We start from the raw sequence: 71,736 nt of genomic DNA on the forward strand, positions 1-71,736 counted from the left end.
AAACCAACAAAGCAGCCCCCCCTGCCCTTTCCCCCACGGACGTGGCTGTCTTTATCGTATGACCACTCTTCAGGGTGAATGTTTAGTCTGTCAACTCTGACCAGGAAAGAGGGGAAATGTGAATTATATTTTAGGAACACAGATTATGAAAGCTATTGACTATTATGTTATAAGTCAGCGCTGACAAGCGATTACGTTCATGTTTGCCTAGCTTGACTGTTTTGTGTTTTAGGTTCGCTAATATGTTTTATTACTTATGGCAGTCAGAGTTTGAAGCAAAGCTGATTCAGCCGGTAGGAAACAGTAAAGATTCCAGATGCGTGAGTTCACGCTGAGTATATGTGAGTAGGCATACATCACATTTCCATGGAAATGGTCTGCCGTGGTAGTCACAAGACAAAGCCTGCACGTCCATACTGTACAAACACCCTGCTCATATCTTATAAGCTTTTCCCTATGGGCAAACAGAGGTGAGTTCTATTGGATTTTACAGAGATTACAGTGTCATAAGAGCCTGTTATGGTAACGGTGGAGCTCTCATACAGAGAGCATTGTAAATCTATGCATGATGTCTGTCACAGGTAGGTTATTAGCTACCTCTGGCATGGTCAGTGCGCAGCTGGACAAACACACACACACACCCACACCCACACCCGCACCCACACCCACTCTCTATGCCCATGTTGTGCCATCGTGGTAGGCCCAGGGGATCAGACCTTGTGTAATCACTCAGCCCGGCCCCACGACAGTTCTCCAAGCAAACAGGGATTATTAAGAGGATCACAGGGGTTTCTCTGTACTCTTTAATCCAGTAATTGGGTTCAGATTCAAGCCAGTGATCTGGGCCTCACAACAGTAGAATGAACCTTTCATGACAATGGCCGCCTGAGCCCGCTGTCACTCACAATTCTCAACGTACTCCTTGGAATTCAGAGCCTCCAGTGTGTAATTCTTTAAGAGTGGTGAGCTGTGAACACAAACAATGTCCCCTTTCTGCCCTCACTCCAGCACTCCAGTATTTTATGGTTCTCTTTTATCATTCAGTTATAGGTATTACTCCCCCTCCCTCCTTTTTTTGTCAAAGTCCTCCCCATCTGTCCATATAGTTGTACTCTCTCTTCGTTTCTCAGTTTCCCTTCCTTTGTAAATTCTACCTCACTACCTCGGTCTTCGTTTCATGAAGACCACAATGAAATTTGTTTTCTAAACTTTTATGTGGATTCTCATTCGTTGTGATGTTGGCCAAGGTTTTTCATACAATTATACAATTGTATGAATCATACAATTAACCTCTCATGTGATGCTTGAATGTACAGCTTCGAATAAATCACTTGATCCCTTTCTCCCCACTCTCTTTCTGTGCCTTTCCCCGTCTCTCCCTCACAGGAGGTTGGTGGCACCGTAAATGGGGAAGACAGGCTCGTGGTAATGGCTGGAGTGGAATTATGACATTCCATTCGTTCTGTTCCACCCATTATTATGAGCCGTCCTCCCCTCATCAGCCTCCACTGGTCCCTGTACCAGCTCCTCCCGCTGGTCCCCGGTCCTCCTGCAGGACCTAGATGGTACGTCTCCAGCCCCACTTCCCCCTCTGCATGAGGTCATCCTCCGTTTGGCAGCATAAGCAGAGTGAGCAGGAAGTAATGGGAAAACACAGTTAGCAAAACAGCAATAGAGAATGCAAGCTAGAATCAATTTTAAGGATAGGAGATGAGTCCTTAACCAGCTCAGGCATGGTGAAGGGTGTGGAGGTGAGAGTTTGTTAGACTTGGAACCTGTCCTAAAACTGTATCCTATCACTCCACACCAACCTCTAGCCCTAACAAGCCTAATCTCTGTGTTTGGGCTGCAGCCATGGAAACCTGAGGGTGATCTGGTGGTCTAATCTAGTGAGGTCAACCCCAAGTCTATGGGTCAGCCCGGTCAGGTCAAACCATAACCAGCAGGACATCTAAATGGACAGAATCAATGTAGTTTTCCACTGTTTTCATTACAAAGCCAGATGGAAGTTTGTTATCAATTTGCCTCACAGGGTCACTAGATGAGATCCTGAATGTGTATTAGGAGGAAAGTACAAAGATCTTTTGTTTATGGGACTCCCATTCAGCATTTCAAAAGATGAGGGGAGGGCTATGATGCTTAATTACTTTGAGTGCGGTTATTTTGATGCAACTTCTATTCCATTATGTTAAAATCTGCAGCATTGATGCCTATTAAACTAAATGAAGCTAAGCCAAAACTATGACAACATCTTTCATGGCTTGGCAAAAAAATGTACCTCGTTCCACAGTGCTAGCAACTGTGTACATAACACAGCACTTTCCCCCATATAAATATGTATTTTTCATGTCACAGCAGCGTCATGATAAAAAAAAAAACTACAACAGTATCGCATTGCTCAGTGACATAAGTTTTTCTTCCTAAAAACAGGCTTTAGGCATGAGCTGCAGTTATAGAAGGAATATTTATAAAAACATCAACTGGTCTTTGAATCTTTCTGTACAGCAACTGTCCCTCCCTAGAAAGCCATGCCATCCGATTTTGAATAGTACAAGTCCTCCTTTGTTTCAATGATCTGAATTCATAATGACAGACATCATTCTGGGGTATGTCTTCAAGGAATCCTGCCAAAGCATTCAGCAAACAGAGTTTCAAGCACAGTTGGCATGTCTAGAATCTCACCATGGAGGACAATGAGCATATGCCAACTTGTTCATGGTGAAGTGCTATTTCAATGTGAGTTTAGCGAGTGCTGAGTGATACCAAGGATAATCCAGAAGTGCCTTTTAGACATGAACTGCTACTGTAGCTCAATAACTTTTTGAGCCACGCAGATGTGGTTTCAGATATGTTGGTCATCTGCAGGCACTTGAAACCTCTGTAACATGACTAGGTAGAGATGTATTTCCTGTGCTAGCCTTTCTATCCTATCTCCTCTTCCCTCTGCCCAATGTGTACCCTAACATAATAATCAATCATTTCTATCTAACACAAATACAAAAATAAAATAATATTTTCTTTGACATTGTAGTTCTTCCGCCACTCAAATCAAATCAAATCGTATTGGTCACGTACTCATATTTAGCAGATGTTATTGCGGGTGTAGCGAAATGCTTGTGTTATATCCAACAGTGCAGTAGCATCTAACATTGCAGTAGTATCTAAAAAGGATTCACAACAATGCACACAAATGTAAAAGTAAAATAATTTAATTAAGAAATATATAAAGATTGGATTGAGCAATGTCGGACTGGCATTGACTAAAATACAGCAGAATAGAATACAGTATATACATATGAGATGAGTAAAGCAGTATGTAAACATTATTTAAACATTATTAAAGTGACTAGTGTTCCATTATTAAAGTGACTAGTGTTCCATTATTAAAGTGACCAGTGTTCCATTATTAAAGTGGGCAGTGATTCCAAGTCTATGTAAATAGGGCAGCAGCCTCTAAGGTGCAGGGTTGCGTAACCGGGTGGAAGCCGGCTATAGATGGCTATTTATCAAATCAAATCATCATATCAATGCTTAATAAAAACCAACAACAGTAACCATCTGATATTTGGATAAAAAAAATGATACATTGACAGGATGAAAAAAACAAAAAATGTTGTTGAAAAGAAGGAATGCTTTCCCAAACAGGAACAGGTGTGTGTGTGAGTGTGTGTGAATGTTGTTGACTCTCAGTCTGAGTTGCGTGATTCACAATTTTTACAAGCAGGTCATAATCAAAACAATTGCTTTGTGTGAAGGTGTTAAGGTTTATAGTCAGTCATTGTTATGTAAATTGTTTTGGATAAAACACTGGGGTAAATCCTGTATTGAAATGCACCAAAAATGTACTGTATTATATCCTAATGTACTCTACTGAATTAAACTCAACTGTACTGATACACCATCCCAAGTGTAATTAATAACTTCACCATGCTCAAAGGGATATTCAATGTCTGCTTCTACAAATAGGTGCCCTTTTAGGCGAGGCATTGGAAAACCTCCCTGGTCTTTGTGGTCCATTTATGTGTGGGGTACAGAGATGAGGTAGTCATTCAAAAACACAGCGTGAGTCCACGCAACTTAATACGTGACTTGTTTACTCCTGAACCTATTTAGGCTTGCCATAACAAAGTGGTTGAATAATGATTGACTCGGCATTTCATTTTGAATTCATTTGTAAACATTTCTAAAAACATAATTCCACTTTCACATTATGGGGTACTGTGTGGAGGCCAGTGAACATGATTAAATCCATTTTAAATTCAGGATGTAACACAACAAAATGTGTAAAAAGTCCAGAGGTGCGAATACTTTCTCAAGGCACTGTATATTGCTGAGTGTTATTGAGAAGCTTAGCTCCGTTGTCTTCATCTTCAAACCTGCACATGTCCCTATGAGTAAGAAGTTCAGGCAGACATGCCTCAATGGATGTGGTGTGGGTTTTTTCCTTCAAGGCTCGGAGAGCACAGCGTACCAGCACACCTGTCTTTCAGCACATACACACTACAGAGCTAAGAGCCTGGCAGAGGGTGGCACCTGAGTCCTCAATGGAATGTCCTGGAATGTTATCAGCCCCCCCCCCCCTCTGCTCTCCCCTCTCTGGAGGCACTCCCACTGGAACAATGGAGGTTGCCAGGTAACCAAACAGTCTCGATGACAGGCAGATAATCTAGTGACCACACACTGGAACTCATGTGGGGCGAGAGGGGAAATATGTGTGTGTACTTCAACTCACCTTTCACTCCCAATTAGTTCCACAATACAGTGAGGGAAGACTTTAGGAAGAAATACAAGTCATGCAGAAACCCCCTCTATCTCAATTCAACTCAAGGGGCTTTATTAGCATGGAAAACACATGTTGCAAAAGCAAGTGAAATGGATAAACAAAAGTGAAATAAACAATAAAAGGTGACACACACAAATACTACACTCACAATATTACACACTCTCTCTGTGTGTGTGTGTGTTCAATGGAGACACTCCAAACCCAAATCTGGCAAACAGAGATAAGACGATTGCTGCCAGACCATTCGGTCCTATCTGCAGCTGTAGATCTAATCAGCTGTAGATCTAATCAGCTCTGCTCCGCAGCCCCCAACCAGAGATAATCAACTGACATTAATCACATGAGGGAAAACAACCAGCAGTCAGCTTAACATCTCTGAAGCTCCTTAACAAGACATTTCCTCTGCAACACTCTAAACCAGTTTCAGTCAATCACTCTGCACAAGCCCTCGACACACCCTATCCTACTTACCCAGTTACATTTCTCTTCTGACTTCAGTAAGACAGATTAAACTTTCCAACAATGGATAAACAAACTATCAGTGGATGAACGCTTGTGTTTAACTATTACTGAGATCTCAAATGCAAATGGAATTATTTCTTTTTCAACATCTCTCTCTGCCAGAGATCTGGACATGAGGGATTTCATGGTTCTCCTAGTCTCTGACAGAACTGTGCAAGTGAATGAGGAGCTGAGTGAAGAGGAGGGAGGGACGGCACAGGGAAGTATTCATGTTTATCAAAAAAGGGAAGGAGTGAGGGAAAAAATAGAAAGAACGGGAATGTGGCTTCTTTTCCTGCAGCATTCTTTCCCTCATCAGGAATTCACTGAGGTTTTGGCAGGCAGACTTTTATATTAACTTGATTTCCTCTTGACTTGGGAAGGACTAGGCAGCCTGTTCTGATCCCCGGGCCCTAAAACAGTGGATGTGTAGACGGATGGGGCTTTAAAGTAATCAGAGACCTCAAAGAAAGGCGAGCTTCTCCGAAGCCCACGCTTAATCCTTTAAACACCACGTATCGGATGGAAACAAAGCACTCCCTCACTCCCAGTGTCAGAAACAGGCCTCCGATCTAAGCCACTTACCGTGTGGCAGAGAATGCCATGGAACTCATTTCAGAGGAGCATAATACTCTCACTGCTGCTCCGCCATGGGCCTGACCTGTGTTTTTGTTCCCTGGAGGGAGATGAGGCAACAGCAGGCCTAATGGGATTCCAGCAGGCCTCATCTCTGATCCATTACTTTATTGAAGCTATTGCTGTGACCAGATTTGAATCCATCGCTGATTGAGGTCTATAAATCCAACCGATGGGAGGTGGCTCGGATATTTACGGTTCCAAATATCTCAATCAGCCACACATCATCCCTGTGAAAAAAACACTGCAACAACAATTGTTTAATTGCAAACTTACCTGGTGGTATCGATAGCCAACTGACAGACCTCCCAAGAGGATCAGCGCCGGCAAGAATGGGCTGATCACGAAAGCGATGCTAATGCCTGTCTGTTTATAACAAGATATTTTTTAAACACCACATACAGTGCTAAGGAAAACGTAGAAAAACATCAGTCTCATCTCCGACAGCAGGAATCTATTTGGGAGAAGCTTAAAAAAATAAAAAGGCAATCATTTTCAAGGCTGTTGGGGTTAGTGATAGTGATTCTGTACCAGCAACAAAAGAAACACACCATATACATGTCTCAATTTGTGCAACTATGAAACGATTGCAATGTGTGTGTGTGGGGTTGTGTTTTTGGGTATCTATACACTTAAAAGTGATGGATTTAAAGACAGCTTATTCTCTAAATACAGCGGTCCCATTTCCATCACATCCGGAGGCTGCTGCCTTTCAAATAGTCCCAACAGGGGGAGAAGAAGAAAGTAGAGAGGGAGCGGATGAGAGAGAGAAAAGAAAATGGGAGAGGAGTTAGACAGTGTACTGGATGTGACCACCACACAGCTACATTCAGAGCCATACAGAGCCTTAAGCTATTCAAGTATTCACACACTTGACTTTTTCCACATTTTGTTGTGTTACATCCTGAATTGAAAATGGATTACATTGAGATTGTGTGTCACTGGCCTAATGTCAAAGTGGAATTATGTTTTTAGAAATTTGTACAAATTTAATAAAAAATGTACAGCTGAAATGTCTTGAGTCAAAAAATATTCAACCCCTTTGTTATGGCAATGTCACGCCCTGACCTTAGAGCTTTTTATGTCTCTATTTTGGTTTGATCAAGGTGTGATTTGGGTGGGCATTCTATGTTCTTTTTTCTATGTTCTTGTATTTCTTTGTTTTGGCCGGGTATGGTTCTCAATCAGGGACAGCTGTCTATCGTTGTCTTTGATTGGGAACCATACTTAGGTAGCTTTTTCCCACATGGTTTTTGTGGGTAGTTCATTTCTGTTTAGTACCTTACAGGACTGTTTCGGTTATGCGCGTTGTTATAGTGTTCCGTTCCAATAAAAAGCATGAACACTTACCACGCTGCGCTTTGGTCCGATGATTCCGAATACTGTTACAGGCAAGCCTAAATAAATTCAAAAGTACAAATTTGCTTAACAAGTCACATTAAGTTGCATGGACTCACTCTGTGTGCAATAATAATGTAACTTACCTAAATAACTTACCTAAATGACAGAGTGAAAAGAAGGAAGTCTGTACTGAATAAAAATATTCCAAAACATGCATCCTGTTTGCAATAAGCCACTAAAGTAAAACAGCAAAAAATGTGGCTAATAAATTAACTTACAATAATACAATGTGGTATGTTTGAGGCACATCTGACACAAAATATCACTGAGAACCACTTCCTAGCTTTCCAACAGACACTGGGAGACAAATGAACCTTTCAGCAGTGAAATAACCTAAATACAAGTCTAACTATACACTGGAGTTGCTTACCAAGATGACATTGAATGTTCCTGAGTGGCTTAGTTACAGTTTTGACTTAAATCGGTTTGGAAATCCATGGCAAGACTTGAAAATGTCTGTCTAGCAATGATCAACAACCAACTTGACAGAGCTTGAATCATTTTGTAAAGAATAATGTGCAGATATTGTACAATCCAAACATGTTTTCACTGTCATTATGGGGTATTGTGTGTAAATGGGTGAGAGAAAATAATTATTAAATCCATTTTGAATTCAGGCTGTAACACAACAAAATGTGGATTAAGTCAAGAGGTATGAATACTTTCTGAAAGCACTATCTGTCATCGTCAACTTTACAAACAACCACGTCCATCTCTGCTTTTCGGTCACTTCCTCACCATTAAGTCTGAGTCCTTTACCTAGCAAGAAATCTATCAACCATGACTGACCAACAAACCTGTGAAGTAAAACCTTCATCTTTCTAAACTTAGATCTGGGAAATGTTGTCTCCAAAGCAGTAAAACAAGCAGTGTTTACAATAAATGTCTCCCATCTACACACACTTCCTGCTTTAGCGTAGGCTATGTGAAGATGCACAGACTGCTGGCAGGGTTGCAGACGGCGAGCAGAAGATCCGAGCGGTAACACTCGTCTGTGATTATTACTATGAGAGGGACTGGCGAACAGAGCTGCAGGCCCAAGGCCAGGCCAAGGACCAAGACAGGCGGGCTGCAGCTGTGTGTCTCTGTGTTGAAGTTCAACCTCCATTCAGCCCTCCATTCTCTTGGCTCTTCCACATCAAATATGCTCTTATTCAACAGAGATCTGGGCTCACTGACACTTGGATGGGTATTCACTTGGATTATCCACACTAACAAACGCGCCAATTTAAGCATGCTCTCGCTCGCGCTCTCTCTCTCTCTCTCTCTCTCACGCAATGTTAATAGCGAGGCATTTGTGAGTTTTAATAGCATTTGTGAAACAGGTCCGTCCGGCACCTTAGGGACAGATGGAGAGGATAAATCATGTGTATAAGAGGGCGTTGAATCACATTGGCCTGCAGGGTCCCAGGCAGCATGACAGAGGTCTGCAGACTGCAGCCACAGACCTCCTCCAGGACTCAGTCTGCTTAACCTGCAGCCAGAGGCCAAATCTGAACCAGCTGCCATATAATATGCAACAGTTCCTATAAGTGACCCACAACAATCAATTCAGTTTCAGGCTGACCTGAATCACTTCTTCAACTTTCCTTGAGAACCCAGCTCCCATGCAGATGTGCATCATTTCTATTTTCCTATGCTATGTTCCTATGCACATGTAGGTATGAGGTGTGAGTGAGTTATTTTACTTAAAAAATACGGAAATATCATGTTTACATACATATTCAGACCCTTTACTCAGTACTTTGTTGAAGTACCTTTGGCAGCGACTACAGCCTCGAGTCTTCTTGGGTATGACGCAACAAGCTTGGCACACCTGTACTTGGGGAGTTTCTCCCATTCTTCTCTGCAGATTCTCTCAAGCTCTGTCAGGTTGGACGGGGAGCGTTGCTGCAAAGCTACTTTCAGGTCTCTCCAGAGATGTTCGATCGAGTTCAAGTCCAGGCTCTGGCTGGGTCAATCAAGGACATTCAGAGGCTTGTCTCCCAGTCCCTGCCGCTGAAAAACATCCCCACAGCATGATGATGCCACCACCATGATTCACCGTAGGGATGGTGGCAGTTTTCCTCCAGACGTGACGACATTCAGGCCAAAGAGCTCAATCTTGATTTCATCAGACCAGAGAATCCTTTAGATGCCTCTTGGCAAACTCCAAGCGGGCTATCATGTGCCTTTTACTGAGGAGTGGCTTCAGTCTGGCCACTCTACCATAAATGCCTGATTAGTGGAGGGCTGCAGAGATGGTAAACCTTCTGAAAGGTTCTCCCATCTCCACAGAGGAGCTCTGGAGCTCTGTCAGTGAGCATCGGGTTCTTGGTCACTTCCCTGACTGCTCAGTTTGGCCGGGCGGCCAGCTCTGTGGGGAGTCTTGGTGGTTCCAAACATATTACATTTAAGAATTATGGAGGCCACTGTGTTCTTGGGGACCTTCAATGCTGCAGAAATGTTCTGGTATCCTTCCCCAGATCTGTGCCTCGACACAATCCTGTCTCGGAGCTCTACGGATAATTGCTTCGACCTCATGGCTTGGTTTTTGCTCTGTAGGACCTTATATAGACAGGTGTGTGCCTTTCCAAATCATGTTCAATCAATTGAATTTATCACAGGTGAACTCCAATCAAGTTGTAGAAACATCTCAAGGATGATCAATGGAAACAGGATTCCTCTGAGTTCAATTTTGAGTCTCATAGCAATAGGTCTGAATAGGGATTTTTTAAAACATTTTATACATTCGCAACAATTTCTAAAAACCTGTTTTTGCTTTGTCATTATGGGATATTGTGTGTAGATTGATGAGGATTTTTTTTATTTCATCCATTTTAGAAAAAGGCTGTAACGTAACAAAATGTTGAAAAAGTAAAGAGCTCTGAATACTTTCCAAATGCACTGTATATATACAAGTATATGGACACTTCTTTAAATTAGTGGATTCAGCTATGTCAGCCTCAACCGTTGCTGATAGGTGTATAAAATCGAGCACGCCACCATGCAATCTCCATAGACAAACATTGGCAATAGAATGACTTACTGAAGAGCTCAGTGACTTTCAAATTGGCACGGTCATAGGATGCCACCTTTCCAACAAATCAGTTTGTCAAATTTCTGCCCTGCTAGAGCTGCCCCGGTCAGCTGTAAGTGCTGTTATTGTGAAGTGGAAATGTCTAGGAGCAACAACGGCTCAGCCGGCGAAGTGGTATGCCACACAAGCTTACTGAAGGGGACCATCGATTGCTGAAGCGCATAGCACATCAGTCCTCGGTTGCTAAACTCGCTACTAAGTTCCAAACTGCCTCTGGAATCAACGTCAGTACAAGAACAGTTTGACAGGAGCTTCATGAAATGGGCTTCCATGGCCGAGCAGCCGCACATAAACCTAAGATCACCATACGCAATGCCAAGCATTGGCTGGAGTGGTGTAAAGCTCGCCGCCATTGGACTCTGGAGCAGTGAAAACGCGTTCTCTGGAGTGATGAATCACACTTCACCATCTGGCAGTCCGACAGACTAATCTGGATTTGGTGGATGCCAGGCGTATAGTACCTGCCCCAATGCATAGTGTGTTTTATCGATAGGGCTAGGCCCCTTAGTTTCAGTGAGGGTAATCTTAACGCTACAGCATACAATGACAGTCTAGACGATTCTGTGCTTCCAACTTTGTGGCAACAGTTTGGGGAAGGCTACAATGCCCCCGTGCACAAAGCGAGGTCCCTACAAAAATGGTTTGTTGAGATCAGTGTGGAAGAACTTGATTGGCCTGTAAAATTCCTTGACCTCAACTCCATCAAACAACGTTGGGATGAATTGCAACGCCAACTGCGAGCCAGGCCTATTCCCAACATCAGTGCCTGACCTCATGAATGCTCTTGTGGCTGAATGGAAGCAAGTCCCCGCAGCAATATTGCAACATCTGGTGGAAAGCCTTCCCAGAAGAGAGGAGGCTGTTATAGCAGCAAAGGGGGAACCAACTCCATATTAATGGCCATGCTTTTGGAATGAGATGTTCAACGAGCAGGTGCCCACAGACTTTTTGAATGTAGTCTATGTGCCCGAGGATTGGCAGCAAGTAGAGTGACCGTCTGCTTTAAAGAGCGTTGGTACACCAGCTCCACCATGTCTCAGACAACGTTTCACTCAAGAGTTTTACTCCCCAGGGAATCACAGATGCCCTCTCACACACAACAAACACTCGGAGAGCACACAAAACGGTCATGGATCCGTGTCCTCCCTCTCTCTCTCAGGCTCCATAAACTGAGATGTCGGAAGAAAAAATAAAACCGGATATAAAACCGCTGACCATAAATAATAGACTCTGCAGAACAATAGAGTCTACGTGACCTTTATTTGTTGCTGCTCTCAGCACCACCGGATCCTGATTCCCTGCACCCGCTGCCACTTCTGGCTTCCCAGTCTCTGAGGCCCAGCTGGACAGAACCCTCAGACAGACTGACAGATACCAGAGGTATGAACACCCACTGCTAGTTCACATGGAGGTGAATAGCTACTGCGTCACAGAATATAATATAGTTCAAATTGAAGTACTCGAACAAAAAGGCTTCATCAAATCCATCTGTTGATGTCGTAAATAAAACAAAGTAGAAGGATGTAAACGAAGAGACTGGTTGGAGAGAGAGCATCAAACGGAAAAACAAATAGCTCTGGAGTAAACAGTACATGGGACAAGCAACAAGCAAGAGGGAGTGTTATGTTGTGGTGCTGGAAGGAGGAATGGCTGAATTCTTTGTTGTTGCTGTTTCTATTCATGAGTCGCCCAGACTTCTCGTGACAGACATATGGGCCTCATGCTGAGCCATGGAGACCCAAGTCCCTGAATCATCCTTCTTCAACCCAGACCCAGGCACAGGGAATCAGCATAGCACACAGATGAAGAATAGAGACCAAACCCTCAGGGATCCTGCACAGTGTCTTCTCCCTTTACTCGGGCAATGAGATGCAGCATGCTCTCAGCACTGTTCTCTCTCTATCACTTTCCCTCCCCTGATCCTCACCTCTCCAACTCTCTTTTTCTCACTCTGTTCTCTTTTGGGACACTTTCCATCCTCTACCCTTTCACTTTCTTTATTCTTCCTCCAAGTGGTGTTTTTTCCCCCTTTTATTTGGCTGTAACACAAGGAAACTGCAGAGGACATCCAACAATGCAACACAGGACTTTAGTGAATGCGGGTGGATTTAAGTAACGTCTAACCTTGTCCTTTTACCCTCGGGCTCCCTACACTCCCTCATTTGATTCCCTCTGATGGAGGTGCTGAGGTGTCAGATTCAGCTAGGCCAAGGTTAGGCAGGCCCACGTCTTCACTCGGTGTTAACCCTATGCAATCAATACGCTCAGTCAGTGCAAAGTCAGATCAAACACAACCTGCTGGCAGTGCTGGCCTCATGGAACCGGACTGATCCGGTACAGACCAATCCATTGTGGATCCGTAAGGGTTCTTCAGTGGACTCAAGTCGATCCCCATACATTGTATGTTGGATGGGAATCCCATATAAAACGAACAGGTGAAGTTTGGCTCACCGGTACTCTCATCGTAGTTTGGAGTTCGGTGATACAACATAATCAATAGTATCATAATGCCTACAGCAGACCATGCAGCCCAGCTGTATCCATGCAGCGCTGTGGTGGGCGAGGGGCCAGGTATTTAAATCCCCATCACCATTGGGAATCCTACCAAGAGAGGCCATTAGTGGGGATAAGAGCAGTAATTTAGTGTAGAATGGCAGGGTTGGGCAATGGGCAGGCCTCCGGATCATACCCCCAGCTGACAGTGAACTTCTTAAGATCTCTCACCACCTACTGTAATGCACTGCAATGTGCTGCTAAATGCCTTAATGAGCCACACCCACATTAAAAAATACTATAGTATGGTATAAATACTATAGTATTCACTGTAGTGTTTTTGCAGACTTTATTTGGTACAAACACTACAGCGAATACTGCACTATTTACTGTAGTATTTACTATAGTATTCTACAGTATACAACAACATTCTATAGTAGGTACTACACGTGATCAAGGGATACAACAGTGTATAGTATAGTATAGTATACTACATTTCACTATAGAATTCTATAGTAAGTACTCTCGTATTATATAGTAAACTGTAGTATTTTTTCATGTGGGTATACAGCAACAAGAAGCCCAATGAAGGCAATCAATGAAATACAGCACCGATGTTTGCAGATACTGTGGAAACACGTATAAACGTATAAAGACAAGCATTTCATTACGTACTTTCTCACACACACAGCACAGGCTCACATTTTCAATTGGAAACGCTCTGAAATACTCACGCAAACTGAGATTAGTTGGTTTGAATGATGTCACAGAGCACTTTGGCCAGGCGGTTTGATTCCAGTTTCATATGGTCCAGTTAAATCTCACGGCACCACTGTGTAGGTCAGTGAATGACGAAATGTGTTCAAGGAATGGGCACATGTCCAGATTAGGTCACCTCTCCTCCCCTTCTGGTCCAGTGATCCAAAACACAAATAGACACAGACACTAAACTTCAAACAAACAACTCCTTACTAATACTTATCTTTCTGGTGCCTAGGGAGTCAACTGTCTGAGCCACTGAGGAGATGCAGAAACCAGAGCCACACATTCATAAATCATCATCATCATCCCCATCATCATCATCCCCATCATGGAAGAAAAACAGAGAGATGAGAAAATGCAAACATGAACCAAATGGAAGTCATTAAAGATACATATTCATGACCGTTACCGATGTAACGCATGTCATCTGATCAAAGCCTGAGAGAAATATGATTAATCATTTGTCAGAAGTAAACAATGTTCTTTTTGTGATAATATTTATGTAAACCAATGACAACAGCTGTCTGGATAATATTTATGTAAACAGCTGTCAGGATATCTATACTGAATCTATATCCTTGTCACTATATTTAAAGATCATCTGTTTGGTGGCACAGAGCAGACAAATCAGATAGATTTACAATATGTGGTTTATTAAAACTGATAAACTGTTTTGATAAAACAAAATAACTCAATGTGCATGACTAAAGTGTAATCAAACACAAAGATAACAACATTTAATCACTTTACATGACCTGTTTGATGGCTGAGAAGTAGCTGATTCTGAACCATTCTGAAGGGCATGTAGTTACCAAGTTTTGACACAGCTTTTCTTTGTATAATTTCTTTTGTATGTTTTTCTTCCTAGCTTATTTTTTCTCATTTTATTTCACTAAGAGTTTGGATAGAAACCAGTCCCATAAAGTGACCAGTCGCCCTGCTCTAACAATGAGAACACACAGAGCCGAGCCAAGCCAAGCCAAATAATCCAAACAAATCTATGGCAAAATGTTACTGTAGAAAAACATCAACTGGACCTATATTCACACATCATCTTTGAGCTATTTGTATTATGATCTGCAGCCCCTAGAGGACTCTGCTATTACTATTCCATCTAATATAATTACTAATACCACTGCTAAAAGTCAACACCAGGGATAACCTATTATCCTTAGCAGATCAACTCATCCAAAGAGGCTTGAATTGGGGGCAATTTCCAAATGCCTGAAGGTACCGCGTTCATCTGTACAAACAATAGTACGTAAGTATAAACACCGTGGGAACACGCAGCTGTCATACCACTCAGTAAAGAGACACGTTCTGTCTCCTAGAGATGAACGTACTTTGGTGCGAAAAGTGAAAATCAATCCCAGAACAGCAAAGGACTGGAGGAAACAGGTACAAAAGTATCTATATCCACAGTAAAATTAATCCTATATCGACATAACCTGAAAGGCCACTCAGCAAGGAAGAAGCCACTGCTCCAAAACCACCATAAAAAAGACAGTCTACTAACTGCACATGGGGACAAAGATCGTACGTTTTGGAGAAATGTCCTCTGGTCTGATGAAACAAAAGTAGAACTGTTTGGCCATAAAGACCATCGTTATGTTTGGAGGAAAAGGGTGAGGCTTGCAAGCCGAAGAACACCATCCCAACCGTGAAGCACAGGGGTGGCAGCATCATGTTGTGGGGGTGCTTTGCTGCAGGAGGGACTGGTGCACTTCACAAAATAGATGGCATCATGTGGGAGGAAAATGACGTGGATATATTGAAGCAACATCTCAAGACATCAGTCAGGAAGTTAAAGCTTGGTTGCAATGGATCTTCCAAATGGACAATGACCCCAAGCACACTTCCAAAGTTGTGGCAAAATGGCTTAAGGACAACAAAGTCAAGCTATTGGAGTGGCCATCACAAAGCCCTGACCTCAATCCTATAGGAAATTTGTGGGCAGAACTGAAAAAGCGTGTGCGAGCAAGGAGGCCTACAAACCTGACTCAGTTACACCAGCTCTATCGGGAGGAATGGGACAAAATTCACCCAACTTATTGTGGGAAGCTTGTGGAAGGCTACCTGAAACGTTTGACCCAAGTTAAACAATTTAAAGGCAATGCTACCAAATACTAATTGAGTGTATGTAAACTTCTGACCCACTGGGAATGTGATGAAAGAAGTCAAAGCTGAAACAATAATTATCTCTACTACTATTCTGACATTTCACATTCTTAAAATAAAGTGGTGATCCTAACTGACCTAAGACAGGGAATTTTTTACTAGGATTAAATGTCAGGAATTGTGAAAAACTGAGTTTAAATGTATTTGGCTAAGGTGTATGTAAACTTCAGACTTCAACTGTATATTGTTGCCAAGCCCCCACCCCCCACCTCCCCCCTCCCCCTTTTACAGTGGAATTTTATGAAGGGACCATCTGGTAAAATCCACTGACAAATAAAAAATGGATGTCGCAAAACGATGCCCGGTGGTTGACTGAGTGGCTCCCTCCACAGTTCTACATTGGTGCCGCTACTTCTTGGCTGTGAAAACAGTAGGACTATGTTGATTGAAACCCCTTTCCCTCTCCACATGCCAAGGCAAAGTCCACGTCGTGTCCTTGACTTCTGTCTAGTGTGGGTCCTTTCATGTGGAACGAATTGAGTCACATGAACTGGTGTCATTTTTCCAATTAGGAGAAGAGGGGATGGCTGGAGAAGGGAGTGAAGAGAAGGAAAAGACTGCTTCAGTCAGTGTGTGAACACTCATTCACACCCAGCTGTGTGAGTTTAAGCCATGCGAGCATGTGTGTGGTGGATGTGTGTGTGTGTTTTCATACTGGCCTACTGAACTCTTATAACTCCACCATGAGTAGGGTTCTCGTGCATTTTAAAAAATGAGACGGAGGAATGCACACGCTGTAAAAAATAGGCACAAGTGTACGTACACACTTTCACACAGACAGACAGCGACACACACCAAAACAACTTTCTCACGCATCCTGTCTGGCTTTCTCCCACACTACTGTCTAACCAGGCTGTACAGAAAGGTTGACTGACTTAGAATGACAAGCTCAGACTCTGTGGTATCAGTAGCTTGTCCTCAGTCTATGTGCTCAACTGTGTGTGTGTGTGTGTACACTCACAGCTGGTTTTAATATAAGTGGGACTGACAAGGCAAGATGTATCTGCACCAGCCAGAAGCAGGAAGGGGGAAATGGATTCTGGTAGGCTTAAAAAACAGAGGAATTAAAAAATGTCACAACAAGGTTTGGAAACGTTCAAAGTTTACCAGTAAAGTACCGGAATTTGGTATCTTTCAAGGATTTTATGTAATCTATCACTAGACATCTAGTGGCCCTTTTGGGTACTTCAGATTATTAATGGTGTCTAATTATCTCTGAAACTTTATCTGGCCTTATCACAGGTAAAATATGAAATAATTATATACATTTTTTTTATTGAATGACAAACCTGTAAAACATGATCCTAAATATAAACCATAAGCTTAGTGAATACCATTGGTGTTTAATATGAGGATTTCGGCATGAAATATCCTTTATATATATATATATATATACACTGCTCAGGGAGTGTAAAGGGAACACTAAAATTACACATCCTAGATCTGAATGAATGAAATATTCTTATTAAATACTTTTTTCTTTACATAGTTGAATGTGCTGACAACAAAATCACACAAAAATTATCAATGGAATTCAAATTTATCAACCCATGGAGGTCTGGATTTGGAGTCACACTCAAAATTAAAGTGGAAAACCACACTACAGGCTGATCCAACTTTGATGTAATGTCCTTAAAACAAGTCAAAATGAGGCTCAGTAGTGCGTGTGGCCTCCACGTGCCTGTATGACCTCCCTACAACGCCTGGGCATGCTCCTGATGAGGTGGCGGATGGTCTCCTGAGGGATCTCCTCCCAGACCTGGACTAAAGCATCCGTCAACTTCTGGACAGTCTGTGGTGAAATGTGGCGTTGGTGGATGGAGCGAGACATGATGTCCCAGATGTGCTCAATTGGATTCAGGTCTGGGGAACGGGCGGGCCAGTCCATAGCATCAATGCCTTCCTCTTGCAGGAACTGCTGACACACTCCAGCCACATGAGGTCTAGCATTGTCTTGCATTAGGAGGAACCCAGGGCCAACCGCACCAGCATATGATCTCACAAGGGGTGTGAGGATCTCATCTCGGTACCTAATGGCAGTCAGGCTACCTCTAGCGAGCACATGGAGGGCTGTGCGGCCCCCCAAAGAAATGCCACCCCATATCATGACTGACCCACCGCCAAACCGGTCATGCTGGAGGATGTTGCAGGCAGCAGAACGTTCTCCACGGCGTCTCCAGACTCTGTCACGTCTGTCACATGTGCTCAGTGTGAACCTGCTTTCATCTGTGAAGAGCACAGTGCACCAGTGGCGGATTTGCCAATCTTGCTGTTCTCTGGCAAATGCCAAACGTCCTGCACGTTGTTGGGCTGTAAGCACAACCCCCACCTGTGGACGTCGGGCCCTCATACCACCCTCATCCTACACGGACGTTTGTTTCTGACCGTTTGAGCAGACACATGCACATTTGTGGCCTGCTGGAGGTCATTTTGCAGGGCTCTGGCAGTGCTCCTCCTGCTCCTCCTTGCACAAAGGCGGAGGTAGCGGTCCTGCTGCTGGGTTGTTGCCCTCCTACGGCCTCCTCCACGTCTCCTGATGTACTGGCCTGTCTCCTGGTAGCGCCTCCATGCTCTGGACACTACGCTGACAGACACAACAAACCTTCTTGCCATAGCTCGCATTGATGTTCCATCCTGGATGAGCTGCACTACCTGAACCACTTGTGTGGGTTGTAGACTCCGTCTCATGCTACCATGAGAGCACCGCCAGCATTCAAAAGTGACCAAAACATCAGCCAGGAAGCATAGGAACTGAGAAGTGGTCTGTGGTCACCACCTGCAGAACCACTCCTTTATAGGGGGTGTCTTGCTAATTGCCTATAATTTACACCTGTTGTCTATTCCATTTGCACAACAGCATGTGACATTTATTGTCAATCAGTGCTGCTTCCTAAGTGGACAGTTTGATTTCACAGAAGTGTGATTGACTTGGAGTTACATTGTGTTGTTTAAGTGTTACCTTTATTTTTTTGAGCAGTGTATATATATATTTCTTCCCCCTTATTTTAGTATGTCAATATGTATTTGCTGTCAATGTTTTGACGTCAAACGGGTGGCAGTTGTGGAAAAAGTCAATTGTAGGAAGTTACAGAGTTCATTGAAAATAATTAGTGGTGTAAAGTGCTTAAGTACTACTTTAAGTAATTTTTGGGGATATCTGTACTTTACTTTTATATTTATATTTTTTCCAACTGTTACTTTTACTTCACTACATTCCTAAAGAAAATAATGTAGTTTTTACTCCAAACATTTTCCCTGAAACCTAAAAGTACTCGTTACATGTTGACAGGAAAATGGTCCAATTCACACACTAATCAAGAGAACATCCCTGGTCATCCTTTCTGCCTCTGATCTGGCACACTCACTAAACACAAATGCTTTGTTTGTATAAATGATGTCTGAGTGTTGGAGAGTGCCCCTGGCTATCCCTCAATAAAAAAAAGAAAATACATTTGTGCAGTCTGGTTTGCTTATTATACGGAATTTGAAATGGTTTATACTTTTACTTTTGATACTTAAGTACATTTGAGCAGTTCCATTTACTTTTGATACTTAAGTACATTTAAAACCAAATACTTTTACTCAAGTAATATTTGACTAGGTGACTTTCACTTTACTTGAGTAATTTTCTATTAATGTATCTTTACTTTTACTCAAGTATGACAATTGAGTACTTTTTTCCACCTCTGTAAATAATGCCATTGTTGACTAAATGCTTTTTTCATTAATTAGGCTATTTTCACTTGAACCATGTGGTCTATCTACTAGAAACTTATGGACACAGATATAACCAATTAGTACTATACAGTGAGGCAAAAAAGTATTTAGTCAGCCACCAATTGTGCAAGTTCTCCCACTTAAAAAGATGAGAGAGGCCTGTAATTTTCATCATAGGTACACTTCAACTATGACAGACAAAATGAGAAGAAAAAAAATCCAGAAAATCACATTGTAGGATTTTTTATGAATTTATTTGCAAATTATGGTGGAAAATAAGTATTCGGTCACCTACAAACAAGCAAGATTTCTGGCTCTCACAGACCTGTAACTTATTCTTTAAGAGGCTCCTCTGTCCTCCACTCGTTACCTGTATTAATGGCACCTGTTTGAACTTGTTATCAGTATAAAAGAGACCTGTCCACAACCTCAAACAGTCACACTCCAAACTCCACTATGGCCAAGACCAAAGAGCTGCCAAAGGACACCAGAAACAAAATTGTAGACCTGCACCAGGCTGGAAAGACTGAATCTGCAATAGGTAAGCAGCTTGGTTTGATGAAATCAACTGTGGGAGCAATTATTAGGAAATGGAAGACATACAAGACCACTGATAATCTCCCTCGATCTGGGGCTCCACGCAAGATCTCACCCCGTGTGGTCAAAATGATCACAAGAACGGTGAGCAAAAATCCCAGAACCACACGGGGGGACCTAGTGAATGACCTGCAGAGAGCTGGGACCAAAGTAACAAAGCCTACCATCAGCAAGGGCATTGAAGATGAAACGTGGCTGGGTCTTTCAGCATGACAATGATCACAAACCCACCGCCCGGGCAACGAAGGAGTGGCTTCGTAAGAAGCATTTCAAGGTCCTGGAGTGGCCTAGCCAGTTTCCAGATCTCAACCCCATAGAAAATCTTTGGAGGGAGTTGAAAGTCCGTGTTGCCCAGCAACAGCCCCAAAACATCATTGCTCTAGAGGAGATCTGCATGGAGGAATGGGCCAAAATACCAGCAACAGTGTGTGAAAACCTTGTGAAGACTTACAAAAACATTTGACCTCTGTCATTGCCAACAAAGGGTATAGAACAAAGTATTGAGATAAACTTTTGTTATTGACCAAATACTTATTTTCCACCATAATTTGCAAATAAATTCATAAAAAATCCTACAATGTGATTTTCTGGATTTTTTTTCCTCATTTTGTCTGTCATAGTTAAAGTGTACCTATCATGAAAATTACAGGCCTCTCTCATCTTTTTAAGTGGGAGAACTTGCACAATTGGTGGCTGACTATATACTTTTTTGCCCCACTGTATATTAAAACAGAAGATTCCAGTAACTTTGGTAAATTACCGGTAACGTTGCAACCTTAGTCACAACCCACTGCAAGTGCAGAGCCTCAGACATCTAATGCTCTTATGATGTTCACACAACTATTACCCAGAGTGCCTGCAGAGGGCCTCTGAGAGAGAGGGGGTTGGGGGGGAGCTGGAGGATGGAGTGTGAGATACAGAGCCCAAGATGAACAGAGGGAAAAAGAGTGACGGGTCTCCCAGGGCCTCAGAAATCACTACAGACAGGCCTCCGCTCCGCCACATGCAGCCCTTCTCCCAGATCACGGCTTCCCTGCAGAGGAGAGTCCCCAGCCAAGGCCAGAGGAAGCTGGGTATGGCAGCTGTACGCCACCCCACCCCTGCTGATCACCACAGCAGCATAGCACACTGTACACAGAGACAGCCCAGCTGAACCATGTGTGGTTCTGTCACCCTTGGTCGCCAAACCTGGACTGGGGCCCACTCTAACACACTGGACAGACTGACCGCACGTGCCAACTCATGCAAGACCGCAAAGTTATTCATCCTGAAACATTGGTATCTGTGTTTAGAGCAGTGATGCTTTCAACAGATGCTGCTTCCAGGTCAGAGATGCTGGTTATCACCTCACAGTTGAGACCCCTTTGTTATGACCATCTCTCTCCTCTGTGTTACTTCATCCACTGCCAGACAGAGAGCTAAAAACAGACAGAGAGACATGAGCAGATGTATGGAAGAACAAGTAGTTTATTTAAAAGATTAAGAACAGCAGTAGGTTTTAGAATAAATCTGGGAGCTTGACAGCACTTTTCCTAACTTTAATTGCCAACGTCAACTGGAAACCTGGAGCGCTCTCAGTTATACGTCATAACCAGATTTTTGGAGAGAATAATATTGAATAATAGGAGCTCGACCAACTGTTACGACTGAATCACTACAACATGCATAGCATTTTATATGGGGTCTAAATCGCAGACAGAATCCAAGACGCCCAAACTTATTTCCAGCACCAAAACTATATAAATTGGTATCAGAATGTATTAAAAGAGCAATTATTTTATATTTTTTAAATGTATTTAACTTTTATTTAATCTAGTGACTGATTACTACCTTTTAGTTATCCAAGTCCACATATGGTAATCCATCAAAACTACACTGATTCTTATCCATTGTTAAGGTAATTTGTGATATTGGAGAGTAATATTGATCAGTCTACTACTTAACTAAATTCATTGCAAAGAACCTCTGAATAATAGATAATGTCAGCCAACCATTATTACAGTCAGAGGAAAAGGTTATGTAACAGCCAACATCAAATAGTACATTTTGACCTTGGAGTATCACACATGGAATTCATATCGGTAGAGGGGCTCCCAAGTGGCAAACCAGTCTCAGGCACTGAATCTCAATGCAAGAGGTGTCACTACAGTCCCTGGTTCGAATCCAGGCTATATCACATCCAGCCGAGATTGGAAGTTCCATAGGGCGGTGCACAATTGGCCCACCGTCGTCTGGCTGGGGTAGGCCGTCATTATTTTCTTAACTGACTTGCCTAGTTAATTAAAAAAAATACAAGTATGGGACTCAACCAGGAGGTGTTGAACAGTGATAGCCCAGGGCCTAGGATGAGAATGGAGTAGCTACACAACACTGCCACCCAGCTGCCATCAATCTCCTCTACTACTGACAAAGAATATAGATCTGTCCCCTATATCACAAGTCACAACCTCTACAATGAAGAATGCATATTGTCCAAGCAAAGTGTTCCACACTTAACTTAGAACATTTCTTTAAGATATTTTATTAATTTATAATACAAGCAGACCACATTTCATTAGTATTCTTTATTTTTTTAAATACATTTATTCATATTGAGCTACATTTCATAGCAGTGACATTGGTTGACAGACACTAACCAAAGGACTCACTAAAAGGAAGGATTCACACTGTTTCCATGGAAACCACAGCCACCCAAGACCAATCTGTTCTACTCCACCACCTGCATCACTAACCTCCAGTGTTCACACACAAACACACACACACCGTTTTTAGGTTCAAACACACACCCATTACTCAAATACACAAACTGTCTCCATACACTCAGTCCTTTCCCCAACCTATCCACTCACACATACAGTCATGTAAAATTAATACACAATTCCCACACACACACTAACCCCTGGAACAAAAGGCATTCAATTAACAGGAGTCAGACATCAGCAACTGGACAAACAATATCAATACAAGATAAAAATTGACATTTTCCAATTGCAATATTAATGATATTACTGAATAATTCCACAATCAAAAAGGCAAACAAAAACAGACAGCATCCAAACAAAAAGGAGGTCAAATACCATCATCATCATCATTTCCTCCTATTTTCCAGAGGGGAATCCTCTCCAAGGACTTGCTCCCTCATACCTCTGGTCCTAATGTCCTGTAGTTGGCCATGAAGACCTCCAACTACCAACACCTCTCTGTTGACTGGCTCCTGGTGTCGATTCCCTTATTCCTCACTGAGGTCGGACGGGGAGTGGCGAGGGGGCTGTCCCATGGGACGGGATGTAGTCTAAATGGTCATGTTGAGCAGAGGTGGAAGCCATACAGAATGACAATGGTCACTCAGAAGCAATCCTTCAATACTTTTCACTCAGTAAAAGGGGGGGGGGGGGGGAGCAGGGTTTCACAACCAGGGGGAGAATGTGTAGGAGTTAGTTCAGATTCTTCTAGCTAGACCAGTTCATCATTCACCGTCGAGGTGATCAAACACGTGACAATGCCACACACACAGGTGTCCCTTTACAACTTTGAACTCTTCCTCTGTTGGTCCAAGTCCAGGAACAAACACGAGTGTGGCCCATGTCACAGAGATACACACTCCACTGGTGCTATGGCAGACTACACACACCCTGCTAGTAGGAGTCAACTACTGTACTGTGCACGGTCTACATCGGGTGAGGAGGATGGCACTTTGTCTAACAGTAGGACATTATTCTCTCTTCCTCTGTAAGATGGGGAGATTAAGACGATACAAAAAAACGATATATATATATATATATATATGAGAAACACTTTCTAATAAACAACCCAGTTAAGTGCAATGAGAGGTTTTAACGCCGTTCTACAAGAGCCATGGGAACTTCCATTTCATTTCATTAGCAGAAAGTTACTTGGAGTCAATGCAAATGACCAACGCCACAGTACAGGTCAATGTTCCGAAGTCATAGTTTGACAGTGTTTCTGTGGGAGGTCTTCAAAACCTGTATGGTCACCCAGCTATCTCATCCTGGGTAACCACAGAGATTATATGTACAAATTCTTAACATGGTTTTACAACACAGAAGAAAAAGGCAGAATCTGGCAAAAGGGTGAAAAAAGAAAATTGATCTGAATAAATGGGTAAAAAAAAAAAAACTACTAATAATTCCAAAGCCACCGATTGGGCCAGAGTGCCACAAACATGTGCCAGACAGCAGCCTGACAGCTCTGTGACCCATCTCCCTGTGATCTCTCCAAATCCATGGTTGACGGGCAGACAGAAGCCGAGCAGGGGTGAATGTGGGGGAGGGTTAAGGGGAGGATTGTGGTTTGTTGTCGTCTTTACAAGAGCAGACAGCAGTTGCTCTCCGCGGTCTTCTCCCGGTTACGTTGACCTACAAAGACGAGGACGATAGAAAGAAACTTGGTGAGACGAGAGCAAATATCACCAGACTTTCCGGTTCAAAAGGGACCATAAGGCCTAAAGCTGTAGCAATTACAGCTCAACATGGTCACTGACAGCTAGGTGATGGGATGGGTTGACCTCCTTGAGATGAGACAGAACGAGACTGAGGGGTTCTCACCATGGGAGTTAGGCTCTGGCAGGGTCTCTCTGGCAACCAAGTGCATGACAGTTGTTCGGCCAGGGGGCAGCTTTAAAGCTTAGAAAACAAAAAAGGACAGACAATGAACAATTAATATGCAGAATATATAAATCCTCTTTAATTATGGTATTACTAAACATGTTCCGAATGCCCATTCTCCATCCTTAAGTGTGGCACGGGTAACCCTCTAGAGTCTAAGGCCACCATCGGCGGATGTGGTGGATTGAGACACAGCCCATGCAAAAAAACTGAATCTCTTACTCAACAGTTGATGTTTTTATTATGCTAATTAGATGTTTGCGGGGGAGCGGACACCGACTCTAGGGTCAAACTTAATTTCAAAGGACACAGGTCATTCAATTACAGTATTCACTAGTAAATTTCAGACATGTAGGATGAATGTGTGTGTGTAGGAGGGTCCATCAAATACCTCCCAGGGTGACGTTGCCATGCAGGAAGCGTCCCTGGAAGATGAGGCGTAGGATGCTGGCGCTGCTCACCTGCTCCTCCTCCCATCCTGATGGAGCGATGAGACAACACACACAAGCTCAGGGGAGAATTTTTTAAATCAGCGCCAGAAACACTCAGACACTTCCTGCAGTGGTTGAACCCACACAAACATTACTACCATCATCAGGGGTGTGGAGATGGAATAAAGTGTTACGACACAAGGCATGGTCCAACAGCTGTTCCTATAACAGTAACGAACTTCAAAGTGGGCATTCACAACAAGAAATAGAAGTATGCCCAGTACACTAAATCAGACAGTTGAAGTGACCTGATTCATTCCACAATACAACTCAATAGAAAACAAGACAGTGAAGTGGTAGTTTCTTGGTCCACCTCCCAACATGCAAAAAACTCACCCAAGGGCCAGTTATCAAAGACGTGCTTGGCGATGTCCATGGCCGAGTCGTTGGGGGAGAAGATGAAGTCTTGTGTCTTCCCACTGACCAGGATAAGACGCAGGTTCACCTGGAATGGCCCAAACAAAACATTGACTAATCCTACACATGCTCCACAGAAATCACAAGATTAACGTATAATAAAAGTCCACATTTCCACCCCATCGAGCAATGAGAGGCACGTAGCTACGCCTAATCACATGGAATCCTTCCGTTTTCTCTCACCTCGAATGACATGAGATGACCTTCGGAAGCCTGCACCAAAACTGGCATTCCAGTCTAATTAGATTTCTCTGGTGCAGCTCTCAGCCCCTTTGACTGGGCTGCTTCCTTCAGAGAGGACTGAGCTTGTTGTGTAGTGAGCCCCTATAGTAGGACGGGGCATAGATAAGGGTGGAGCTGGGGGGTGATGGGATGGAGGGGGAGAACAGTGGGCCTTCAGTGGCTTGAGGCAGGGAGCAGCTCCTCTCTCCGGGCTGTCGGCCTAATGTGATAACCCCAGGTGTCCCAGACAGGCCTGGGCCACATTATTACATTGATATTGCCAACGCGTAACCCGGGGGGGGGGGGGGGGGGGTGTACGTGAAGGTCTTAGAAAGGGCTTTTCCCTGCTCTTCTTTGTACCCACCCAGTCCACTAAATGAAAGCATCGAAAGAAAAAAATACATGAAAATGTGTTTGGCATGTTGCCCTAATCGTACTAGCACCTCATGACATGTTTCCCTAAAGCCTTAAAAAGGCTCCTAAAACAAACAGAGACCATTTCATATGTATTAGTCATTTAGAGTCCAAAAGGATGGTCCTGGTTTAATTTTTAGGAGACTTGGGTAATGGCACTTAAAACAATATATATATTCTTGGATTTAAAATAGTTATTTGGTTTAACGGTTACATCATCCACATGCTGTTTGCAGAGTTCTGCTGGGAATAAACGGCGAAAGAGAAGGACAAGGTAAGGCAGTTGGTCCAGTGCATTGAGTCAAATCCCAAATGCCACAGAATAATGAATCAAATGAATAAAACCAACTGACTATTTCTGAGAAATCATAGTACATACAAGTCATGAAATTGAAATCCCATTGGGCAATAGGGAAACAATTTCACATGAAGTAGATTGAGGTAGTGCAACTCTGAGGTTTCCTGTCAGACACTCCATGTAGGCTATGTAAATGGGATCTATTATCAACTCATCAATTCTAAACTCATGAAACATCCGCTACGGTAAGTAGCCTTAAGCATACACAGCAGTGCCTGCACAAGAGACCCAGGCTCAAAGCCTTCCCTCCTGTGGTGGCAGCAGCCCCAGGTCAGAACCTCTGATAGGGAAAAATGCTCTGAAGCATCATTATGGACGGAAGGCACACCGTCTCCACCCCTCCTCTGCATTAGTTGACGAATCGTAACACGCTGCACACACAACCACTGCCTCACATTTAAAAAATAAATCATTCACCAAAGTAGATATTGGTATTCCACCAGAATCCAGAAAATGCCTGGGAAATCATGGCATTCCAACCATTAGGCCTACCAATACTATTATAGTTTGGAGACCAATATCAATGTTACGTTAACAGATGGGTATTTTCCCCCACATATTACAATGTGTTCATTTGATCCTAAACTTTCTCTGTTGGTAATCAGGGAAGCCAGAACAAAGTGTGTGCCACCAGGTGTGACGTCAGGACAGTCCTACAATGATCCGTTTACAAACACACCAACCCCCCCCCCCCTAAGCAGAGGAAGTCCCGTCCCCTCCCCCCCATGAACTGCATAACCCCTCCGTGTGGGGTTACATACCCATGTCATCATTAACAAGCTTTAACCCCCCCTTATCCACAACCAAACAAAAAACAAACTAGAATCTGCCCAGCTGCCCTTTATTTTAATCCATCAAGGATATACTGTTAAGACAAACAAAAATGCGCTTTAAAAACTCAGATTTGAATTAAGAGAAAAGGTCTGCAACATGCGTGCATTGAGAACAGAAATGTGACAATGAGGGATTCTACCAAATAAGCAAAAGTAGAGGAATCCAGAACACCACAAGCTGGCATCAGTACAACAGTACAGGCAGTCCAGAGTAGCCTACTAGCTTCTGCATTGATTTTTTATTTATTATTATTTTTTTTTTAACTGAGGAGAACCAGTCAAATTGAAATCATAAACAATCTCCTCTCCATCCATGCCTTAAAAACCATGTCCGTGGCACTTGTGTTACACTGGTCATACAGGTTTGTTTAAGAAATTAACAATATCCAAGAGGGTAGAGCTGTGATTTGGGGATATGAATCAAATCAGTTAAAGGTCCAATGCAGGCGTTTATATCTCAATAGCAAATCATTTCTGGATAACATTTAAGTATCTTAGCGAGATTTTAAAAAATAAAAAAAGATTTTTTTTATAAAAAAAATAAAAAAAAATCTTTGCAAAAAGGACAATTTCTCAAGCAAGAATTTAGCTAAGACTGTCTGGGAATGTTTTGAGTGGGGAAGTTTAAATGAGCTGTTATAGGCAGAGAGGTTTGGAACTCGATTGGTCTATTAACCAATTTACCACATGGTGACATCACCATAGAAGACCAAAACTCCCTCCCATCAAAAATGGCTGACATTTCAGGCAGTCTGACAAACAGCTCTTACACTAAAAGTGCATTATAATTTTCACAGCATTATTCCAACCCCAGTGTGGAAATGTTTATAAAAACATAGGGGGGGTGGGGGGGGGGGGGGGGAAATCACGTTTGACTGCACTGGGCCTTTAAGGCTCACCTCTACAAAAAATGTGGGGCAATCTCAAAATGTAGTTTGACAGATGATTACAGAAATAGCAGCTATTCTGTTTGAGTTAATCCCTGATCCTAAACTAGCCTCCAAATACATTCAGACATGGAAAACATCACACGCACTGTAACCACGTCAATATTAGACATGTACAGCATTGAATCTTATGCAGTAACTAAGGATTGGTTATGTTGGGTTGCAATTAATACTCACAATATCGACATCCCTTTGAGTTGTCATGGCTCTGAAGCTGCTCTGAACAGAGCCGACTGGGCAGTTAGTGTTGCGCTTTGCTGATGGAGACTGGGCCAAACCCCTGGCACAAAGAACACTGTGTGCGTTTCACTACTCCCACCCCCCTCCTTTCTCTGCTTTCCACAGCCTGGCACCAACTCAAGCGCTCTGACCAACGTGAAACATAAAATTGGTTACAAGATTCGCCTGTTGATGTGATATCTGCGAACGATGGTGGCTAGGTGTCAAGCGTATATATCAATCAACCACTGCCTAGCAATCATACACTGTCAGACGGAAGCTATTTACTTGCATAGCATTTGGCTACACATTAGCTAGTTAGCTAGCTAGCTTCAGTAGCTTGCCAACACTAACGTTACTTAGTTAACAACAGATGGCTATAAACTCGTTGCTTTATCCTCGACAGATTAACTCAAAATCATCCGTATTGCCTGACAAGATCTCCTAACGCTGGCTTGTAACTAGTAGCATGGTTGGCTAGCAAGGAGATGACACCCGAAGAAACGTTAGGTAGCTGTGTTCATTTACAAGGAAGGTAACTAACTTATATAGGTAGGTAGCTACGTTGCTAAAATGTAACTAAAGTGAACATATCTGACTGCGGCAGAAAAGAGGAACTGTGGGAGCACAGAAAAGACAACCCGCGATATCACTACCGTTAATCTTAACACAAAAAAACCTCACATCTCTAAAGACCGTAACGGTATAAAACAAATACTTAAATATATAAGCATCCCAATGGTTAAACGTATCCCACGTTTGGGTGTCTCTTTCCGTCAAATAACATCGAACCTAACTACTGCTTGTCGAAGAATAATGGCAGGACATTTAAAGACACCGGAAATCAGCTGTTTGTCAACATAGGAAACGAAAGTATTTCTGGGAGTTGCAGTCTTGCCATTAGATTCCATTTTGATTGAACAAGTGATGAAAGTCGGACACGAAGGAAATCAACAGAAATTGGGATAATTTGACTTTTGTTTCAAGCCACATTGTAATGTCTGAAAAAAAAAAAAAAAATCAGTAAGTCACAGACAGTTTTCATTGGAAGATTCAAATTTACTTAAAAAAAAACGACATTGATTATATACAGTAATTTCTCTTGACACATTTACAGAAAGTACATGTACTGTTATACTATGCTTTTAAAATCAGTAAGAGTACAAATGGACATGAAACAGTTAGTACAACACAATTGTTATTTTCTCAAATACTGTTCCAAGGTAGTTTTTTCCAAGGTAGTTTGTAAACATCCTAGTATTGTAACTCACTCCACAAAACCTTGTATGAGACACTGACGTAATGTGCAATACTTTTCTTTGCAACATGATTCTGTAACAAGCTTTGAGCCCCCTGGAAGCATAAAAATAAAATACAAAAATACCATATTGTAGACTTTTACTCACAGCTATTTGTAGTGTGTTTTCTAGGCCATTTTTACACAAGACTGGCCAGTCTTGATCTTAAAATGGTAATTTAAATCACAATAATATGAAGGGATACCAATTTGAATTGATTATCTGTGATGTGACCATTTCCACATCTCGTAAATAGGCATAGAATACAAATAACAGTTACATACATACCCTTGAAGTGAGCAAATAAATTGAGGCACATAGTTAAAACAGAAAAAACACAAGTTGATTTGAACACCACAGCAAAGTGTCTAGAAACAGAATTTGACTGACGCTGGTGGGGTTCTCAGTTCATATTATTAATACATTCAGTTAGACACTCAGAGTTAAGAGATTAAAACCCAGGCCCATCTATCAATGACACAATTATATACAAAACAGTTATGTACAAAATTATACATGGAATCAATCATGTAAGTAACATGTACCACGAGATTAAGACCTTAAAACAGGAATGAAACCTGTAAGCCTTTTCATTCTAGGCTAATGTATTGTAATCCTTTCAGTAGTGCCAGTTTTGGGCTCCAAGGAATATCAGCATTTTTCTTCAGTGTACCTTCCTATAGACATCTCTCTATTTGGTAGAGTTTGTCGATCATCATGGTACAAAAATAAGTTATTTCTCTCGTCACACAATCTCTACAGTTAAGAGCATAATTTTAAATGTAATAATTATTTGGGCAGCTCTTCCAATAATTAACAAATATAGCATACATATCTATGTATAAATATGAAAACAAAATTTAATTAATGATTGTTAAAAAAAATATTCTCTATTCTAAATGATAAATTCTTAAAAAATTAAGAATTTTGGGTAAGGTCCAAGTTTTACAAAATTTAAATTTCATTGTCAAGCATCTCTCTAAAGTGCAGACAGTGAGTTCTGGGGTGGTTTGACCCTCTCCTTGGTATTGCCTGTCCCCAAAGAACACAAATAATACCATAGTAATTTACCTATATGGACAGGAGGACACACAACATACCCTGTTGATGTGCTTACTGGACCCAGCAGTATCTCACAGGGCAAAGACAGTGGATATCAGACACCATTTTGGGGAAAATGGCTGAATTCAGGCAGAAACAACCAGGCACTAGAATAACACATTAAAAATGGAGGAACTCTGTGCCATGCCATTTGTACCACCTAAATGACATATTTAATACAAAAAACCCTTTCAAATGGTTAGATATGCAGAAATTTGGCAAGTTCATGTTGATGGAGTATACACTGAGCGTACAAAACATTAAGAACACCTTCCTAATATTAAGTTGCACGCACCCCTCACTTTTGCCGTCAGGGCATGGACTCTACAAGGTGCCGAAAGAGTTCCACATGGATGCTGGCACATGTTGACTCTAATGCTTCCCACAGTTGTTTCAAGTTGGCTAGGTGTTCTTTGGGTGGTGGATCATTTTTGTTACACATAGAAACCTGTTGAGCATGAAAAACCCAGCAGTGTGCCTCTTACCTACTACCATAACCTGTTCAAAAGGCACATAAATCTTGTCTTGTCCATTCACCCTCTGAATGGCACACAGACAATGTCTCAATGCTTAAGAATCTTTCTTTAACCTGTATCCTCCCCTTCATCTACACTGATTGCAGTGTAATTAACAAGTGATATCAATAAGGGACGGTGGCTTTCACCAGGTCAGACTGTCATGGAAATCACAGGTGTTCTTAATGTTTTGTACAATCAGTGTACATCTCAGTGCACATACAGTACCAGTCAAAGGTTAACACACCTACTCATTCAAGGTTCTTTATTTTTTACTTTGTAGAATAATAGTGAAGGTATCAAAACTATGAAATAACACATGGAATCATGTAACCCCCCCCCCAAAAAGAAGTGTTAAATCAAAATATATTTGATATATTTTAGATTTTTCAAAGTAGCCAGCCTTTGCCTTGAGGACAGCTTTGCACACTCTCAACCAGCTTCACCTGGAATGCTTTTCCAACAGTCATGAAGGAGTTCCCACATATGCTGAGCAATTGTTGGTTGCTTTTCCTTCAACTGCAGTCTAACTCATCCCAAACCATCTCAATTGGGTTAGGTTGGGTGATTGTGGAGGCCAGGTAATCTGATGCAGCACTCCATCACTCTCCTTCTTGGTCAAATAGCCCCTACACAGCCTGGAGGTGTGCTTTGGGTCATTGTCCTGTTGAAAAACAAATGATAGTGGGACTAAGCGCAAACCAGATGAGATGGCGTATCGCTGCAGAATGCTGTGGTAGCCATGCTGGTTAAGTGTGCCATGAATTCTAAATAAATCACTGACAGTGCACCAGCAAAGCACCCCCACACCTCCATGCTTCACGGTGGGAACCACACATGCGGAGATCATCCGCTCACCTACTCTGCATCTCACAAAGACACGTGGGTTGGAATCAAAATTCTCAAATTTGGATTAATCAGACCAAAGGACAGATTTCCACCAGTCTAATGTCTACAACTCATTTTTCTTAGCCCAAGCAAGTCTCTTCTTATTATAGGTGTCCTTCAGTAGTGTTTTTTGTTATTGCAGTAATTCAACGATGAAGGCATGATTCATGCAGTCTCCTCTGAACAGTTGATGTTGAGATGTGTCTGTAACCTGAACTCTTAAGCATTTATTTGGGCTGCAGTTTCTGAGGCTGGTAACTCTAATGAACTTATCCTCTGCACCGGAGGTAACTCTGAGTCTTCCTTTCCTGTGGCGGTCCTCATGAGGGCCAGTTTCATCATTGCGCTTGATGTTTTTTGCGACTGCACTTGAAGAAACTTTCAAAGTTCTTGACATTTTCCAGATTGACTGACCTTCATGTCTTAAAGTAACGATGGACCATCGTTTCATTTTGCTTCTTTTAGCTGTTCTTGACATAATATGGACTTGGTCTTTAACTAAATAGGGCTATATTCTGTATACCACCCCTACCTTGTCATAACACAAGTGATTGACTTAAACACATTAAGAAGGAAAGAAATTCCAAAAATTAACAAGGCACACCTGTTAATTGAAATGCATTCCAGGTGAATACCTCATGAAGCTAGTTGAGAGAATGCCATAGGTGTGCAAAGCTGTCATCAATGCAAAGGGTGGTGACTTTGATGAATCTCAAATATAAAATATATTTTGACTTAACACTTTTTTGCTTACTACATGATTCCATGTGTGCTTTCCATTGGTGTGATGTATTCACTATTATTCTACTATGTAGAAAATAATACAAATAAAGAAAAACCCTTGAATGAGTAGATGTCCAAACTTTTGACTGATACCGTACATCCAAAATCCATTTAGCATGTGAGGGTCTCTCTACATTATAGGAATGACAAAATATCAACAAAGGAGAAGACAGTCGGTTGTAGCACAATGCCCCGACAGTTGAAAATTAACGCAATGAGACCGTGCACCTGTTCGTCTTGCGTGTTATGTTGTTGGGGCGTACACCATCTACTCCACCACTATTCTCCTCTAAGGTGTCATCCCTTCCACCTCACTGTCATCCTCTGCCAGGTAGATGGGACTCTTTGATCGGAGGACTGTCTCAAATTTACCACGGTTGGGTGTGGCCTCTGAGCTGTTCTTAATCCCATAACCAAAGTAGATGAGAAAACCTAGGAGAAAGAGAAGGAAGAAAAATAGATTTAAACAGTGAAACTGCAGCATGTCAAAGGTGAACCTCACTGAGACACTGTACTTGTGCCCCCGCACCTCTCGGATTCAGAGGGGCTGGGTTAAATGCGGAAGACACATTTCCGTTGAATGCTTTCATTCAATTGTACAACTGACTATGTATCCCCCTTTCCTTTCCTTGAGTAACACAACATTGAGTAATAATACAGATCGGCACAAGAGCAAGAGGCAAAGCAAAAATAAGGGGTGGGGATCTCACTAACCAATAGTCATCCACACTGCAAAGCGACACCATGTTGGCCCATCCAGCTGCATCATGAGGTAAATGTTGACAAAGATACTGACCAATGGCAGCACTGGGAGCAGGGGTACCTGAGGGGATTCACATTTTTTTGTTTCTACATTAACCACAATTAGCAAACACTGGACATAATCCAGACTAACAAGTACAACATTAATGTTAATTTGCTTTTTTTAAGCTAAGAGCTGATGATTCAATGAAACAAGCACAGACAGACAGTGGTTTCTAGGAGAACGCAGAAACCTACAGTAAATAGGAAATGGTTTCTCAGGATGAATGAAACAACAAACGTGAACTGAGTCATGTGATTGACAACTCCCATCATACTTTAAAGGTGAGTGCCTGTCTGCTCGGGGGCTGTCTCCAGATGATGGCCACACACAGGAAGGCGAAGAAGGCCAGTATGGCACATATGGTGACACACAGGGGGTGGCCACTTACCACCTCTGCCCCCCACACAGCCAGCACTACGCACAGCAGGGTGAATACCACAGCTACAGAGAAAAAGAGAGATTGTGAACTTCAGCATGTATAGTGGAATCTCAATTATACTTTACAGTTCTTGGTCATACATAATGCAAATGAGAGAATGCATTGAAATGATCAGACAGCTGCTTCCATTTGTAACCAGTATGCCAAACATATCAATAAAAGTTTCACTTAAATATGTGGAGCTTTTCTGGTACACCCAAAACAGCTTTAAATGTCATCAACACTTCACCCTGACAAAAGGGGGAGACTCACAGATGACAGCGGTAGTGATGTACACGATAAGTCCGGAGGTCTTGGTGGGGACGTCACAGCTGGGCACCAGCAGCATCTTGAGGGTGAACCTCTCCCTGAGGGGCCTGGTCTCCCCCTCACCCTCCTGGTCAAACTCGTCTCCACTGTCCCCCTCCGCCATGGTTGCCCTCCGCAGACCCACCAGCTCCACCAGCTTCTCACTGGCACCGCTGAGGCCCAGGGTACCCGGCTGGTACCTGAGAACAAATACACATAAAGAGTCAACCCTACGTTGACTGAGAACCCTTTTTAGCCAAGATCCTCTGCACTAACCTGAGGATAAGCACACACACTGCCACTAGTGTGTATGCCAGGAGAGTTCCTATCGACATCAGGTCTACCAGGGCTGCCAGATCAAACAGGAATGCCATCAGGGCTGCAGAGAGAAAGAATCCATTTCAATTCTAAGAAACATAGAGTAGCTGCTAAACAGTTGACAGAAAACTAAGTGTTGGTGCACAGTAAAGCAAGGGCTAAGCTTACCTGCTACAATACCCGACACGATGGTGGCTAACAGGGGGGTCTTGGTTTTTATGTTCATCTTTGAGAGGAAGCGGAAGAGCAGGCCGTCCTCAGCCATGGCATAGATTACACGGGGCATGGGGAACATTGAGCCCAGTAAACTGGACAGAGAAAAGACAGAGGGACTCAGACACAGGCAAAGTCATCGCCATCACACAGAGGTCAGCCATGTCTCTGGACAGTCCACAAACACTGACTGGCCATCAACATTTAACACAAGAAACAAAAAAAGTTAGGTTCATATATTCCACATCATAATTGGTTATTTGCAGGCAAATAACAAACAACAACAAAAAGGAACTGAAAGCACAGCATATGATAAGAAACATCTGTTCAGACACAAAAATAAATGAACTAAAAATAGCCTGCCATCTGGGTGCCTTTCTACCTTTGCTAGAAGTGCACACAAGGCCATGAGAAGTCTCTATGGGAAACTGTCTGTGCCAGTCACCTGGTGGAGAGGGCACAGAGGGAGCCCACAGCCACGATGTAGCGGGCAGGGTCCCAGTGCACATAACTGAAGGCCTCTGGCAGTGGGCTCTCTCTGTTCAGCAGGTAGTAGGGCATCATAAGGGTGAGAGCCGCAGACACCCCGAAGTAGGCAAAGAAACAGATGAGCAGAGAAGCCACGATACCGATGGGGATGGAACGCATAGGGTTCTTGGCCTCTTCACCTGTGTAGATAGAGATGGTTTAAATATGACAGTCGTCAACCACAGAAAAAAAATACTCTGGTGTCAAGAGACAAGAAGAAATGGCCTACTTGTTGTTGCGATGCAGTCGAACCCCACAAAGGCATAGAAGCAGGTTGCTGCCCCAGACAGGACTCCACTGAAGCCAAATGGAGCAAAACCCCCGGTGCCAAACTTCTCTTTAATTATCCTGGACAAAGAAAAATGCCCAAGAGAAAGAGTAATCGTTTCATATTTAGTCTTCAAGAAGAGAACTGCTACCCCTGATGGCTGCAAAAGCTTTGATCTATTTTTGCAAACAGACTTTCGTACCCTCTCAATTAATGCATAGGGCTTATTTTAAAACACCACCATTCCTGCCTAATAAAGTACTCTTTCTGAGCTCCCCTGCCCATCTTGTCTTTGGTGACTCACTCTGGATCAGTGATGTTGGTTGTGTTGACAAAGTCCTCCACAGTGAGGTTCCAGTTGGTACGGTCTCCCTTCACCAGGCCTGAGATGATGACGAAGCCCAGCACCACCAGGTTGACCCCCGTGAAGATCTTGTTCACCAGGGCCGACTCGCTAACGCCAAACGCCAGCAGGCCTGTGTGGGTGTTAGCAAAGTGTCAGAGCCACAGATGTGGGCAGCGACCAATCATAATGCTGCACTGAATGGGCACTCTGCCCTTGCTCTAGGGCAGCAATGAAGAAGCAGCCATAGAAACCTCTCTTTAGTAGCTGTAGTTTCGCTGAGGTTGTGTATAATGCTTTCAAATGTGTTCTGAGTTATGTTAATGAGATGTGAGCCACACCAGTGAGCAGCAAGATCAGGATGAAGGCGAAGAGGTCTGGGTATTCAGCAAGAATCTTCCCAGGGACCTTGATGGACATGGAGGCTCTGAAGAAGTCTGAGATCTTCTGTTCAACCAGGTTGTCAAAGGTGGAGCTCCAGGCCCGAGCAACACTGGCTGTGCCTGAAAGAGGGGGAGAGACTTACAATGAGAGGTTGGAGTCATACATTCAAGGGCACTTCTGTCATGAGGCAATCCTTCTGAAGGACCAGGCACTTGCTCTGTCTGTAAAACCTCTTCAGTTCACGTCCTCGTCAGAATCTTAATCATTCAGTCTAATTATTCAGCTACTCATAATTGCTGATTATCTCAAATGACTGGCTGGGTATAGCAGTAATATCACTGCAGTTTAAGCAGCTTGGAGTTGTGTGCAGTCACATAGATTTATGTTATCCTTGAACCTCATATCCTGCTTTTACCTTTAAAAACATGTTTCTTGCAACTTTACACACACAAAAAAAAAAATCTAACATTTCCTGACCATTTTTTAAAATCACTTTGGTTCTTAATTTCAAAATCACTCATTTTTACTAATCCACTTCTGACTTACCTATGACATAGGAGAGGATGAGGTTCCAGCCAGTGATGAAGGCCCAGATTTCCCCCACAGTCACATAGCTGTACATGTAGGCTGAACCAGTCTTGGGCACACGAGCACCAAACTCAGCATAACACAGACCAGCAAGGACGGAGGAGAGCGCTGCGATGAGGAAGCAGAGCACGATGGCTGGTCCGGCCTTCTCCCTGGCCACCTCTCCAGCCAGCACATAGACGCCGGCCCCCAGAGTGGCACCCACCCCCAGGGCAATAAGGTCCAGCGTGGTCAGGCAGCGGGCGAAGTGGCTCTCTTCCTGGTTACAGTCCAGCGCCCGTCGCCGGAGCAGCATCTTACCGAAGGACGCTAGCTTTTCAGCCATGATAGGACAGGTCACCAAATCAAGAGGAGGAGATGGAGGATCTTCTTACAGCCAACTGAGGAAGAGGACAATCTACTGTCAAATGAGAGCGGAGAGTGGTTTGGAGGGACAAGTCCAGACACAACAATCATTATTTTGTAATCTACTACTTTCTCAGAAGCGAGGGATCATATAATCAAATGGGGAGTGAAATGTCAGTCAGAAAAACGCTTCTTCACACATGTAGAGTAGATGCCAAAACTGTATCATAATTCTCTGAAGGGTCATTCTGTTTGAATTAAGTCACTTTTTGACCACATGCCTTTTGATTTGAACAAAACTTTCTAAACATATTTGTCCATGGTAGAAGTGGTCAAAAAGTGACTGTGGACATGAATGCCAAAACATTTAGAAGACAGATGTTCTCAAAGTTGACCAATTTTGCATAACACACCCTACCATAAGACACCCATGTCTTCATCACTGGATAAGATAAACAGTTGAGTTTGATATCACTAAAAAGCTTACGAACTGGGTTTACAATTGTTTTATTTTTTAAATATAAATTGTCATTTTTTATCGAAAAATATTTTTTTAAATGTTGTAAGTTAGACCCTATTTTACATAATCTGAAGTGTAGGTAAGCACAACATCCCCAATTGCAACATTGGATATATGCATCCTTCGTCAATCCCCAATCTCTCTGCTGATCTAACACTGACACTACGTTAACAGTGCTGGGCAATCCCACAGTAACAGAATTGCGCTGAGACTGAGATTTTTCACTTAAAATGTATTCAAAACAAAAACCATTGATTTCAAAGTTAAACAAACCATACAACTCCATGCACAATGACTGCTTTTAACAATTTACACAGAACAGTTTACAGAAACATTTACTGGAAGAACTGTGCATATGCAAAGTTTGGTAACAACATTTCGGTAAAATATTACTCAGTTATTAAATATCTGCTAAGAATTAAGATTCAAAGATGTCTGCCAACAGAATGGTATGTCAGCTGTCACAAGGCATCTTGACTCTGAAAAAAATCTATTTTGGAACTACAGTAAGTGAAGTGGATTTACACCCGGTGACATAATTGCGATTATGGAATTCCATCATGGGTGCCTGATCTGTACTACACAAAAATGCATAATTATGGATATGAATGTCATTCTCTTCATGGTGATGTATCCCAAAGTGGTACACAAACTTATAAATATCCTCATTTGCATATTTGGGTATTATTCTACACACTTGCTATTATTTTAACGAGCTCCACCGCCGAACTTGGTTGGACCAGACCGGACCAAACCTGAAGCAATCGTATTTGTCTATGTTTCACAATTTTGGATATTAAAGTACAGCACAGTAGAGTACAGTACTGCACAGAACAGTAGAGTTCAGTAAAGTATAGTTCAGTACATTAGAGTACTAAACTCGTGTACAGCACTCTCCTATATGCTACTGTACTGTGCTGTCCAAACTTGTGAAACATAGACGTCTATGATTAGTTCAGATTTGGTCCGGTCCAAACCTGAAACAATTATGGACATCTATAAAAAAAAATGTAAGAAAAAAATAGTGATTTCGTGATATCTAAATGGGTAATTACAGTCTTGTCCCATTGCTGCAACTCCTACGGACTTGGGAGAGGCGAAGGTCGAGCGCCATGCGTCCTCCGATACACGACCCTGCCAAGCCGCACTGCTATCTTAACCTGGAAGCCAGCTGCACCAATGTGTCGGAGGAAACACCATCCAGCTGGCGACCGACATCAGCTTGCAGGCGCCCAGCCCGCCACAAGGAGTCGCTAGAGCACGATGGGACAAGGAAATCCCGGCCGGTCAAACCCTCCTTCTCAGACGACACTGGGCCAACTGTGCCCCGCTTAATGGGTCTCTCGGGTCACAGTCGGCTGTGACACAGCCTGGGATCGAACTCGGGTCTGTAGTGACACCTCAAGCACTCCGATGCAGTGCCTTAGACCACTGCGCCACTTGGAGCCCATGGACGTCTATGTTTGGCCAAATGAAGGCCATACCAGACGTCTGTGGACGTTGAAATCAAGATCAGGCTGGACCAAATTCCAACTACTTTTCATCACTCATGGACGTCCAGTGTCAGTTGGTGCTCAGTGGGAGAGGATGCTGATTACAGTAAAATGGGAAGAGAGGGGGCTCATGGGTAGGTGTCAATAAGAGCTGGGAGAGGTGACATTAATTGGAGAGACTTTTCACACTCTTGCTTTGATCACCAGACTACAGAAAACTTATCAGATCAACATGACAGTATGCCAGCAGAAGGGAGGACAGTAGCAGGGGACCCAACTGTGGTTTGTGACAACTATGATTTCCCCATTGTAGCCAATTCAATTGCAGAACTTCTGTTACCAATTCACTTAATTCATAAACAAAACTGATATCAGTAAAACACTACAACTAATTGAAGTCTACCTTTACTTGTTCTGTGAACATTCATTATCCTTCCTCCTCATGAGGGAGAGAAATGAGAAAATATCTCAAAAGAGATTCTCCAGTTTTGTATACTTTTTTTGCCAGTAGTTCTTAAAGTTGTGCTCACAAGCCAAAAGTGGTCCCTGAAAATTGCTACTGTCACATATGTGCAGATATGTACGCCACGTCATTGCATGTGCATCTTGCTAGTCTTCACTGAAATGGCGAGGGGTTGAAGCGCATTGGCTAGAACTCAAATTGCTAGGGGGCTGGCCCATGTGGGGGACAAATGGTGCAGTACAGCTTTCAGAAAACAAGTTGATTTCAAACTAGAGACTTCGTGGTCAATGTAGGTAATTCTGCTCATAGATTATGCATGTATGAAATACACTGACAAATCCAGCCTAAAGCGGAAGGTTTAAAAAAGACTTAGTAGTCGCCAAAGGTCCGGATCATGTCTAATGATGTGGGGTTTTGGTAATGGAATTCCAAGGCACGATTTCTTGAACTTACAGAATGCTGACTTTTTCTCTTATAAACTAAATATTTTAAAAAAGTGTTGATATTCGTTGGCAGGGGTCTTCACTTCAACATTGTTTTTTGGTATATTTCTAACACCTTTTAAGACTTTCTGGTAGATGACCCCTTTTCTATCTGTTTGACAAGAAATCATAGCTTTTGCTTATTCCACAGTTTTAGGATGGAAAATGGTTGAAAAATGTATATATGCCAGAATTTCTCAAAAACAGAGACTCTTAGCTTTCATTTGACATGCTCATATGAACTTCAGATGTTGGTGCTCATAGGTCCTTTTACATGGAATTTACCTGCTTCTAAAAGGCAGTCTGACTGAATAGTGAATCATGTCAGGCAGCCATTTAGGCCCCGATCACTGGCTGGTAGCCGCTCGAGGAAAGAAAGCCCTGCAGTAGTGCATAGTGCTGACCAGTACCCTGACCTTGGCAGAGACCATATTGAATCTGAAAGACTGAAAGGGAGGGAGTCAACAACCCCATTAATGTGCAGCCAGAAAAACAAAAATAGGAGAATGAAGAAAATAAATGAAACAGGGTGAAAGGGGGGAATAGCAGGAATGGTAGCATAGTTGGCAAATAAAGCTTGGGAGAGCGAGGGGAATGGAAAAACATGATGAAAGGCCTCTGACTTGACACACCAGACCGATTAAATTTTTAAGAAGCAGACAGATGATCCCAATACAAAGCTGGGTAAGAAAACTAGAATTGCCCTATCCAACTGTGCCCAAAAAAGGAACTATTCAACAGGAAAAAAATTGCTGTCCAAGCCCACTGTGTGGGCACCATGGTTGGACATAATAAAGCTCTCCTGTCTGGCAATGGGTCCAGGTCGAAGGGTTGATCCTGGCACACACACACCGGCGAGGCCATGCAAGTTTAATCAGGCCAGGTCTGGGCAACACACCTCATCAGGAGGGAGAGAGCATCCATGTTAACTCTGTTTGGCTGACAGGAGACCATGTCTACAGGGGACACAGGCAACTGCATTTCCTACACCCAGATATCATACCCCTGTGGCCCTTGTTCTTAAATCTAGTGTACACACTATAGGCCAGGGCTATTCAACTGGCGGCCAGCAGGCCAGATCAGGCCTGTATATTAATTTATACCGGCCCTTAGATCAATTCTGAACAAAAGATCTGAAAAAAAAAAATCCCTGCCCAAATCCAACATTCCGTGCCAAAAAGACAAGCACTATGGTGGTCGTCTATAGTGTGGCTTCTAGCGCCTATGTGGCATGTTGATTATTAAATCTTCATACGAACTTCTCTCTAGTGTTTGAACGGTTTAAGCTATGACCACATTCCTGAAAGCTACGACTCTCAGGAACACGCTTGTGCCTTCTATTTCACTCTCTGATGCTTGCAAGAAGGGTGTGACAAACATCTAAAGACTGAGAAAAATGAATTCAAAGAATTCTTCCTTCAGACTGGAATTTGGCATATTTGTCTTATTTGTCTTATTTATTGTGATGCTTAATTAAGCTTGTAATTGGTTACTTTTAATTAAGAAGCTTTTAATGGGTGTTTAAATAAAACAAAAAATAATGGTGAGCGAGCATTGCGCCTTTTCCTTTCAATGATGATCAATTGTTTTGGTTGCACCTTAACTGGTGTTGGTTGAGCACACTCCAAAGTGCTACATTGGCGGTAATGCATTGCTTTTTTTTTAATACAGTTCTTCTGAGGAATAATTGCATGTGCAAAACGTCCGTGCAATTAACCTTTTTACATCTGTCCCCGTAAGAATATGTTGAATGGCCCTGCTATAGGCTATGAGTTCAACAAACAGGCATCTCAGTCACAAGTTACTACACCCACGGCACTTACAATTTCCTAACAATTTGACCAGTAACATTTCGCTGAATTTAGGGTGATAGAGATACAGTCAAAATGGGATTGCAAGGTCTGCTTGGCTTCATGCTGTCATCTACTCGGACCGACATACTAGCCAGGCTAAGTTGGGACAATCCAGACTCTGGAATAACAACTATATCAAGCACAGTTGGCCTTTCTCCTCCATTAAGAGGATAATCAACAGTGTTACATAAGCCTGCTAACCTTCTTAGAGGTGAAAAAATAATTAGTCATGATTACGTTTGTGTAGCCTAGCATGACCATGGTGAAATGTGTGGGCTAAACTTCACCACAAAGTCTTTGCAATATGATGTGGGAAATAAATAGCATGTTCTGGTAATTTCTAAGAAGTATTAAAGAATAGAACTGTTTTGGGCCCCCGAGTGGCACAGCTGTATTTTTATGTTTAACTGTAAAGAGGGCCTCAAGTTAACATTTTGGTCCACCAGCCACTGTATAATAAAACAAATGAGCATGCTTTGTAATGTTCCTAAAACAATACATGCATTACTAGTAAGAAATAAATGTGGTATATTGTTTCATTTCGTTACATTTTTGGGGGACAAATCTTCACTTGCCCCTTTAACATGCTCCTGAGTGGCGCAGCAGTCTAAGGCACCACATCTCAGTGCTAGAGGCGTCACTACAGACAACCTGGCTCGAATCAAGACTGTATCACAACCGGACGTGATTGGGAGTCCCATAGGGCGGCGCACAATAGGTCCAGCGTCGTCCGGGTTTGGCCAGTGTAGGCAGTCATTGTAAAATGTGTTTGTTGTTGTTTGTTTGTTCTTAACTGACTTGCCTAGTTAAATAAAAGTAATATATATTTTTTTATTAAACAAAAAAATGACAGGAGGTTACAGTCACAGACAGAACAATGAGACAGATATATAAATGTGAAGCATCGGATTGGCATTTGGTAGTGATGAGTGGAAAGCCCAGTGGCCGGTGGTGGGAGAAGATGGAACAAGATAGCAGAATGTCGGCCAAAATCAAATTTTCTCATCAATTAAACATTTGAGTGGACAAAGTTTTGTAGACTTCACCCTTCAAAGTTTTTATTTTATTTTTTATTTTATATTTAGATGGAGTGCAAAATGTAGTTACTGCACACACGCACTTCAGAGTAGGCATTCCCTAACCGAAATATGCAAATATGTGCTAGAACGCACCAATAGGATCTCGCTAGCTCGTGCTTGGCTCTGCCCACCTCCTTGCTTGTTCCGCCCACTATGACTAATTTGTTCCAATGTAAAAAAAAAATTTTTTAAAAAAGGACAAACTCTGGTCCATCTTGGTTAGGTAATAAAAATCTTTGTTAGTGGTAAGGCGACTCGAGTCATGTTTGTGCTTGTGAGAATGAGTCTGACCTAGTAGCCGTGTTCTTCTTTTCCCTAGCATTTGAAACTCAAAACATTGTTCACAAGCTATGTTTTTCAATGTAAATAGCCAAGAAACACAGTGACAAAGTCTCACTTCAGTAGACTTTCGTTTTGACTAAATTAGACCATTATGCCTGTGCTCAGCACTTCAAAAAATAATCCTTCACTCAGCTCTTCACGTGCGCACAGCAGCGCGAGGTGGGATAGGCTATAGTATATAATTCGTAGTTCTTTGACTTTGTGCGTTTACCAGCTATGAAATAACACGGCAGAAATACTCTGAAAACAGCTACTGCAGAATTGATTTAGCTATTAATGTGATCATACTTCGTATTCACAAATGCGAGTGAAATGCTCGCACTGTGGAGTCCTGACCACTCGCCAATGTTTCAGGTGAAATAGTAGACCTCTAACCTGCAACATTTAAATCCCGACTGTAAACATAGAAGAACCATTGTAAAGCAGAACTTATGACACAGGAAATATGACCTGGGTGCCAGGACATTTCTGAATTCAACAACGCAATACTGTTGTCTTGCCAAACATGACTACAACTAGAACAAGCTGTTCCATGCTCAGAAGTTCTAAATTTCAAGAAAAACAAAGGTTCTACTCCCACTCATTGTTATTGTTTGGAAAAACAACAAAAAGGGGAACAATGTGGCCTCCATCAAAGTGAGTGCTCAGGTTTAGTCTGTACAGCTAAATTAAAAAAGGTTCATGATTCAGTTCCAACAATTCAAGGAAACAGGCCTCATTCAGAAGACCTGTCATATCATTTGACAATGGAATGAATCATTGCCAAATTTTGCTAAGGAATGAGACAGGGCATAATGCTCAATTTGTGGGTGTTTCCATGGTTAATTTGCTTTGGCTTCTCTGAAATGATGCCAGTTGATGCACACACAGCATTTGCTATTCATCAGATCCCTGTCTAAGGGCAATCTAATTATGACAGAGCATCAGCCATCTCTTGTAACATAAAGCCCTCTATCTACTACCGCACCCGTGTCTCCACACAATAATACAATTTCACCAAAAGGCTGAAAAGAGTACTGGAGTGCCATGCTATACTTGGAGGTTATATCTCACAGTATATGACATATTTGATTACACAGCATGTCCTCCAAGAGAGCTGTTTGCCTCGTCACCCACCATACTCTCAGCCCGGGGGCACTCACAGGTCTCAAGCAGATAATGCACTTGCACAGCCTGTGACTGTCTCCTTGGGTGACACGCCTTCAGGCGGAGTTATTAACTTTCCAGTTACCATAAATTCCTAAACACTCAAACGATCCTTGGAACCCTGAAAAAAAGCTAGGTGTGGTAGTTTGATTGTTGATTATGTTTTTTGGATGAAAAAAAGCCACAGAAATGTGTAACACCTGGAAAAGACAAGCCTCAGCAGGTACTTGAACATAGTTATACAACACCAAACATACATAGACCCAAGCCTTCCACAATAGAAAGTGTCAGTACTCACTTAGTGCATATTCCATTGCTACTTAATCAGCTATATTTTATTGAATATATCAGTTAAAGACATTCAGACTGGTCTCATAGACTAGATGTAACATAGTAAACATAAATCTGGGAAACAAATTAGTATGATATGCTATGGTGACATAATTGGTATAAGACAGGTAATGTCAGGAAAAAAGGAAAAGGAGGGTGGTTGGTCGGGGTGGAGATCTCTATGTGAACGTCTAGCAACCCAAAGGTTGCGTGTTTGAATCTCATCACGGACAACTTAGGCATTTTAGCTACTTTGCAACTATACTGAACAAAAATACACTGCTCAAAAAAATAGGAAGCAACACTGATTGACAATACATTTCACATGCTGTTATGCAAATGGTATAGACAACAGGTGGAAATTATAGGCAATTAGCAAGACACCACCAATTAAGGAGTGGTTCTGCAGGTGGTGACCTCAGTTCCTATGCTTCCTGGCTGATGTTTTGGTCACTTTTGAATGCTGGCGGTGCTTTCACTCTAGTGGTAGCATGAGACGGAGTCTACAACCCACACAAGTGGCTCATTTAGTGCAGCTCATCCAGGATGACACATCAATGCGAGCTGTGGCAAGAAGGTTTGTTGTGTCTGTCAGCGTAGTGTCCAGAGCATGGAGGCGCTACCAGGAGACAGGCCAGTACATCAGGAGACGTGGAGGAGGCCGTAGGAGGGCAACAACCCAGCAGCAGGACCGCTACCTCCGCCTTTGTGCAAGGAGGAGCACTGCCAGAGCCCTGCAAAATGACCCCCAGCAAACGGTCAGAAACAGACTCCATGAGGGTGGTATGAGGGCCCGACGTCCACAGGTGGGGGTTGTGCTTACAGCCCAACACCGTGCAGGATGTTTGGTATTTGCCAGAGAACACCAAGATTGGCAAATTCGCCACTGGTGCCCTGTGCGCTTCACAGATGAAAGCAGGTTCACACTGAGCACATGACAGACGTGACAGAGTCTGGAGACGCCGTGGAGAACGTTCTGCTGCCTGTAACATCCTCCAGCATGACCAGTTTGGCGGTGGGTCAGTCATGGTGTGGGGTAGCATTTCTTTGGGGGCCGCACAGCCCTCCATGTGCTCGCCAGAGGTAGCCTGACTGCCATTAAGTACCGAGATGAGATCCTCAGACCATATGCTGGTGCGCTTGGCCCTGGGTTCCTCCTAATGCAAGACAATGCTAGACCTCATGTGGCTGGAGTGTGTCAGCAGTTCCTGCAAGAGGAAGGCATTGATGCTATGGACTGGCCCGCCCGTTCCCCAGACCTGAATCCAATTGAGCACACCTGGGACATCATGTCTCACTCCATCCACCAACGCCACGTTGCACCACAGACTGTCCAGGAGTTGGCGGATGCTTTAGTCCAGGTCTGGGAAGAGATCTCTCAAGAGACCAGCCGACACTTCATCAGGAGCATGCCCAGGCGTTGTAGGGAGGTAATACAGTCACGTGGAGGCCACACACACTACTGAGCCTCCTTTTGACTTGTTTTAAGGACATTACATCAAAGTTGGATCAGCCTGTAGTGTAGTTTTCCACTTTAATTTTGAGTGTGACTCCAAATCCAGACCGCCATGGGTTGATAAATTTGATTTCCATTGATAATTTTTGTGTGATTTTGTTGTCAGCACATTCAACTATGTAAAGCAAAAAGTATTTAATAAGAATATTTTATTCATTCAGATCTAGGAAGTGTTATTTTAGTGTTCCCTGTATGTTTTTGAGCAGTGTATAAAAACAACATGCAACAATTTAAGTTTACGGACTTACAATTCATGTAAGGAAATAGGTAAATTTAAATAAATAAATTAGGCCCTAATCTATGGATTTCACATGACTGGGCACAGGTGCACCCACTGGGGAACCAGGCCTAGCCAATCAGAAGAAAAAATAAACTGCACCAAAGGGCTTTATGATTTTCTTGATAAAGGAGAAATGCTTACTTACAGGGATGCAAACAAATTTGTGCACAAAATTTGAGAGAAATAAGCTTTCTGTGCACATGGAAAATTTCAGGGATTTTTTTTTTCAGATCATGAAACATGGGACAAACACTTTACATGTTGCACTTGTATTTTTGTTCAGTATGTTAACCATTTAACCCAAAGTAACCCCTAGCCTAGCTAACGTTAGCTATAGGTGGCTAACGTTAATGTTTTCCACAACAAAATGGAATTCGTAACATATGATAGATTTAGCAAGTGCATAACATATGGTACGAATTTGAATTCGTAAAATATCATACAAAATGATTGACATCCACAAATCAATATACTATATTAAAATGTGTACCACATGTATATACAGAATAATACGATATGCTATGAGACCAGGTTGTATTAACTAGCCAGCTAAACTTATTAATACATTTAAAAGGGAGAGCTGCAGGCTTGCACACAACAGTCCGTGTTGGACAAGGAAGAAAAATAAACACCAACCGGATTACAAGAGTACATTGATAACGTTAGATCAAATAGAGAAGGAATGTTCGACACGAATTTAGGTTTACATTATTAGGTTTAGATTATCGACACGCTCATGGTTTACATTATTACTAAACTCGTTTACGTTTGGCGAGGTTGGTAAACTAGCTACCTGATTTACAGCTAGATTAATTAGACGGCCCATTCACGTGCCAGTAAAAATACCTAACGTTAGCAGTCAAGCCCTATGGTTGAGGGAGACTTGCTAAATCCAAAGAACCGACAGCTGAATTGTCTGAAAAGCTAGCTAGATCCAAACACCCCAGCATGTCTGCCAGACTACGATAGCTACAAAGAGTCTCGTTAATTCATGCTGGGCATCGCGAAAATGTTGTCCAGCTGATACTGCCACATTCGATTCAGGTGTTGTTATTCACTATAAATCGCCATACATTGAATTACGTTGAGTTTAATTCCTATCGATGAGCACTCGCTTTGGTTCAGACTCTTTCTCGGAACACATCGCTAGCAAATAATCTTCATTCGATGTCTTTAGTATAACAAACATTAGTTAGCTACATACCTGAGGAATTGATCGGCCCCAAAATAAATTGCGATCAGCAAGATGAAAACTATCTGTCTTCTGATTGAACTTTACAGTCCGAAAAAAAGGTGTGACTTGTCGGTCTAAAAACTTGATACAACACACGCTAATGTACCGTACCAGTCAAAAGTTTGGACACACCTACTGAGTCAATATTTTTTCTATTTTCTACATTGTAGAATAATAGTGAAGACATCAACACTATGAAATAACACATATGGAATCACTGAACCAAAGAAAGTGTTAAACAAATCAAAATATAATTTTAGATTCTTCAAAGTAGCCACCCTTTGCCTTTGACAGCTTTGCACACTCTTGGCATTCTCTCAACCAGCTTCACCTGGAATGCTTTTCCAATATTCTTGAAGGAGTTCCCACATATGCTGAGCCCTTGTTCTTTTCCTCCACTCTGCGGTCCAACTCATCCCAAACCATCTCAATTGGGTTGAGGTCAGGTGACTGTGGCGGCCAGGTCATCTGATGCAGCATTCAATCACTCTCCTGCTTGGTCAAATAACCTTTACACAGCCTGGAGGTTGGTTTTGGGTCATAGTCCTGTTGAAAAAGAAATTATCGTCCCACTAAGCGCAAACCAGATTGGTTGGCGTATTGCTACAGAATGCTATGGTAGCCATGCTGGTTAAGTGTGCATTGTATTCTAAATAAATCACAAACAGTGCCACCAGCAAAGCACCATCACACCTCCTCCATGCTTCACGGTGGGAACCACACATCTGGAGAACATTCGTTCACCTACTCTGCGTCTCACAAAGGCACGGCAGTTGGAACAAAAAAATCTCAAATTTAGACTCATCCACCAGTCTAATGTCCATTGCTTGTGTTTCTTGGCCCAAGCAAGTCTTCTTATTATATGTCCTTTCGTAGTGGTTTCTTTGCAGGATTCGCATAGTGTCTGAACAGTTCATGTCGAGATGTTTGTTACTTTAACTCTGTTACTTTAACCCATTTATTTGGGTTGCAATTTCTGAGGCTGGTAACTCTAATGAACTTATCCTCTGCAACAGAGGTAACTCTGGGTCTTCCTTTCCTGTGGCGGTCCTCATGAGAGCCAGTTTCATCATAGCACTTGATGGTTTTTGCGACTGTACTTGAAGAAACCTTCAAAGTTCTTTAAATATTCCAAATTGACTGACCTTCATGTCTTGAAGTAATGATGGACTTTCCTTTCTTTTAGCTTATTTGAGCTGTTCTTGCCATAATATGGACTTTGTCTTTTACAAAATAGGGCTATCTTTTGTATACCACCCGTACATTGTCACAACACTACTGACTGGCTCAACCGCATTAAGAAGGAAAGAAATTCTACAAATGAACTTTTAACAAGGCACACCTGCTAATTAAAATGCATTCCAGGTGACTACCTCATGAAGCTGGATGAGAGAATACCAAGAGTGTGCAAAGCTGTCATCAAGGCATAGGGTAGCTTCTTTGAAGAATCTGAAATATTTTTTTTATTTGTTTAACACTTTTTTGGTTATTCCATGATTCCATGTGTGTTATTTCATTGTTTTGATGTATTCACTATTATACTACAATGATGAAAATACAAAAAAAAAGAAGAAAAACCCTTGAATGAGTAGGTGTGTCCAAACTTTTGACTGGTACTGGTATCGTCCGGATACTGTTGTGTTGTTCAGAGGAGCTAGCCAACAACACAGCTAACACAATCACTTCAAATTGAAGCTGAAAAGAATGCAAACTAGCTGCACTTCGTTTCGATTGACCTGTTTTCTATTGATAGTTTTTTGTATGTATCCATAAAATGAAGATGATTCATGATTGTGACTGGCAGAGAAAAGCTGCCTATCTGTCTTCATTACTATGGGACAGCTGGAGATTGAATTTGAATATTGAAACAACGTTGCAAATGTCAGAGACTGACAGTAAGGTTTATACAAATCAGCGCTGTTGAAAACAAATTGTTAGTCTAAAAGAAATGTGAGATAATGTCTAGATGCTTTTTATAGTGGATATAAAGTTTATAAATTGCCTGGCTGGGCTGATGAGACAGTGGATTGGCACAGTGAGATGGAACAGAGTAAATAGGCATTTTAATGTCATAGATTTAGCTGGTGGTAACTTGTGGAATAGACACTGGCTGGAATGCGATTTTAACCAATCAGCATTCAGGACTAGACCCACCCGTTGTATAAATTAAAATAATGTGCAGTAGATTCTCTCAATTCCGTAAAAAAACATGGTGAACATTACTTGAATGTATCTTTAACAAATGGGATATCTGTCTTTTTTATCTCCTACATTGTAATAGTAGTAGATATTAATATTCCAAATATTGTATTAATCATGAATGCTATTACACCAGGTATGTCTCTTTTCTAGCCCAATATTAAATACATTGTTTTCATGAAAAGACATTCCATAGTGACAGCATGCAAGATAAGTCATTGTACAATGCCTGTACCTGCTTGCAGCATGTGTCCCACCACATCTGAAGCTACATCTATAATCAGTACACTGTTTCAATTGGATAATCACAGTTTGTGTCGCTGAGCAGAAAACAAGCAACTATTAAATCCAGTTTTTAGATGCTACCCCCTCCCCAAATAAAATGTAATATGGATGGCAATGTTTTGTTCTAGCACACATTTGCACACGTTTCTTCTACTTCCCATCCGGGGCAGCATGGTGCCCTCATTGGATGGCTGATTACCTAGATAAACAGGTGTGCGTGCAAAGTGAGAATACAACATGGAACCCATGTTTGATTGGGGGAGGTAGCATCTAAAAACTGGATTTAATGGGCGCGTTCAACATTGCAGCCGACTTTTAAAAACAAGTCAAAACTGACTTATCTATAAATCACCCTGCATCATAAGTAACTACTCTGTATTATTTATAGATCAGTCAGTCATAATTTTCCCATGATACATCACCATTTTGATGCTCTTGAACACAGTTAATAGTTTCTTGGTCACTGCTCAGCGACACAAACAGTGATTCTCCAATCAGAACAGTCTACTGATTATGAATATAGCTTGGGACCCGGTACACATGCTGTTAGCAGGTTGTTATTGGACCATGTCACATTCACATGCTAATAGGAACTCAGACATGTCTAACTTGCTGATTCGTTGAATGTGGCACGTGTATACGTTTCCTAGTTCCGACTAGCATGTGAACGCAGCATTAAGTTTACCATATGCTTCCCAGTCTAAACAGTTCTGGCATATATTTGGATAGAATTTTAGTCTTCGCTGTTGGTGCACATATTTTTTCTTGAGGCAAGTCGAGTTTGGTAGTGGAAGTCTACACCCCTTCATTGGTGATTGGTCATAAATTCTACTCTACTAATAAGACTGAGAAATAGTGCTTCAATGAGAGACGACTAGTTTTCATGCATATTTCACTTAAGAAATACTGCACCAAAGATCTGAGGTAGATGTAAAATTGCTCAACTAAGACCTCAGCAAAAATGTAAAAATGAATGACAGATTTCTTGATTTAATTCAGACTATTTCGAAGAAGTGTTTCTGACTATGTTGTTGCTACGGTGGCTCAAGATGGACAAACAATAATATTGCCGCTTTTTCCTTGTTTTTCAAATTAAAAGGTTATTAGGGAGTATAAACACAGGCGTTCGCCTAGCCTAGATCTGCCAGGAGCAAACCTAACCTATGTATGCAAACGTCTTTAGACTTTGTGTCATTCATTTATTAGTCAGAGGTTGCATTTACACAGGAAACCCAAGTCTGGATTATTTTCCACTAATTGGTATTTTGACCAATTACATCAGATCTGAACTCTGCCATATTGGGCTAGGCTCTTTCCCTCCAGTCTGGTCGCTTCCTTGCCTTTTCTCTTTCTCTTCTTGACCAATGGTAGGTCTTGATAATTGAAAGACTACTAATTGGGGAAAGTAATTTCCACTAAATTGGTAATCGAGACTAGCCATAACAGAATATTTGTTAAATGAGAAAACCAGTGTTGATATATTTTCATAATCGTTTAATAAACTAACATTACACTGTGGCCAATAACGTTAATAAAAAAACAATAAGCAACAATCAGCCTTTATGTATTTGAATGTCGGGAAAATACACATGAACATATAAAACCCCAATTAAATGTTTGTCGAGTAGCCATTCGATTTGTTGAGGTGAGGCCGAGGATGTCCGAGGAAGGCACAGTACAATCACAGGGCAGCAGGGACTGTCTTTGTTGCTTGATTACCAAAAATGTCCGGCTGCATCATTGAAAAAAATTGTTGCTCGCTATATCCAGCAAGAACTAGGACCATGAAAAAAGGTTTGGCTGGAGCTTTTCTGAGCGGTTGGCTATGCATGTACATTTAATGCTGATTAGTTTTGGTTTGCCCACTATAGTGCTGTCAGGGTAGATGTTCAGGCCCATACTGAGCACTTGTCTTGTCACCAACACACAGCTGTTTCCATCAGAGATAGTTCTTTATGGTTGTGTGGTTAGGTTCAATGGATGATAGGAAGATATGTTTTCCTGTGGGAGTCTGTCATTACCATAGATAGATGGACTCATCTATGTTAGTGTCTTCTGTCACAGCATGGGCAGTTCCATTGAGGCGATCTCCATTTTGAAGATGTCAATTTTCTTCACGATCAGCTGATCACTCGAGGACCCGGTAAGACATGACTCCAGCAAAGTTACCAAGAGGGATCAGCAAATGAAGTTGGAAGTCCCACCCAATTGACTACATTAAAACGATGGAAGCCCTCAATGGAGCTGCCCATGCCAATACGGACTTTTGGCCACTAGAGGCCCCTATAATTCTGTATAGACATTAGGCAATAATTACTTCTTCTCGCATCCAAGCGCCGATTGGTTGGATAAACAGCGGTGTGAAGGGTGATTGTCAGGGCTGCAGGGCAATCAGACTGAGAGGGCCGATCTTTGTACAATCAGCCTCACCCCACACATTCAACAGATATGAGTGAACAGTTGCATCAAAACACTGCATACATTTCCTTCTGAGACACAACCCTGGATCAGCAAGTGTAAAAATATGTATCCTGCTGGACATTCTTTTTTGCCATCGATCAACCTTTATTTCACAAGTTAAAACAAACAAAAAAATCCTACAATAGTGTTGCAGTAGAGAAGAGATGTTTAGAACGATTATGTGGCCATGGTGGTGAGAAGCTAGGTTGGGAGTTTTCCCAAGAAGATCGGGGTTAACATCCCTGCTATTGCAGCAAGTGCCATGGAAATCTTTGATGACAATTGAGATTGTATGAATATTTGTCCCCAAAAACTCAATCATAATTCTTCGCAAAAATACAATTCTAGTGTGGAATCATTCCTCAATCAAGATTCATGAATGAATTGTCAAGTACATGAATAAAATAGTATTTTAATGGGACGTAATATAATAGTTTTCTTTGTGTTTGGCAAGTCAGGTGGGCCAGGTTTCCCTTTGAAAATCTAGAGATCAATCTCTATAACTAAGAAAAACTAGGGGCTCTGGAATAAGTATTCAGAGCCTTTGTCATTTTCACATGAGAAATTTACACCAAATGCTACTTCACCAAGCAAAATTCATGAGTTAGGAAGCAAACTTCTGTTACTGAAACAACGCAGTATTCTCTAATTTGGTGTTAACTATTACTAAAATCATTAGCCTTAATGACTCAGCCTAAAGTCAAGTAGAAAATGTTCTTGTTTCAAAAGGTAGCTTACTAACTCACTCGTTTCATGAATTCACCTTCTCCACCCTCAAACATCTGCTACAAGTTAAATGCTCTGTATGTAAGTATCCTGACAGCTTCCCCAGACATAGATTACAAATAAGATATGTATATATGTACATCATATTTACAGAGCGTTCCAACACAGATGCAGGTGTTAAGGAGGATGTGAGGGGAGGCCCCCTGTGAAAGAGGCAATGTGAGCTCTAGTGATAAAGCCAAACAGCCAGGGGGTGTAGGGGCGGGGAGGGGCTGGGCTGAGTAGATCATCATTTTCATCCCTGGGCTGCTATAAAGGAAAACAATTCACAGGTAATTCATGGCCTCATTAGCATCCGAACATTAGTTGCCATTTCTACAGTTACCTTTATAGCCTTGCTACACTTTGTAGACCAAGTCTTTAAAAAGTCTAAACAAAAAAAAGGCACATAGAACATTACGGTTCAACAAGTAAAGCCTATAACATAGTAGCTACTAGGAAGAGAGAGAGAGAAAAAAAAAAAAAAGAGTAGGGTCGGTGTGTGTAGGTTAGTTTTAGGCTCCAATGCTATGGCTGGGTTAACAATCTATCAAAGAAAAATAAGTGATATGATTTTAGGGGTATGTTCCATTTGACCCATTAATGACGAAGTATTGGCCGTTTGAAATCAATACTTAAAAAGAAAAATCACGATTGAAAAACTAGTCAGTGATTCATAGGCTGTTTCACAACTGGCCGTGATTGGGAGTCCCATAGGGCGACGCACAATTGGCCCAGCGTCGTCCGGGTTAGGGTTTGGCCAGGATAGGTCGTCATTGTGAATAAGAATTTGTTCTTAACCGACTTGCCTAGTTAAAGATAAAATAGAGCAATTGCGTTACCAGTATCGGTGTACTGTATTAGACGCAGACTTTAGGGTGCTGGAGATGAGAGCAGTTGATGTACACTGCTACTTCAATGTATTTTGTCATACATTTTTTTTTATTTTTACTATGGGTGAGATACCAACCATGGTTAGCAAAACAATTAAAAAGTCTGCATGATATACAGTATGTTAGTTAGATACCGCCCTCTAGGTCTCACTTAGTGCCCCCTTGAAAGCCTGCATGACTGGTTTGAGTCAAAGGGGGAAGTTATCTCTACTAAAGATGAATTGTGAAGATCACCCCATGCATGCAACCAGATCATGCCAACAGTTACACTTGCATTTACGCAGAGAAAATGAACAAAGGAGAACATTGGACAGGTGCGGATTGAGAAAGTAGAGGTGAAGCGAAGACCGATACAGTGGGGCAAAAAAGTATTTAGTCAGCCACCAATTGTGCAAGTTCTCCCACTTAAAAAGATGAGAGAGGCCTGTAATTTTCATCATAGGTACACTTCAACTATGACAGACAAAATGAGAAAAAAAAATCCAGAAAAATCACATTGTAGGATTTTTAATTCATTTATTTGCAAATTATGGTGGAAAATAAGTATTCGGTCAATAACAAAAGTTTCTCAATACTTTGTTATATACCCTTTGTTGGCAATGACAGAGGTCAAACGTTTTCTGTAAGTCTTCACAAGGTTTTCACACACTGTTGCTGGTATTTTGGCCCATTCCTCCATGCAGATCTCCTCTAGAGCAGTGATGATTTGGGGCTGTTGCTGGGCAACACGGACTTTCAACTCCCTCCAAAGATTTTCTATGGGGGTTGAGATCTGGAGACTGGCTAGGCCACTCCAGGACCTTGAAATGCTTCTTACGAAGCCACTCCTTCGTTGCCCGGGCGGTGTGTTTGGGATCATTGTCATGCTGAAAGACCTAGCCACGTTTCATCTTCAATGCCTTTGCTGATGGAAGGAGGTTTTCACTCAAAATCTCACGATACATGGCCCCATTCATTCTTTCCTTTACACGGATCAGTCGTTCTGGTCCCTTTGCAGACAAACACCCCCAAAGCATGATGTTTCCACCCCCATGCTTCACAGTACGTATGGTGTTCTTTGGATGCAACTCAGCATTCTTTGTCCTCCAAACACGACGAGTTGAGTTTTTACCAAAAAGTTATATTTTGGTTTCATCTGACCAGATGACATTCTCTCAGTGTTCTTCTGGATCATCCAACTGCTCTCTAGCAAACTTCAGATGGGCCTGGTCATGTACTGGCTTAAGCAGGGGGACACGTCTGGCACTGCAGGATTTGAGTCCCTGGTGGCGTAGTGTGTTACTGATGGTAGGCTTTGTTACTTTGGTCCCAGCTCTCTGCAGGTCATTCACTAGGTCCCCCCGTGTGGTTCTGGGATTTTTGCTCACCGTTCTTGTGATCATTTTGACCCCACGGGGTGAGATCTTGCATGGACCCCAGATCCAGGGAGATTATCAGTGGTCTTGTATGTCTTCCATTTCCTAATAATTGCTCCCACGTTTGATCACTTCAAACCAAGCTCCTTACCTATTGCATATTCAGTATTCCCAGCCTGGTGCAGGTCTACAATTTTGTTTCTGGTGTCCTTTGACAGCTCTTTGGTCTTGGCCATAGTGGAGTTTGGAGTGTGACTGTTTGAGGTTGTGGACAGGTGTCTTTTATACTGATAAGTTCAAACAGGTGCCATTAATACAGGTAACGAGTGGAGGACAGAGGAGCCTCTTAAAGAATAAGTTACAGGTTTGTGAGAGCCAGAAATATTGTTTGTTTGTAGGTGACCAAATACTTATTTTCCACCCATAATTTGCAAATAAATTAATAAAAAATCCTACAATGTGATTTTCTGGATTTTTTTTCTAATGTTGTCTGTCATAGTTGAAGTGTACCTATGATGAAAATTACAGGTCTCTCTCATCCTTTTAAGTGGGAGAACTTGCACAATTGGTGGCTGACTAAATACTTTTTTGTCCCACTGTATGTGCGTGTAGATGAATGGATGTATCATTGGTAACCCGCTATACCAAATCTGAGTTGTTTTTTTGTTTCATGGGGGGGGGGGGATTATCACAATGGTATTAGTACGAATAAAAAGCAACCTTACCTTATTCACACCTAGGAAAAGGAGAAAGACATTGTAAGACACAAAAACGTGTGACACAGAACAGTGATTTCAGGTACCTTAAACCACTGAAAAATGTAATCTGACATTTCAGAACAACCCTTTCACCCCCCTGTTAAATACAGTATTCCTTAATTTTTACATTTAAAATTGATGAAACAAATCACACACATATACACAAGAAATATCATGCATGTATGTTATGCATAACTATCATATAATTCTCCACAATTATGCTTCAAGTAAGCACAACATTTATAAAATATTGATAGAAGTCAAGACTGGAAAGCAGAGGTCATACTTGCATTTACACACACACAAAAGTATGTGGACACCTCTTCAAATGAGTGGATTTGGCTATTTCAGCCACACCCGTTGCTGACAGGTGTATAAAATCGGCATGACAATGCCCCCGTACACAAACTGAAGTCCATACAGAAATGTTTTGTCAAGATCAGTGTAGAAGAATTTGACTAGCCTGCAGAGCCCTGGTCTCAACACCACCAAACAACTTTGCAATGATTTGGAACACTGACTGCGAGCCTGACCTAATCACCCAACATCAGTGCCCAACCTCACTAATGCTCTTGTGGCTGAATGGAAGCAAGTCCCTGCAGCAATGTTGAAAAATCTAGTGGAAAGTCTTCCCAGAAGAGTGGAGGCTGTTACAGCAGCAAAGGGGGGGACCGACTCCATATTAATGCCCATGTTCGACAAGCAGGTGTCCACATACCTTTGTATAGATAGATATGTACATACACTACCGTTCAAAAGTCTGGGGTCACTTAGAAATATCCTTGTTCTCCATGAAAACATACATGAAATGAGTTTCAAAATGTACAGGAAATATAGTCAAGATGTTGACATGGTTATAAATGATTATTTTTAATTTAAATAATAATTGTGGCAGGGTAGCCTAGTGGTTAGAGCGTTGGACTAGTAACCGGAAGGTTGCAAATTCAAACCCCCGAGCTGACAAGGTACAAATCTGTCGTTCTGCCCCTGAACAGGCAGTTAACCCACTGTTCCCAGGCCGTCATTGAAAATAAGAATGTTCTTAACTGACTTGCCTAGTTAAATAAAGTTAGTTTTTTTTTTTTTTAAACAACTTTGCTTTCGGCAAAGAATTCTCAATTTGCAGCCTTGCAGACCTTTGGCATTCTAGTTGTCAATTTGTGGAGGTAATCTGAAGAGATTTCACCCCATGTTTCCTGAAGCACCTCCCACAAGTTGGATTGGCTTGATGGGCACTTCATACGTACCATACGGTCAAGCTGCTCCCACAACAGCTCAATAGGGTTGAGATCCGGTGACTGTGCTGGCCACTCCATGATACAGAATACCAACTGACTGCTTCTTCCCGAAAAAGTTATTGCATAGTTGAGCTGTGCTTTGGGTCATTGTCCTGTTGTAGGAGGAAATTGGCTCCAATTAAGCACCGTCCACAGGGTATGGCATGGCATTGCAAAATGGAGTGATAGCCTTCCTTCTTCAAGATCCCTTTTACCCTGTACAAATCTCCCACTTCACCACCCAAAGACCATCACATTGCCTCCACCATGCTTGACAGATGGCATCCAGCACTCCTCCAGCATCTTTAAATTTTTTCTGTGTCTCACAAATGTTCTTATTTGTGATCTGAACACCTCAAACTTAGATTTGTCTGTCCATAACACTTTTTTCCAATCGTCCTCTGTCCAGTGTCTGTGTTCTTTTGCCCATCTTAATCTTTTATTTTTATTGGCCAGTCTGAGATATGGCTTTTTCTTTGCAACTCCGCCTAGAAGGCCAGCATCCAGGAGTCGCCTTTTTAAATCAAATTTTATAAGTCACATGTGCCGAACACAACAGGTGTAGACCTTAGTTGACATTGTGACGGTTGACATTGTGACTGCTGTTCTGCGGGTACTATTTAATGAAGCTGCCAGTTCAGGACTTGTGAGGGGTCCGTTTCTCAAACTAGACACTAATGTACTTGTTCTCTTGCTCAGTTGTGCACCGGGGCCCCCCACTCCTTTCTATTCTGGTTAGAGCCAGTTTGCGCTGTTCTGTGAAGGGAGTAGTACATGCCGTTGTACGAGATCTTCAGTTTCTTGGCAATTTCTCAAATGGAACAGCCCTCATTTCTCAGAACAAGAATAGACTGACGTGTTTCAGAAGAAAGGTCTTGTTTCTGGCCATTTTGAGTCTGGAATCGAACCAAATGCTGATGCTCCAGATACTCAACTAGTCTAAAGAAGGACAGTTTTATTTCTTCTTTAATGAAAACAGTTTTCAACTGACCTAAGAAAATTGCAAAAGGGTTTTCTAATGATCAATTAGCCTTTTAAAATGATAAACTTGGATTAGCTAACATGCCATTGGAACACAGGAGTGATGGTTGCTGATAAGTGGGCCTCTGTACATCTATGTAGATGTTCCATTAAAAATAAGCAGTTTCCAGCTACAATAGTCATTTACAACATTAATGTCTACACAATATCTCCGACAAACTTGATGTTATTTCAATGGATAATTGTTTTTGCTTTTCTTTTAAAAACTAAGACATTTCTAAGTGACCCCAAACTTATGAACTGTAGTGTAAATACATATACTTTGCATTTGGAAAGTATTCAGACCCCTTGACTTTTTTCACATTTTGTTACATCATAGCTTAATTCTATAATTGATTAAATAGTTTTTCCCTTCTTCCTCAATCTACACACAATACCCCATAATGACAAAGCAAAAATATGTTGTATATGTTGGCTAATTTATTATAAATAAACTGAAATCACATTTACATATGTATTCAGACTTTTTACTCAGTACTTTGACGCACCTTTGGCAGCCTCAAGTCTTCTTGGGTATGACGCGACAAGCTTGACACCTGTATTTGGGGAGTTTCTTCCATTCTTCTCTGCAGATCCTCAAGATCTGTCAGGTTGGATGGGGAGCGTTGCTGCACAGCTATTTTCAGGCCTCTCCAGAGGTTTGATCGGGTTCAAGTCCAGGTTCTGGCAGGGCCACTCAAGGACATTGAGACTTGTCCCATTGCCACTTCTGCGTTGTCTTGGCTGTGTGCTTAGGGTCGTTGTCCTATTGGAAGGTGAACATTCCTGAGCATGTTTTCATCAAGAATCTCTCTGTACTTTGCTCCGTTCATCTTCCCCTCGATCCCAGCTAGTCTAAATATGCCCACAGCATGATGTTGCCACCACCATACTTCACCATAGGGATGGTGCCAGTTTTCCTTCAGACGTGACGCTTGGCATTCAGGCCAAATAGTTCAATCTTGGTTTCATCAGACCACAGAATCTTGTTTCTCATGGTCGGAGTCCTTTAGGTGCCTTTAGGCAAACTCCAAGTGGGCTGTCATGTACCTTTTACTGAAGAGTGGCTTCACTACAATGAAGGCCTGATTGGTGGAGTGCTGCAGAGATGGTTGTCCTTCTGGAAGGTTCTTCTCCAGAGGAAATCTGGAGCTCTGTCAGTGACCATCGGGTTTTTGGTAACCTCCCTGACCATGGCCCTTCTCCCCTGATTGTTCAGTTTGGCTGGGCGCCCAGCTCTACAAAGAGTCTTAATGGTTCCAAACTTATTCCATTTAAGAATGACGCCACTGTTCTTGGGGACCTTTAATGCTGCCGACATTTTTTGGTACCCTTCTCCAGATCTGTGTCTTGACACAATCCTGTCTCGGAGCTCTACAGACAATTCCTTTGACCTCATGGCTTGTTTTTTGCTCTGACATGCATTGCTAACTGTGGGACCTTATATAGACAGATGTGTGCCTTTCCAAATCATGTCCAATCAATTGAATTTAACACAGGTGGACTCAAATAAAGTTGTAGAAACATCTTAAGGATGATCAATAGAAAGAGGATGCACCGGAGCTCAATTTCAAGTTTCAAAGGAAAGAGTATAAATAACTATGTAAATAAGGTATACGTTTTTTTTTTATACATCTGCAAAAATGTCTAAAAACCTGTTTTCGATTTGTCATTATGGGCTATTGTCTAAAGATCAATGACGTTTAAAAAAAATGTAATCCATTTTAGAATAAGGCTGTAACGTAACAACATTTGGAAAAAGTCAAGGGGTCTGAATACTTTTTTACATTCATATACACACAGTATTTATATTCTTTAATGTAAAAAATAAAATGCTATTCCCTTGCCGGGAGAGATTGATAGAAACCGTTAAGGATCAGCCAGTCCCTCCCACCTACTGCCACCAGCCTCTTCACCACACCCACCCAGTCAGAGCCCCAACCATGCCCATCCTACTTGCGTACTTTTCCAGGAATATAGTTCCGGTCAATGGACTCATCTTGAAGGAACATGTGAAGACAGCGCTCATTCTGGGCCAGTGGATGACCTGCAAGTCTGGTGATAGGAGAGAGTAGCAGGTTTCAGTTAAATAGCAATCATAGTTGATTATTAGTGGAGTCAAAGGCAGATGGCTGGGAGTTAATTTGATAATGACCTGAAATGGAAAGACAGCGATACAGAGAGAAATAATATAGACAGAAACGATACACACCTGTTGATGAACTGCTCCAAGCCTACCCTCCGCTCCTCAATGAAGGACTCCTCAAAGATACCCTCATCTCCTCGGAAGGGCAGCTGTCTTTTTAAAGCTTTCCCAGGGAGAGGGGGCACCACAATCTTTAGAAAGCACACAACGTATCAGTAACTTAGTCACATACAAACTTTAATGTATTAAACATTTCTGTTTAGATTAGTATTATACCGGTCCGACATGCAAGCAATTAGTTATGCAGTGTGTAACTACCTTACTGTCTCTCTCCAGCTCATTCTTCAGCCACTCAAAATCACTGTACCTTCTGCGCACAACAGAGTCCTTAAGTTTGAAGATGGGAAGATTTGTCTGCATGTGAAAAAATGTATATTAAATCACTACATTAAATGACAGAAATCCAGGAGTGGCATTTCCAGTACAGAATCCACAGTGACATGGTCAGACATCAGTGCTTACACCAGAACCCTTCACTGATTAATCATTTGATCAGCATCTTGTCTCTGAATCTGTGAAAAACACTTCAGTTTTGTGACACTGGTGTGTGGTGCTGTGTCTAGTGATAATGGATGGTTTATAATGCAACCACATCTTTAGAGTAGGAAAACACAGAGAGATTGTTTCATTAATATGTTGAGATTTGTAGTAGTAAGTAAGGGTATACAGTAGATATTTTTATTTATTTTACTAGGCAAGTCAGTTATGAAAAAATTGTTATTTACAATGACGGCCTACACCGGCGAAACCCGGCACTGTGCGCCGCACTACAGGACTCCCAATCACGGCCGGCTGTGATACAGCCTGGATTCGAACCAGGGTGTCTGTAGTGACGCCTCAAGCACTGAGATGCAGTGCCTTAGACCACTGTGCCACTCGGGAGCCCAGTACACACTGTGCAAATTGTGTCTATCCCTCAGCATATGTAGTCTCTGTTCAGCATGCCCTAGATCTGGGATTTAAGAGACTAGCCCATGTACAAACAGATCTTTCTAATACCATGAAGGTTTAACACCCTAGTGGCTGGTTGCCTATCTCATAACTAGAGCGTTAGCTGGCCCAGTATTCTCCAATCTTGGTCCTGGGGATTCCAAGGGTGTGCAGGCTTTTATTCTGGGTTGGAGAAAAAGCTTATACATCCTACAGAAATCAACAGAGTTTAATAAAAGAGCTATAGCCCATGCTAGTCACTATGTTCTGGCAGAAGCACTGCTACCTAACTAACACAGTTGTTGGTGGTAGCCATCTTAGTAACGACTGCATCAGGAATTTGTATATAACGATTATTTCAAATGACAAAGAAGTGAAAGACTAAGCATTTGAACAGCAAAAAGTCCAGTCTCTCGAAAAACCGTCCCACCCATGTTCCCTCATCATACTAGCGTCACCTAAACTAGGCCCTTCTAAAATCACCGGCCCCGATTTCAATACTGCAAGCTAGTACAAACCTAGAACACTCACCCGCATTCGCACTTCATAGGTGGTGAATCTGTTCCGGCCAACTCCAATTGTTTGTGGGTCATAAACGTCGATTTCAAGAAAATTGCTTGGGGGGCCATACGCATCTGTGAGATCCTGTGGTTTAGAGTTTAATCGGCGAGTATCTGCAACAGTGGGATCCGACATGTTCGGCTTCAGCTGCGGCTGATCTCAAGACGATACAATTGCGAAGGTTCTTGTTCCGCAGCCAATCGAAACAGAGGAAACGCATTCCTCTTTCCCCAAGTATTTACCGGCGTTAACCTTGACCAATTGCAGAAGAGAATGAAACAATTGTGCCAAAATTAAACGAGTGTAAAACAATAATCATACAGACAAAATGTGATTAAAATATTATCAATGAAGAGAACGACTGTTTATAATTTTAAAGTCTTACAAATTTACAGGACGGCCTATTCTGTTGTAAAATAAATAAATCATTGTTTCCAAAATAAAGACTTTCAGGAGTTTAAATCAGACCAGATGTATATTTTTGTTGTACATAGGTCTAGCTCTACTGTGTATTATTATTCTGTTTACATCACGCGCTGCATTCGATAAACACTCCCCAAACAAAGTTATACTCTGAAATACACTGGGAATTGTAGTTCTTGGGCACACTGTCAGATTATTGTTTAAATAAACACACCGTACCATGCTGATTTAGGCTGATCTTAAACAAATCTAATGAAACGTGTTGCATAGAACACATCGAACATTCCTATGTTTTTCTAGGTTGGTACCGATATTCTTGAAAAAAGAATATCACACTGAAATGAATCATCTTCACAGATCTTTCTGGACACAAATCATTATTTTTGAATGTCACTGTACAACAATGGCAATTTTAAAGTAACCTGACTACGACCTACTTGTTTTATGACAGTATACTGACTATTGGTGAAAGTTTGAGTGTCAAATGAAAGAGGGATGCATGTGCTTCAAGACTAGATTGGAGCTGAATGGATCTGTAGCCTAGAAGTCTGGGCTACTTGGGCAATTATATGATTTACCATTGTCGGGTAACTTTCCAGCTTTGGTTTAGGTGTGTAGGTGGTGTGTGTACACTTTAGGAAATGTTACACAATCCTGATTTAGGTATTTTAGCTCGACAGCCGTTCGTTGTTTACATTCGTGCTTAAGAAGTCACATGACTGACTGCATTTCCCAGCAGTCCTCACCACGCATGCGCAGTACACGTTTTCTGGCAGTGGTAAACAGACGTCAGAAGGGAGTCTTCGCCTCGAGTCAAAAATAAACAAAAAAAGATATACGATGAATGAATATTTGGACATCCAGAATAGCCACAAGTCAAGCGAAACTAACGAATGAAAGGGGGAGAATTCCAAAGGAAGGTACTGAAGCCTTTTTTCCGACTTTTGAAAGGATTTTAAACTCCGAAATAACTGGAGTTAGCCAGCAGCTAACTTTAAGTGGCTATCACGCTATTTTAAAAACTACGTTTGGTGTGTGGAGTCGAGCCGAGGTGGGAGAGCCTAAACTCCAAGAAACCGTGGATTACGAACCGTGCTTTAAATTGGCCACAAGACGCGGACTGATCCAATTTTAGGCACACTCTGAAGGTTTGTGCTCGCGCGAGCATCGTGTGCTGCTGCGTGTCAAGAAACATGGCAGATGGTGACACGCGCTTGCCCGCAATGTGGAGGAGCGTGAAAACTTGAATCAGAAAACCACGGACTTTCTGATCCATTTGTTTCTTCTAATTTTGTTTTACAGACCACCATGATCAAACTGTTCAGTAAGGTTTTGCGCTCAACATTTTATTTTTGTCAGTCGACTAAAATTACTTAGTACTGTAGCCAAAGAAGCGACAGCCAGCATAACATTACTGTTTTGACATCAGAAGTAAACGTGTCATTGCTTAGATAATCAAATATTGCAGATTTTTTTAACTTTGACTATTTTATTGCAAGCTCCATGAATCCAGATTTTGTGTTCACTCTAAGTAATATTGTTTCACGGGAGCAGTGACAGTTAGATGTATGTTGAAATCAAAAAGTTGTTGTTTACTAAATTGCTTTGAATTTTGATATCAATGTTCAAACTAATATTATATCAACTCCAGTATTCTATTGAAGCGGGAGGTTATTTCTACGTGCGAAGGAGCGAGACAGCACGTTGTTTACAAGTGCAGACGGTGGAACCGCAAACCTAGTCGGCTCTTTTGTAACAGAGACCCACTGGTAATCCTCATTTGTGGGTTATTTGAAAAGTATATGTGTTTGAGGGTAACTTTTATGTTATAATGTTAAAGCTAAAAGCAAAACGCGAAATAAGTCAGTGCAATATATAGTGTTGTGAGAGCAATAATTTTATAGCTAACCTTCACCTTCATAAACATCGAATATATTTACATTTTCCACAACAAACCACCGAGACAAACGTTTATATATATATATATATATATATATTTTTTTTTTAAAGTATATACCCCACAGTAACACGTTATGTGGGCCATAAATTGTATTGGTCTCTGATTTCAATCCAGATGTTTTGGTGTGCATTCCTCCCCGAGTTCTCTTTGTTCTTTTATACAAACAAAGAAACCGTCATCCCAGCCCTCCTCTGCTCCATGTAAATCGGAAGGTTTATGATAGTTACTATTAAAGGGATTATTTGGGTCCCCTAATCTCCAATCTCAGGATTAACACCGCTATACTGGTGTATCCAGATTATTGTTTCTCTTCTACTAGTCCCCTTAATAGAGAATGGAACATAGCGTTTTTGTGTAGATAGTTGAAGTTTATATAGAACTTTTGGTTATACAATAATTACATTAGACAATATAGTCTAATTTTGAACATAGACACCTTCTTAGATAAGAATAGGCCTACATTTTGGTGTGCCTATTACAAATACATGTCCCCAGATTACATTTTACATTAGTCATTTAGCGGATGCACTTATCCAGAGCGGTTTAGAGGAGCAACTAGGGTTAAGTGCCTTGCTCAAGGGCACATCAACAGATTGTTCACATAGTCGTCTCAGGGATTCAAGCCTTCAGTTACTTGCCCAACGCTCTTCACCACTAGGCTACCTGCGACCCTACAAAAATACAATATTGTTATTTTGATTTTAAAAAACATTTTGTTTCAATATCTGTCTCACTATTATTTACCTTGACAATTTATTTTATGTATCATCTCTTAGTTGTCTACATTTAGGATAGTTGTAGCAAACAAAACTTTACAATGGAGGGTTCGACGGTACCCACGATTGACCCAGATTTTGAGCCGCAAAGCAGACCTAGGTCGTGCACATGGCCGCTCCCCAGACCCGACATCTCAGCTGTCAAACCGGAGGGGGCGGACGGCCCTGAATCTTCTGCGGGAACCCCGCCCGCCGACGACGATAAGCAGGAGCAACCGCAAATCATATCCGAGCCTGAGAAAGTTGTGGTCACAGAGGGAGGAGTTGTAGCCGGAGTAGGTGGAGCCACACCCCGAAAGGGATCATCCCGGCGCAATGCATGGGGGAACCAGTCTTACGCGGACCTGATTAGTCAGGCTATTGAGAACTCTCCAGAGAAGCGTCTAACCTTGGCACAGATATATGACTGGATGGTGAAAACTGTGCCTTACTTCAAAGATAAAGGAGATAGCAACAGCTCAGCAGGGTGGAAGGTAAAAAAACATGCTCATCATTATTGTTATTCACATTGTTTAGAACCATGTTATACAGCCAATTTGCTGTGAACACATGATACATTATTACACTGCATTAATTAGTGAATAATGGAAGTTATTGCTTGAAATCTATCGTCAAATCAAGTTGAATGTTTTCTGAAAATTTAACAAGGCACCAATCTTAAAACCCTTTTTCTTGCCCCCCCCCCCCTTTCTTCTAACTCAGAATTCAATTCGCCACAACTTATCACTCCACAACAAGTTCCTGAGAGTTCACAATGAGTCCACAGGCAAGAGTTCTTGGTGGATGCTCAACCCAGAGGGGGGCAAGACTGGGAAAGCCCCCCGTCGCCGTGCTGCCTCCATGGACAACAGCAGCAAACTGCTGAAAAGCCGGATGCGAGCCAAGCAGACCAAGAAGGCAGCAGCAGGCCTGGGCGGGACCACTGGGGGAGATGGCGACGGGGGCGCAGACAGTCCCAACTCCTCCCAGCAGTTCCCCAAATGGGGGGTAAACAGCGGCAGCCCCTCATCCCGTGGTAGCCTAGACGAACCTGACATGTGGACCAGCTTCCGTCCACGCACCAGCTCCAATGCCAGCACCCTGAGTGGCCGGCTGTCCCCCATCGGCCCCGGGCAGGAGGATGAGGATGACCTGCCTGAGGAAGGTCTACTGGGCTACTCCACGGGCAACCTGCCCCCCACCCTCACTGAGACACTAATGGAGGAGCTGGACCTGATCGATGGCCTGACACTGATGACCGAGCAGCAGGGAGGGGCTAGTCCCAGCACAGCCCCACCGGCTCCCCCCACCCCTCTGCCCTCTGCCTCAACACTGCTTCCCCGGGGCTCCGGGTTCCCCTCCTTCCGTCAGCTACAGCCATCCAACATCTCCCAGGCCCCCAACCAGACTGGGGGACAGTCCTCAGGCACACAATGTGGCAACAATAACAACTCCAAACCATTAAACTATGGTAACTCTCTCTTTAACCCCATGCCCAGCCCTGGCTCACATGGGACTGGTCTCTATGGCACTCATGTTCCCTCCAGCTTGGAGGCGTTGCTCACCTCGGACTCCCCGCCTCCCAGTGATTTCATGATGACCCAGGTGGACCCCCTTATGCCCAGTCCTGGTGTAGTGGGGATGATGGGCATGGGGGGGCCCATGGTGGGAGGGCGGCCCAAACCAAACCAGCTATTGCTGGGGAAGGGGCTTGAGCCAAACACTGTGGCATCGATGCAGTCCCAGCTCCAACAGCAGCACTCTCAGCTGGGCCTGGGCATGATCCTGTCAGGCATGGCCCAAGACTCTCCACAGCTCTCAGCCCTCAAAGCTCAGCATGCACAGCTGCCAGGTTTGGGGCCTCACCACGGAGGGGGCCTATCCAATATAGGAGGAGGTCTGCCAGGGATGGGCCAGTTCGGAACGCCGAGCTCCTTCCTACCAAGTCAAGACCGCTTGCCCACCGACTTGGACATTGAGATGTTCACAGAGAACTTGGACTGTGATGTGGACTACATCATCAACAGTGACCTCATGGATGGAGAGGGCATTGATTTCAACTTTGACCCCATAGTGCCAGGTGGGCAAAGCTACTCTGGCCCTGCAACTACGCAGAGCGCTGCCCACAACTGGGTACCCAGCTAACTTCTCAGCAACCTTGCAGTGTTAGCCAGGTATGCTGAAATTATACTTTCAGGTTCTAACCTCTCAGTAGTTTTGCACTCCACAACTAAACCACCCTTTTCTTTACCCATTGCTTTCTTTATCCTCTTCATGATTACCCTTGTTTCCCTCTCACCCTCACTCACTTCCTGTATCCCCTGCTTTGTTCTGGAGATTAATCAAGAACATCATGAACTACAATTTGAACATTTGTCTTTTACTTGTTGTTGCAGGTAAGGATCCCCAATCACACACAAACTCAACGACACCTACAACAAAGAACACACCTGGTGCATTCATTCCTAAACCTCATCTCCCTATTGGCTGAAGATCCAATTCCGAAGCAATTTTTTAAACCTTTGTGCTTGTACTTTTGATGAAACCAGACCTCAGACATCCATGTCACGGGCCATCCATGTCCCTCCCCCTAGTAACAGTTGCAACTTGTGGGGACTTTGCCGTATTTTTATGAGTGTTTGAGAAAAGTATGACAGAATTTATTTGGAGTGAAAAGATGAAGCACAACTAACAACTCTTAAGTTAATATCACAATGACTTTTACTATACCAAAGTAGTTTTAGGATTGATATGGTACACTTCCTTGATGTCTTTGATATTGAAGGTGAAATGGACTGTGCACACAGGAAGAAATTGCCAGTTTTCATATAAACTGTAGGTGGTTAACTATTACCGACAACCACCAACTTGGACATGAAATGACGCTGCTGCATCTTTATCTATGGAAGGAATGAAGTTCCAACACACTCCTCTGGACTTTCCTCAATTCAAATATTGAGAAGATGACACGAGCAAAGGCTGATGATGTTAAGTCATTGGATGAGACCAAGTTGAAGATATATGATTTCACATTGGACTCCGCATGTTGACCGAACGTAGTCATTTGGTCGCTTGGTGGTACGAAACATGTGCTTCTGTTTCTTTTTCATTGACGAGACCGGAGCTGCAAAGTAACTACGAGTTTTGTCAGTCGTCATTTAACAGTACAGGGTATGTGATCTGCATTTACCGCTTGGCATTCATGAATCCGCTCAGTGTGTGCTAAAGAGCAGGGTAGAAAACACTTTGGTGGAGTTTTTTATTTTCCTGATGTGCAGTTACACTAACAATGTGAAGAAAAGTGATTTGTGAGCTTTTTACAGGGGGCATTCAAAGGTAATTGTATTTGCCAACAAATTATTTGGTTGACAAAGTGTTATATCATTGAAAGCAGTTTTCCTCCACTGCTTTAAGGGCCGTTTTGAAGGTTTTGCAGAACTGGGTTGTGTTTCAAGGCACTTGGGAGTATTCTTGTCATGTGGCTCCTGTACTCTAATGGCAAAATAAGAGACTAAACCAAGTTCGGTTGAATCATTTCATCAAAGAAAAGAGGCAAGGTTGTATGCATGCTATGTAAATAGACATGTCATGCTATGCAGATCAATCAGGAGAATTCAAAAGAAATCTTGAAGGAAATTGTTATGATCTCCTCTTGAAGGGTTTTGCATTTAATGTTTTCCTGCAATGTTCTATCCCTTAAAGTAAGGGAAACTGGGGCTTCACGTGGAAATATTTTCTCACCGATAACTTTGTTATACATCTTTTTTTTCATTAAATTAATACAACATGTGAGAAGTAAAATATTTGACTAGTTTAATATACAATTTAGATGGAGGTTATATGTGAAATATTAACATATATGAATATATTTCTATTACTAATCGGACGTTATGGAGAAAAACAATTTCAGATCATTTTGAACGGTCATTTTCTATATATTCTTTTATTTTTTGTAAAAGATGAGATGCATGTAGATTTTATACATAACTAAAAGAACACTAAGAATTACATGGCAGATAGGGGGTGCTTGGGACAAAAAAACATTTTAGTGTAGATAAGCTTCGCAAGTGGAGCCAAAGAAAGAAAGAATAATAACTTGATTTTCCAAATTGACTTGCCACTTAGTTAATTTGACTTGATTTATTGTGAAATTTAAATCCAAGTAAAAACCTGCACATGTTATTTACACAATGGAGGACATTTTGCATACAGCAGTGATGCTGAATTCACATCTCAAATGATGCGGCGATCAAATCTCAGGGTCATTCAAAAAGAATAATAATGGAAACATCTTCCTTAAGTGAGTAATCAGATAATCATCAGAATTACATTTATTTTAGGTGAATTTATATGTTAAAATACACGACTGGAAAGCAACAGCCCCTCGTGTTTTGCCATTTTCGTGATCGCGAGGCATCCTTGACACAAGGGTCTTTGAACCATACCACTCTCAATTTAACGCTTAAAAATATAAATTCTAATTTTACTTTCTAAGATGGAAATAAACAAGAGATCTTTAGCCATGTATATCATAACAATAGTCTTGTTCGAGGTTGTTAAACTGCCAATATTGAACACTATAGCATGTTATTCAATAGCAAGATGCACCATGTCATTTTTCATGTTATTTTTCCTTTTGAAGATGAGTTTTGTTAAGAGGAAGTTTGTATTTAAATACTTGATCACGACAGAAGAAAAGGTTTCATTTATTGTAAATGTGTTTTGTGTTGACCAGTTTTTCATCTGAAATGCATCCTAGATGGAGTTTGACATCCATTATTGATAATTTCACTGTAACCATGTGAATACTTTAGCTTTTCATTTGTATAAAGCACTCTCTTTCTCACAGATTTTTCTATTGACCGGTGCTAGTTGTCATTTATGACATACCCTAAGAGGGCCATAATGCAATGGGTGCATATTTAGATTATTTCAGGGCCTTGAATCATTAGTATGCAGCACAAGGATATTTTGAGTGAGGTTGTGATTAGTTAAATCTGAAATATGTAACTTTTTGGGCAACCTGACAAAATTGTCGTCATTGTAAGCAAGTCTAAGAAGCGGTAGATCTGTTCTATGTGCACTATTTCTATGCTTCCCGTTTTTAAGTTTAATTTTTGTCTTTTACTTTCGATTTTATACACCATCTGAAAATGTAATTTTTGGTTATGGAAAAGATATTTCACAGTGGTTTAGATGGTACAATAATTCTCTACACTATGCGTGATTGTTTTGTCACATAAACTGAAATTAGGCAAACTATTAGAATTTTAGCAACCAGGAAATGGCGGAGCGATTTCTGCATAGTGCATCTTTCAAGAAACAAACCTTTTATTTTTCTGTATTGTGATCCCCAAACGTTGTCACTTACAAA

At 42.0% G+C, this 71,736-nt stretch overlaps 4 protein-coding genes across 8 annotated transcripts in view; 1 reads left to right on the forward strand and 3 right to left on the reverse strand.

The window, feature by feature from the left end:
- Window positions 1-22,692: 22,692 nt before the first annotated feature.
- On the reverse strand, window positions 22,693-29,528 carry LOC109864755 (ubiquitin-like protein 3). Its single transcript, XM_020452684.2, has 5 exons — window positions 28,632-29,528; window positions 25,600-25,708; window positions 25,164-25,250; window positions 24,713-24,790; window positions 22,693-24,523 (listed from the first exon to the last, which is right to left on the reverse strand). The coding sequence occupies exons 1-5, from the start codon at window positions 28,656-28,658 to the stop codon at window positions 24,471-24,473; spliced, it is 354 nt and encodes a 117-aa protein (XP_020308273.1). The 5' UTR covers window positions 28,659-29,528; the 3' UTR covers window positions 22,693-24,470.
- A 183-nt stretch (window positions 29,529-29,711) lies between these two features.
- LOC109910258 (cationic amino acid transporter 3-like) lies at window positions 29,712-48,616 on the reverse strand. Of its 2 annotated transcripts, none has more exons than XM_020509393.2 (12): window positions 48,486-48,616; window positions 37,391-37,812; window positions 36,802-36,963; window positions 36,422-36,593; window positions 36,079-36,197; window positions 35,767-35,989; window positions 35,277-35,416; window positions 35,067-35,169; window positions 34,755-34,990; window positions 34,452-34,504; window positions 33,973-34,081; window positions 29,712-33,690 (listed from the first exon to the last, which is right to left on the reverse strand). In XM_020509393.2, the coding sequence occupies exons 2-12, from the start codon at window positions 37,755-37,757 to the stop codon at window positions 33,548-33,550; spliced, it is 1,827 nt and encodes a 608-aa protein (XP_020364982.1). In that variant the 5' UTR covers window positions 37,758-37,812; window positions 48,486-48,616; the 3' UTR covers window positions 29,712-33,547. The 2 variants fall into 2 exon arrangements, with proteins under 2 accessions (XP_020364982.1, XP_020364981.1); XM_020509392.2 differs by having other exon boundaries at window positions 34,338-34,504.
- Window positions 48,617-52,476: 3,860 nt separating this feature from the next.
- On the reverse strand, window positions 52,477-63,761 carry LOC109864756 (sorting nexin-12). 4 transcript variants are annotated; one of them, XM_031797859.1, is made up of 6 exons: window positions 63,195-63,761; window positions 61,992-62,087; window positions 61,740-61,864; window positions 61,492-61,582; window positions 57,198-57,208; window positions 52,477-54,491 (listed from the first exon to the last, which is right to left on the reverse strand). In XM_031797859.1, the coding sequence occupies exons 1-5, from the start codon at window positions 63,357-63,359 to the stop codon at window positions 57,203-57,205; spliced, it is 483 nt and encodes a 160-aa protein (XP_031653719.1). In that variant the 5' UTR covers window positions 63,360-63,761; the 3' UTR covers window positions 52,477-54,491; window positions 57,198-57,202. The 4 variants fall into 4 exon arrangements, with proteins under 4 accessions (XP_031653719.1, XP_031653718.1, XP_020308276.1 ...); XM_031797858.1 differs by having other exon boundaries at window positions 52,477-54,494; XM_020452687.2 differs by lacking the exons at window positions 52,477-54,491; window positions 57,198-57,208 and having other exon boundaries at window positions 61,480-61,582; window positions 63,195-63,476; window positions 63,610-63,723.
- Window positions 63,762-64,401: 640 nt separating this feature from the next.
- foxo4 (forkhead box O4) overlaps window positions 64,402-71,736 on the forward strand; it is an 8,031-nt gene continuing 696 nt past the window's right edge. Inside the window, exons 1-3 of the mRNA XM_020452690.2 lie at window positions 64,402-66,856; window positions 67,086-68,536; window positions 68,759-71,736. The exon at window positions 68,759-71,736 is cut by the window's right edge and continues 696 nt beyond it. Coding sequence (XP_020308279.1) covers window positions 66,425-66,856; window positions 67,086-68,507 — 1,854 coding nt within the window. The 5' untranslated portion in view covers window positions 64,402-66,424 and the 3' untranslated portion in view covers window positions 68,508-68,536; window positions 68,759-71,736. The remainder of the gene's footprint in view (window positions 66,857-67,085; window positions 68,537-68,758) is intronic.

The sequence above is a fragment of the Oncorhynchus kisutch genome, linkage group LG19 (assembly GCF_002021735.2).
Source record: "Oncorhynchus kisutch isolate 150728-3 linkage group LG19, Okis_V2, whole genome shotgun sequence".
NCBI lineage: Eukaryota > Metazoa > Chordata > Actinopteri > Salmoniformes > Salmonidae > Oncorhynchus > Oncorhynchus kisutch.

What these genes read in the sequence shown, in the direction of transcription:
- LOC109864755 (XM_020452684.2), bottom strand. Translation starts at nt 28,658, where the DNA reads ATGACAACTCAAAGGGATGTCGATATT. An exon ending in TGGCAACGTCACCCTGGGAG is followed by an intron (nt 24,791 to 25,163) that starts GTATTTGATGGA and finishes TTGTTTTCTAAG; the next exon opens with CTTTAAAGCTGCCCCCTGGC. An exon ending in GCCAGAGCCTAACTCCCATG is followed by an intron (nt 24,524 to 24,712) that starts GTGAGAACCCCT and finishes TCGTCTTTGTAG; the next exon opens with GTCAACGTAACCGGGAGAAG.
- LOC109910258 (XM_020509392.2), bottom strand. Translation starts at nt 37,757, where the DNA reads ATGGCTGAAAAGCTAGCGTCCTTCGGTAAGATGCTGCTCCGGCGACGG. An exon ending in CGTGTCGGGTATTGTAGCAG is followed by an intron (nt 35,170 to 35,276) that starts GTAAGCTTAGCC and finishes TTCTCTCTGCAG; the next exon opens with CCCTGATGGCATTCCTGTTT. An exon ending in GACAGGCACTCACCTTTAAA is followed by an intron (nt 34,082 to 34,337) that starts GTATGATGGGAG and finishes GAATCCCCTCAG; the next exon opens with GTACCCCTGCTCCCAGTGCT.
- LOC109864756 (XM_020452685.2), bottom strand. Translation starts at nt 63,359, where the DNA reads ATGTCGGATCCCACTGTTGCAGATACTCGCCGATTAAACTCTAAACCA. An exon ending in CCTATGAAGTGCGAATGCGG is followed by an intron (nt 62,088 to 63,194) that starts GTGAGTGTTCTA and finishes TTTCACATGCAG; the next exon opens with ACAAATCTTCCCATCTTCAA. An exon ending in TTGGAGCAGTTCATCAACAG is followed by an intron (nt 61,583 to 61,739) that starts GTGTGTATCGTT and finishes TCCTATCACCAG; the next exon opens with ACTTGCAGGTCATCCACTGG.